The 61,595-nt window shown below is 45.5% G+C and overlaps 2 protein-coding genes and 1 long non-coding RNA gene across 4 annotated transcripts; 2 read left to right on the top strand and 1 right to left on the bottom strand.

Moving 5' to 3' along the window:
* The first annotated feature begins 27,213 nt into the window (after positions 1-27,213).
* Positions 27,214-27,704, top strand: LOC119973646 (protein Asterix-like). The gene is given in 2 exon segments (XM_038812025.1): positions 27,214-27,410; positions 27,413-27,704. Coding segments are annotated over 2 exon segments (285 nt in total). The 5' UTR covers positions 27,214-27,232; the 3' UTR covers positions 27,520-27,704.
* A 6,823-nt stretch (positions 27,705-34,527) lies between these two features.
* Positions 34,528-36,510, bottom strand: LOC119973071. Its single transcript, XR_005462225.1, has 2 exons — positions 36,372-36,510; positions 34,528-34,711 (listed from the first exon to the last, which is right to left on the bottom strand). It is a non-coding gene; the product is annotated as an uncharacterized LOC119973071 (long non-coding RNA).
* Positions 36,511-44,684: 8,174 nt separating this feature from the next.
* Positions 44,685-50,169, top strand: fezf2 (FEZ family zinc finger 2). 2 transcript variants are annotated; one of them, XM_038810537.1, is made up of 6 exons: positions 44,685-44,879; positions 45,604-45,824; positions 46,944-47,803; positions 47,952-48,086; positions 48,447-48,577; positions 49,401-50,169. In XM_038810537.1, exons 3-6 carry the CDS (start codon positions 46,994-46,996, stop codon positions 49,657-49,659), a joined length of 1,335 nt encoding a protein of 444 aa, XP_038666465.1. In that variant the 5' UTR covers positions 44,685-44,879; positions 45,604-45,824; positions 46,944-46,993; the 3' UTR covers positions 49,660-50,169. The 2 variants fall into 2 exon arrangements, with proteins under 2 accessions (XP_038666465.1, XP_038666464.1); XM_038810536.1 differs by lacking the exons at positions 44,685-44,879; positions 45,604-45,824 and adding an exon at positions 46,008-46,696.
* Positions 50,170-61,595: the final 11,426 nt, after the last annotated feature.

Raw genomic sequence — 61,595 nt, 5'->3', positions numbered from 1 at the left:
GCCCTTGCAGTAGTTTTCCTCCAAGATATGGGTTCACTGACTCCAACCCAGTCCTGCGAACAGCACATCTGTCAACTCCTCAACCCAGCACAGCCCCACCCCCAGAGTAACAAGTGCGAGTTGACTTGACAATTTATCATTGCACCACTGCAATTAATCATTTAATCCTCCCCGGCTTGTTCAGGAATAAATGTGTTCCTTCCAATAGTTTCCGACAGCCATTGGGCAGAATTCTCCCATCTGGGGACTAAGTCCCGTGTTGGGGGTGGGAACCTGGAGTGTTTCCTGCTGCGGAGGCTGATGGAAAAACACACCAAATCTTCCAGCTCCGACTAGACTAATTATACCATTGGGTGTTTTGTGCTGCATTATGTGTCAGGGAAGGCCTGATGGCGTGTAATCCCCCTTCCTATCCAGGCGCCATATTGAAAAGGCACCCAACATCACTGACCCACCATTGAAGAAAGAAGGTGAACTTCCTGAAAATGTAGATAGACCTCAGGGAGCAGTCTGAGGCTGGAATATGGACATCCCGAGAAAGGAGATGGATCTCCAGGAACATTCTCAGTATGGAAGATGGACCCTCTCCTTTTACGCTGTGTAGGAGCCTTCCAAGGCCTGAGTTTTGAGCCAGCTTTTACATGGTGTTCCTCCCTCATAGTTATGGCTCAACTTAATACACAGCTCAGCAGACACACATCAACCTGGCTAAGATGGCTTTATTATTCCAAGGTTGGTTCATGTACATGAGAGCGTGATCTGGATAAATGCCAAGATCAATCTGGATAACACTGATAAAAACACACTAATTTTAGGATTTTCAAAAAATCAATAGCCCACCCCAATTGAATTTGGTTCAATCCTTCGGCTGTCACTTTTATATTATCCAGTAAAATTCACTTTAAGCAAAATGACGACTTGTGATCAGCTCATGATTTAACCCCATCCCATCACCTGTTTACCAGGATCTTGAATTCATTCTGAAGCTGTTTTTCTGACATTTCCATCCTGCGCATCGTAGTCAGTTCCTGTCCACCACATTATTGATCAGGGGCAGGATGCCAAAGCTGGGTTCCTCTTCACACCATGGATTGGCTAAGGCAGGATATTGGGGCCACTGATAAGAACTTTTTACTGAGTTGACTGTGTTATTTGCTGACCACACAGTCCCATTTGTCTCAAAAACATGGGAAAGTTAGCTAGCTTATTGCTTAGCAAGAGTTTAAATGCTTATTACTGCTATGTCCTAAAAATACATGTTTGATAGTTAATCATGATTACGGGGTATACTTTCTATGATTAATCTCAAACCTTAATAAATTAATTTATGTAGAACTGTTCTAGTGTCCTAGCTATTCAGTTTTAAGGGTTCTCATCTCTGGACACCCCCTTCACACTGCATCTGGGAAACCCGCCTGTTGATGCTCCTCCACCTGCTCCTGCAGTGTTCCAGGTTCCAGGGTTGCCATTGGTCTCCATCCTGAACTCCGGAGGCAAGCCCAGACCTTGTTCAGGTGATTTCCGAATCTGCATGTCATGTTGTTCCAGGCATGTTTCACACCAGCATGTTTTCCTGCTGCCACCACAGAGAATGAGGCATGGGTGGTTGGACCTTCATCACCATCCCATTAGCGGGATGCAAATGAGTTTCATGCCAAACTCCAGCGGGGTTCCTGATCTGCCATGACGGATATTGGCAGAAGATCCCGTTGCAAATTCACGCTAGACTTTTGGCCCTCCTGCCAATTTCTCCCACATCATCGACTTTAAAAAAAAAAAAATTTATTCAAATTTTTCAACAACAAATTTTCTCCCAACAATAAAATAAACAAGGCATAGAAAAAAACAGAAAGAAAAGCCCCTCCCCCCCCAATACAAAGCAATAAATTAATAACAAAAAAGAAAGTTACAAACATATAGTTGCAAAAACAAACCCCCTTAACAGACCCATAATTCCCCCCCCCCCCCCCCCCCCTCCGCCGGGTTGCTGCTGAGATTGACCACCCCCTAACACTTCGCCAGGAAATCAAGAAAAGACTGCCACCGCCAGAAGAACCCTTGCACCGACCCCCTCAGGGCAAACTTGACCCTCTCCAGTTTGATGAACCCGGCCATGTCGTTAATCCAGGATTCCGGGCTCGGGGGCTTTGCGTCCCTCCACTGTAAAAGAATCCTGCGCCGGGCTACTAGAGACGCAAAGGCCAGAATACCGGCCTCTCTTGCCTCTTGCACTCACAGCTCCGATGCTACCCCAAAGATAGCGAGCCCCCAGCCCGGTTCCACTCTGGAAACGACCACCTTGGACAAGGCCCCCGCCACCCCCTTCCAGAACCCCAACAACTCCGGACACCCCCAGAACATGTGGGTGTGATTCGCCGGGCCTCCCGAACACCTCCCACACCTGCCCTCACCCCCAAATAACCGGCTCAGCCTGGCCCCAGTCATATGCGCCCTATGCAGCACCTTCAGCTTAATTAAGCTGAGCCGTGCGCAAGACGAGGACGAATTCACCCTCCCCAGGGCGTCCGCCCACGTCCCCTCGTCGATCTCCTCCCCTAGCTCCTCCTCCCACTTAGCTTTCAGCTCCTCCACCGAGGCCTCCTCCCCCTCCTGCATCACCTGATAAATTGCCGAGATCCTACCCTCACCGACCCACGTCCCCGAGAGCACCCTATCCTGCACCACCCTTGGCGGCAATAGCAGAAACTCCGCCACCTGCCGCTTAACAAACGCCCTAATCTGCATATACCTGAAAGTATTCCCGGGGGGAGACCCCACTTACCTTCCAACTCCTCTAAAATCGCAAACTTCCCGTCGAGGAAAAGGTCCTCCATCCGCCTGATGCCTGCCCTATGCCAACTAAAAAACCCACCATCTATTCTCCCTGGTGCAAACCGGTGGTTGCCCCATATCTGGGTCCAAACTGAAGCCTTCACTTCCCCCTTATGCCGCCTCCGCTGCCCCAAAATTTAGAGGGAAGCCACCACTATTGGACTCGTAGAATACCTTGCCGGGGGGAGTGGGAGCGGGGCCATCACCAGTGCCTCCAAACGCGTGCCCACACAGGACGCCACCTCCAACCTCTTCCATGCGGCACCCTCCCCCTCCATCACCCACGTACGAATCATTGCCACATTCGCAGCCCAGTAGTACCCACACAGGCTGGGCAATGCAAAACCACCTACCTCCCTGCCTCGCTCCAGGAATACCCTCCTCACTCTCGGGGTCTTCCGCGCCCACACGATCCCCAGAATACTCTTATTAACCCTCCTAAAGAAAGCCTTCGGAATCAAGATGGGGAGACACTGGAAGAGAAACAAAAGCCTTGGGAGCATCGTCATCTTAACCGACTGGACCCTGCCCGCCAAGAAGAGTGGCAGCGCATCCCAACTCCTAAACTCCTCCTCCATCTGTTCCACCAGCCTCAAAAAGTTTAGCCTATGTAGGGCCCCCCAGCTCCTAGCTATCTGGACACCAATATATCTAAAGCTCCTCTCTGCCCTCTTCAACGGGAGCTCTCCTAACTCCCTCTCCTGGACCCCCAAGTGCAGCACAAACAGCTCACTCTTCCCCACATTGAGCTTATAGCCCGCAAAGTCCCCAAACTCCCCAAGTATCCTCAACACCTCTGGCATCCCACTCCCCCCCCCCCACCCCCCCCCCCCCGCCGGATCCGCGATGTACAACAGTAAATCATCCGCGTACAGCGACAACCGGTGCTCCCCTGCCCCCCGCCCCCCCCCCCCCCCCCCCCCCCCCCCCCCCCCACACACACAAACCCCCTCCAGTTCTTCCAATCCCTCAGCGCCATGGCCAGGGGTTCAATCGCTAACACGAAGAGCAGGGGAGACAAGGGGCACCCCTGCCTCGTCCCCCAGGACAGCCGAAAGTCCTCCGACCTCCTCCCATTCGTCACCACGCTCGCTACCGGGGCACTATACAGCAGCCTCACCCAGCTAATGAATCCCTCACCAAACCCAAATCTCCTCAACACCTCCCACAGGTAGCTCCACTCCACCCTATCGAAGGCTTTCTCCGCATCCATTGATGCTACTATTTCCGCCTCCCCATCCGCCGACGCCATCATCATGACATTAAGAAGCCGCTGCACATTAACATTCAGCTGCCTCCCTTTCACAAACCCCGTTTGGTCCTCATGGATAACCAGTGGGACCACATCTTCCACGCTCCTGGACAGTATCTTAACCAGCAACTTTGCGTCCACGTTGAGGAGCGAGATCGGCCTGTAAGACCCACACTGGAGGGGGTCCTTATCCCACTTCAGAATCAGTGAAATTATTGCTCTAGACATCGTCGGGGGCAAAGCACCCCCCTCCCTCGCCTCATTCAGGGTCCTCACTAACAACTGGCCCAGCAAGTCTGAGAACTTCTTATAAACCTCCACCGGGAACCCATCAGGTCCCGGTGCTTTCCCTGTCTGCATGCTCCCCAGCGCCTCCATCAGCTCCTCCAACACGATTGGGGCCCCCAGACCCTCCACCCGTTCCTCCTCCACTCTTGGGAACTCCAGCTTATCCAGAAAGTGGTCCATCCCGCCCACCTCCCTAGGGGGCACCGACCGGTACAGCCCCTCGTAAAAGGATCTGAACACCCCATTAATGTCCCTGCCACTCCACACCAGGTTCCCTCCTGCATCTGTGACTCCCCCTATCTCTCTCGCTGCCTCCCGCTCCCAGAGCTGGTGGGCCAGCATCCGACTTGCCTTCTCCCCGTACTCATATACCGCCCCTTGCGCCCTCCTCCACTGCGCCTCCGCCTTCCAGGTGGTCAGTGTATCGAACTCTGCTTGGAGACTGCGACACTTCCTCAAAAGCCCCTCTTCCGGGACATCCGCATACCTCCTATCCACCCTTACCATTTCTTCCACCAACCTCTCCCTCTCAACCCTCTCCCCCCTCTCCCTGTGCGCCCGAATAGATATCAGCTCTCCTCCAACCACTGCCTTCAGCGCTTCCCAGACCACTCCAACTTGCACCTCCCTGTTATCATTAGCTTCCAAATACCCCTCTATACCCCTATGGACACGCCCACATACTTCCTCCTCTGCCAGAAGCCCCACATCTAACCTCCAAAGCGGGCGCTTATCCTTCCCCTCCCCAGCTCCAGGTCCACCGAATGCGGAGCATGGTCAGATATTTTTATTTTTTATTTTTCTTTATAAATTTAGATTACCCAATTATTTTTTCCAATTAAGGGGCAATTTAGCGTGGCCAATCCACCTACTCTGCACATTTTTGGGTTGTGGGGGCGAAACCCACGCAGACATGGGTAGAATGTGCAAACTCCACATGGGCAGTGACCCAGAGCCGGGATCGAACCTGGGACCTCGGCGCCGTGAGGCGGTTGTGCTAACCACTAGGCCACCGTGCTGCCCGAGCATGGTCAGATATGACTATCGCCGAATACTCCGTCCCCACCACTCTCGGGATTAGCGCCCTGCTGAGGACAAAAAAATCATTTCGGGAATAAGCCTTGTGGACATGGGAGAAAAAGGAAAACTCCCTACCTCCCGTCCTCAAAAATCTCCAAGGGTCTACCCCTCCCATCTGATCCATAAACCCCCTCAGCACTGTGGCCGCCGCCAGCCTCTTGCCTGTCTTAGACCTCGAACGATCCAGAGCTGGATCCAACACAGTATTAAAATCCCCTCCCAAGATCAAGCTCCCCGTCTCCAGGTCCGGAATCTGGCTCAACATTCGCCGCATGAAACCTGCATCGTCCCAGTTGGGGGCGTACACATTAACCAGAACCAGCCGCTCCCCTTGAAGCCTATCACTCACCATTACGTATGTACCACAGCTATCCGCCACCACACTCGACGCCACGAACGACAAGCTCTTACCAACTAAAATCACCACACCTCGATTCTTCGCATCTCTCCCTGAGTGACACACCTGTCCAACCCAGTCTCTTCTCAGCCTCACCTGATCCGCCACCTTAAGGTGCGTCTCCTGGAGCATAGCCACGTCTGCTCCCAGCCCCTTTCAAATGCGCCAAGACCCGGGACCGCTTCACCGGTCCATTCAGCCCCCTCACGTTCCATGTGACCAGCCGAATCGGGGGGGGTCTTCCTCCTCCCTCTGCGCCGGTCAGCCATAGCTCTCCCTCGGCTCACCACGTGCCCACAGAACCCCCCCAGGCCCGTTCCCCACGGTGGCAGACCTCCCTCCCCCCCACCCCTCCCCCACATCATCCCCTTCGGCCCCTCCAGCAGCAACCCGGTACCCCCCCCCCAATTTCTCCCCCCCCCCCCCCCCCCCCAACCTCCTAGCTAGGGCTCCCCCTAGCTGCGTAATCCCTTCCATCGTACTTCCATAAGTCAGCCGACTCCTGCTGACCCCCGGCTGCTCCCACCACCTCAACGACCCCCCCCCCGGTGTAACACAACCACCACTCCCCCCACCCAGTGCCGGTCCCGCCCACTGCGTCTCCAGCGCGGGAAGAAAGCCATCTCAGACCCCGCCCCACCGACCCAACACGCGGGAAAAAGAAGGGTGTGTGACCCAGAGGGCCCGCGAACAGCTCCCCAGCCCTCCACCAGTGAAAAACAAGAAAGCACCAGAATAAATAAATAACAGCCCCAAAAAGCAAAAAAGCAAAAAGGCATCAACAAACACAACCAGAAAAATGAAAGGATACCCAGGTGGACAAGGCCTCCGGACTATGTACATCAGTCCCCAGCCCCCCAGTCCTCCGTTCGAGTCCAACTTCTCAGCCTGGACGAAGGTCCAGGCATCCTCCGGGGAATCAAAGTAAAGCTGGCGATCTTTATAAGTGACCCAGAGGCGAGCCGGCTGTAACAGGCCAAACTTCACCCCCTTCTTGTGAAGCACTGCCTTCGTCTGATTAAAACCAGCCCTTCTCTTCGCCACCTCCGCGCTCCAATCCTGATAAATCCGGATCTCTGCATTCTCCCACTTGCTGCTCCTTTCCTTCTTCGCCCATCTCAGCACATGCTCACGGTCAACAAAGCGGTAAAAACGGACCAGCACCGCCCTAGGCGGCTCGTTCAGCTTGGGCTTCCTCAACATTTTAACATAATGCTAGAACTGTACAGCTTTATTTTCTGAAATATTCTCCTCTTTTCTTCATTATAAATATATCCACTTTATCTGTGATCCACTCTTTTTACAATCTATAATGTACAATTAACCTAGAAGTGCCTGGAAGTTACTTAGCAACAGAATGTTTTCCAGATCACCTCCATCCTACATCTTTGCAGCACAAACTGTCTATATGGGTGGAATTTAATGCTCCCACCATTCCCCCCAAGAGTGTATTGGTAGGTGGGGCTGGCATTGCAAGGGGGCTGGGCGTGTGACCAATGGTCTGCACGAGCATTTCACTAGCGGTGGGCAGCCAACCTCCACCCCTTTGCGTCAACTAAAGACCTAAAGTGGCCAATTAATGGCCATGTAAGGGCCTCTTCCCGCCACTATTGATATTGTACCAACTGGATGTAGGGCCTAGCTCACGAGGCTAGGTTTCATCTGGTAATCTTGTTGAGGGCTGAGGCAGGGTCACTTCTGTTCCGACACCCTGCACCCAACCGAGGTTTCATGCACACAGTAGCCCCATGAATTTTCTCTTCCCTCATGAACCCTGGGCCCCTGCCCCTGTCATTAGGGTCTGCCAGACTGGCCCCAGCGAGATTCCCCCCACTATTGCTGCCATTTACCTGAGAGTTCAGCTTCAACAATGCTCATTATTAGAAACTGGATACCTCCCTAGCAGTGGTCACCACTCCCTGCAGTATTGCTGGGACTGGAGAGCTGGCAGTTACTTGATTGGTCAGTGTCCAGTCCCACGGTTGACCGTTCTTTAGCAAGAGGAGGAGGGGACAGAGGAGGGTTGGATGAATTTCCGGTAATAATTCACTAATCCGAGGAAAGAGTGTAGTTCTGTCTGGTCGCTGGGGTCGGGGTCTGTTTAATCACATTGTCCCCTACAGGGTGCAACCTGTTCTGGTCCACTTGGTACCCCAAATAAGTGACCTTGGGGACCTGAAAAACATATTTTTCCCACCGGAGGTAGACGTCCACCTGTTCAAAACACCGGAGGACCTCGGTCAGGTTCGGCAGATGTTCCTGGTCAGAGGTCCTGGTGATGAGGACATCATCCAACTAGACAGCCACCCTAGGTAATCCCCACAGGATGTTCTCCATCAGATGCTGGAAAATAGCCAATATGGATGAAACACCAGAAGGCAACCGGATATATTTGTATATATGGGTTTGACAAACCAGCGGCAGTCCATGTTCAGTATGGACTGTAGATATGCATGACTCATGTCCAGTTTTGTGGACATTCGTCCTTGGCTCAGCTTTGCATAAAAGTCCTCAATGCGGAGGACCGGATATCTGTCCAAATAGAAAATGCAGTTCATCATCATCTTGTAGTCCACGCAGAAACTCACGGAACCGTCTGGTTTGAGGACTGGCACAATTGGGCGGCCCAATCAATGAATTATATGTGGGCAGATGATCCCTAAATGTTCTAGCCGGTCCAATTTGGCATCAACTTTTGTCTGCAATGCGTAGGGGACCAGTCAGGCGCTGCAATAACGAGGTTGTGCCTGCGGGTCTACGCTGATTCGGGCCACGGTGCCTTTGATTGTCTCATGTCTGTCTGCAAACACCTCGGGCAATCTCGCCAGGACCCCCTCCGGACTATGCGGGTTCATGCGGCATACCCTCTACCAATCGGATTTCAAGTGGCACAGCCAGTCCCGAGCCAGCAAACCTGGACTCCGATCACGGACTACCACCAATGGTAGGTTAGCGGATTGGTGCCCATAAATCACTGGCACTTTGGTGGTGCCCTCAATGGTCAACGGCTCTCCAGTGTAGGTGGGCAACCTGGCCTCAGTGTCGCAAAGAGTTAATGTGTGGATGCCGGTGCGGATGCCCTCCAATGTTCTGTGGCTGATCATGGACACAACTGCTCCAGTATCCAGCTCCATGTCGATGGATTATCGATTTATCAAAAGGGACACTTGAATTGGAGTGACCCGGGGTGCCGTAACACTTTTGCGGTTGTCAATATAGTACACTCTGTCATGAGGGAGGCGGAACCATCTGGAGGGGGGTGAGTGGGTTGGCCGTCATGTGGCCCACTGGGCCTTGGGTCTCGACATCTGTCTGTGTATCTCTGCTCCACGGATTCGTCCCTGTGTTCCACGGTTGCTCTGCAATGGCTGCCGCCATCTTTTGGTGGGTACCACACTGCCGGATCTCCTGGTCCTCCGGCCAAGATGGACCTTGGCAGCGTCTTCTGGAGTGCCCAGATTCAATACTGCCATGCCTTGCAGTTCTTGGACTCCCAGGTCCGCGCTCTCATGGGACACGGCAATCTCAATTGCCTGCTGCAAAGTCAGCTGGGTTTCGGTCAGTAGCTTTTTCTGTGTGGCAGCGTCCAGGATCCCGCAGCTAATACGGTCGCGAAGAGATTTACTCAGGGTAGGCCCAAACTCGCAAGTGTCAGACAACTTGGTTAAAATCGCTGTTTGATTCATCTTGGGCTTGGGTGGCTATGTGGATGAGTGGTGGTTTTGGATTTAAGTGTTTTTCTACTAAGGCTGCCAAAGCTGCAAAAGAGCAGAGGTCAGGCGCATCCGGGTGTGTCAAGCTTTTGGTAAGTGCATATGTTGGCCCGCCAATCGCCGTTAGTAGAGTTACAGTCTGGTGTTCATCTCCAATTAAGGTGTTGGTCTGAAAAAGAAAATTGCAGACGCTCTACATATTGAGCTCAATCATCGTTATTCACATCAAAGGCCTCCAACTTTCCTATTTGGCATCTTGGTCAGTTTAGGAAAGGCCTTTTGTGGCCTAGACGAAATGATCCGGGTTTCGAACACACAGTGCCGGCAGCATCTCCACTTCAGCATCGTCACAAGTGTAGAATCTGATGGGCAAGAAACACTCATCAGATGCACGATAGGACACAAAGAAAGAGATTTATTAAAATACACTACTATATTCCCACGCCCCAAAGGGTCACCCTCGACGTCCTGCACCCCGGCCTAAGTTTTAATACTGTGGACCTTTCCCTGTTAAGGGGAAAGCTCGGCCCCCAATTACCGGAGGAGTTCATACTCATTATGAGTTCAAGGGAACCGGATGGTGCACGCTCCCCTACTTCCCAGGGGGTCATAACAGTCATCATCCAACTAATTGCAATGACAAGTTTAGAATCATAGCATCATAGAATCACCACAGTGCAGAAGGAGGCCATTTGGCTCATTGAGTATGCGCCAGTTATGCGCTGTTCAATTTTTAAAAATATGTGAGTCAAAGGCTTTTGTGAGTTCTGTATTCACAATAGGGTAACTAGCTCTACAAAATGTCAGAATGGCCAATGTAAAGCACAGCTTTGAGAATTTTTTTTACCTGAATTGCCTTGAAGCAGAAATAACCCAGGATAAAAGTTCAGATGTGGAGAGGTGTTTGGGAGAGGAAGGAACTGAGAGTGAGAAGGTGTACACTGGAAAGTAATTCCTATTCCTGACGAAAATCACAGCTGCCATGAGTGAATGAACGTCACTTGTTTTAAGCTCTCGTCTGCATGCTAATTAATCACTGGATCCTGGACCTGCTTCAGCTCACTACATTATCCAGAACAAGAACACTTTGACCTGTATTCTTCTGTGCCACTGGACTATGCATGTCTCCGCACAGAACGATACTGCATGGCAGCAATCTGTCAGAAAGCATAGCCTTCTGCCATACAAAGCACTCCATTAAACAAAATTCCTTTGATTTTTTTCAACATTTAAAACAAAATGTTTCAACTTATAAATTCAAGGATAGACAATAACTAGCCAGTAACACTTACGTCCCTTGAAAGAACAAAAATAAATAAATTCAGCCAAGATATGGAGGATGATTTTAAAAGAGAGATTTTGGGGGAGATAGGTTGGCAGAATGAACTTGGAAAACCAGCTCTGAGACACAAACCAAGGTATGTTGCAAACGTTAATGGCTCTCAAAAAAAATTAACCGCTAGCAAGGCAGAGCTCCATCACTTGAAGCGTAATCTTTTCTTTAACTAAACCATTGAATACTGACACACATTCCTTTTAGAGTAAATTCAAAAAGAGCACAATTGGAGCATCAGTGTGATAGTCCTCCTGCTCTATTTGTGACTTTCTGCAGAAGTGTTGGAAGGCCAAGTTACCCTTACATCTTCAACCTTGCCACTTGATCCGTGTATTATATAAGCTTTGAAAATGGTATTAAAGTATGAAAATCATATTCTGTTTCTGATCACTTTTTTGAGCTATAGGGTGCTATTAATAATTTTACTTTTTCAAGTAAACAAAAGTATGAACAAATGAATCTCAGCACAAACTTGACTATAATTTTGTTTGTTGTGCTTGTGTGCGGAGCACAATGAGAAAGATGTGCTTTACTTTATACACATTGACAGCACTGAACGGTCTCAATTCAGACCAAACAGCACATGTCAGATGCAATGTTCATATTGTGTGAAGAATAGACCTCGGAAGAGAAAGCAGTTATGATTTTTCTTAAATTATATATATTTTTTAAGTTTTTAATTGCCAATAAGTTCCTTTTTATCAGACAATTATTTTGGAAAGAAGGTCAAGTTAAACTTGGGGATGTTGAAATTCAGGTTAATCCTGCCAAACTTGTCAGAGTCATGACCTAGCGCTCAGGCAGCTGAGTTTTATTCCATCTGTTCTGGTTGATTTCAAACACATGTTCCAAACATAAGGGACATGTCCTGACATAGTAACATTCTCGTCTCAATTATAAGTCCAGGTTTACAACTTTAAGAAAATACACTCCATTTCACTTTAGGTCTTATTCTCACACTATTATCCTTAATCACAATAGTTCAATTCTTCTCCCCTGTTAGGTCCTGCTTAGTCATGTACAGTCTGCAGCCCTTAGTCTGAATTACTTCCTTTTTCTGTATGGCAAACCACTAGAAGATTATTTTTAGATTATTCTTTCACTGGAGTCGGGATTTTCCCGCCCCGTTGTGGCAGGATCCGCCGTCGGAATTTCAGTAGTCCCGTCAAAAGTTTGTTGGGTTTCGGCAGGAGCAGGTGATTCTGGTAGGACTGGATGTGGGTGGCACTGATGATGCCACCATTTATTATCCATCCCTAATTGCACTTGAGAAGTTGGTGATGAGCCGCCATCTTGAACCATTGCAGTCCATGTGGTGTAGGTACACCCACAAGTTTATTTCTTACGCTCCATGCATTAGTGTACCTGGGATATATCCCCTAATGTGTCCTTCAGCACACTTTGAGGTGGTAGAAGTCATGGATTTGGAAGGAGCCTTGGTGAGTTGCTGCAGTGCACCCTGTAGATGGTACACACTGCAGTCACTGTGCGCAGTGGTGGAGGGAATGAATGATTAAGATGGTAGACAGGGGTGCCAATCAAATGGGTTGCTTTGTGCTGGATTATGTCAAATGACTGCACTTATTTAGGGGAGTGGAGGGCATTCCATCACACTCCTGACTTAAGCCTTGTAAGATGGTGGACAGGCTTTGGGGAATCAGCAGCTGAGTTACTCACCATAGATGTCGCAGCCTCTGACCTGCTTTAGCTGGGTTAGCGCACTGGACTAAACAGCTGGCTTGTAATGCCGAACAAGGCAGCAGCGAGGGTTCAATTCCCGGACTGGCCTCCCCGAACAGGCGCCGGAATCTGGCGATTAGGGGCTTTTCACAGTAACTTTATTAAAGCCTACTTGTGACAATAAGTGATTATTATTTAGGGGCTGGTTTAGCTCACCCGGCTAAATCGCTGGCTTTTAAAGCAGACCAAGCAGGCCAGCAGCACGGTTCAATTCCCGTACCAGCCTCCCCGGACAGGCGCCGGAATGCGGTGACTGGGGGCTTTTCACAGTAACTTCATTGAAGCCTACTCGTGACAATAAGCGATTTTCATTTTCATTTCATTTTCGTAGTCGCAGTATTCATATGGCTAGTCCAGTTCAGTTTCTGGTTAATGGCTACCCCAGGCTATTAATATTATTGGACTTTAAAACAGAAGTCTTAAATTGACTTCATGGCAATGTTTGACTCACAAGGGTAAAGGGCCTTTCATAGTTTAGGTAACATTGGAAAGACATCAAGCCTTGCTATTGTTACAGAAAATCCAATTAAAGATCTAACCTCTCTGTCTGCTGCCTGAAGCTCCTAAACTGGCAACATAGCATGGAAATGTACTGACATTTTTCTGCCCCTAATGCCTGCTGGAAGAAACAAGACTTGTGTATTAATGAGATGAGAGTGTCACCCTCCCATCTGGATGACATTTTATCCCTCAGGGATTTCCAGAATGCCAGCTAAGACCAAAGGAGAAGCTCTTTCTCAATCAAATGTTGTTGCTCCACAAGTTGATTTCCAAGAAGGAAAGTAAGGATAGTGACTCCACTGTGAAATGTCAAGCTTTGGTCTTCTCATCCAAAAAAGACACTTGTGCCTCACAACCAGTTATCCAGAATAATTTGCATCCGTTGGGCCCTACAGCTCTTTGAAACTCAATTCCTTTAACATGAACTGAAACTCAGCCATCACACAAAGCACCATCTTTGCCAAGAATATTATGTGGCATTTTAGTTAGACAGAAAGCTAGTGTGTGGTGGCTAGCTACATGATTTCAGCAGGTTAAACGCCTCCAGAAGCCTGGTGTATGTTTGGGTTTTGCTAAAATTTGGTTCTTGACAGCCTGCGCCAAGACTCTCTCAGGCTCAGTGGGTTGTGACAAGAAACACCTGATATCAGGTAAATAGAAATTCAATAAGAATTCCTCAAAAGTTTTGTTCAGTGTTGTAAACATAGTAACAGACAAACAGGAATAGTGTTGTTCAGCTCATCATGCCTGTTTTGTCATTCAATTAGATCATAGAATAATCTGTGCCGGAACTCCAGATATCTGCTTTTGGACCATATTCCTTTGGTACCTTTGCATAATAAAAAAAAGTTGCTTGTGTGTGAAAAAGTGCTTCCGGGCAGGAATTGTCGACCCTTCCCGCTGGCAGGATGTTATGGCCCCAATGAAGGCGACCACCATGGCAGGTTCTCCAGCAGGAGGATGGGGGGTCACACAAAATGGTGGAGATGTCGGTGGGACCAGGCGATTCCACTGGCAGCCAATGACAATCTGCCTCCACCGTCAGAAAACATGCTGTCGGGACGGGACGAGGGGGGGGGGGGGGGGGGGGGGGGGGTGGAATCCTATCCTTTGATTTCATTCCTGAATAATCTAGCCCTAATTTTAAGAGTGTCCTGGGATTCCCCCTGCCAGAGGAAATAGCATCTCTGGATCTAACCTATCAAGTTCTTTGATCACTTGAAACACCTCAATTGCATAATCTCTTAACATTCTAGATCCAAGGAAGTTTATTTTTATTCATTCATGGGACGTGGGTGTTGCTGGCTGGACCAGCATTTATTGCCCCTCCCTAATTGCCGCTGAACTATGCATTTCAGAGGGCATTTTTAAGAGTCAACTACATTGCCATGATTTTTACCATTTGTTCTCATAACAAAACCCTTTAAGCCCTGGCATCACTCAGGTGAATCTGCACTGCATTCCCTCTCAGGTCAATATACTCTTCCTATGTTGTGATGTTCAAAACTAAATCCAGGTAGGGTCTGACCAAAGCATAATTTCCTCCTCTTTGCATTCTAGCCCCAGCCCCATCCCCTTGAGAATCATGCTAATATTTCATTCCCAGTTTGAGTACTTCTTCAACCCGTGCACAAGTTTTTAGCAAATTGTGTGACTAGTCACCCACATCTTTTTCTTCCACCACAAGTCTTAGACTCTCACATTAAGATAAATATTCTGATTTCTCTTTCTTGGATCCAAAGTGGGTTATTTCATATTTCCCCACATTGACCTCCATGTGCCAGTTTTATCCATTCATTTAATCTGTCCACATCCTTTTGTAAATTTCTGTTTTCATCCACAAAATGTATTGTTCCTCCTATCTTAATGTCAACAAGCATGCATTGTAATCAGAGTCTGTACATCAGATCCTTAACTGACTGAAAAAGTTATCATTAAGGCAGGCAGCTCATTGAATTTCATTGAATTTTTAAAAACCTTGGAAAGACAAAAGAAAGTATCAAGAATAGTAGAAATACTGCCACGTATGGACAGTGAAGCTTTAAAGCCTTCCTCCAAGGAGCCAAGGGTAGTCTAAACCTATCTATTGGACCTCCCCCCAAATATAGAAATTTGAACCGATTCTCAGTCTTATGTAAGAAGCAACATTCAGAATGCACCATGGATTGGGTCTTTGCAATGTTAATGCAGCAAACCAAAGTTTTTGAAGCAGATTCCAAAAGTCCTTGCATGGTTGAATAACTCAGAAGTTTTCATTCTTTTAATTATGTTTTTACAGTGTCGACATCTCAGAATACAATATCCAATAGCCTGACCTCAATTGTTTGTGGATGTCTTGCTGACATATTATGCTCCTGTTTAAAATACTCTCATTGGTTGATGCAAAGTAACAATTGCCTGTAAATCAGGAACCCAGCAGAAACATAGAGGTGAACAGTAATGAATTAGATACAAATACTTCCTTATAATGCTGAACTGTTCTTCAGGTTGGGTTGTTGACAAGCTCCAGGGAACATAATTTGAGAAGTATTGAATGAATAAAATGGGTCAGAAAATTTTTTGACAAGCCATTAGCATTTACTGAGCCAAATTGAAAATTCACAGATGCTAATGTTGGTAGCCAAGGTCTGAATACGATGTTTGACTCATTTAAGAATTACCCACAGGCTGTAATGGAGAGATGGTAAGATTTCTATTCTGCAGAGATGAAATAAAATGACCTGGACGGCCTTCTTCATTTGAACTTAATTTACAATCCGTGTCACAAAATATATCTTTTTCCAACACCATTCAATGACACTGGACAATGTTTACACATACAAGGCCAGGAGATATAATTATTTGCAAGTACTGTAATAGAGAAGAACAAAATGGTGAAGTGGCAGGGTTATAAATTATCAATATATGTAAATAGTGTTACAGATGCCTGGTCAGCTCTCAACAGTGGCTAAGAGGCAGGTCAGAACCATAACTTTAGGTTATAAGACAGTGTGGAAAGATCGATTAATTCAAGGAGCCATAATATAAGAAATAGGGCTTGGATATTTTATAAACAAACTTTATTAAAACAAAAGAAAATAAAACAATATTTAAACTTTTAAACTTCAACTCTAACCGTAACCGATTACATGTAGTTTCTTAACCTTAACACACTAGTTCCCAATAAACGGCACTTTAACAGAACATACAGCTCTCATGCCACTTACACAGTGGGACAATACTTGTATTTATGAAGCAATTTTTCTTCTGTTAGGGACATTCATTGAGAACACTTTTCCAAAGCCTGCCTCAGTGGCAACTTTCATGACCTCTTGTAACTTTCATGACCTTTCTCGGTCAATTACCAAAACTTTCTCCTCTACCTGTTCAAAACAGATTTTTTTAAAAACTCTCTCTCTCTCTCTCTCTCTCTCTAAGCTCCACCCAATCCCTCAACTAAAGGCTCTCTGGGGATTCCAATCTTGAACCTATCATCATTGTCTTGGCTGTTTGAGTACCCACACCCGTTTATACAAGAGCCATGCTATTGTATGTAACTGAAATGAAATGAAAATCTCTTATTGTCACAAGTAGGCTTCAAATGAAGTTACTGTGAAAAGCCCCAAGTCGCCACATTCCGGCGCCTGTTCGGGGTGGCTGGTATGGGAACTAACCTCCCATTGATGGATCTGGGGCATCCTGTTTATTCCCACTAACAAGTTTAAGTTTGGGACAATGTAACTTGGCCAGGTGTGGATGTATCCCTCTGTGCTGGCAGTATTTTCCCTCAGTTGGTTTAACCCCTAAATTGCCTGCTACATCATCAATATCATTTCTGGACCCAATTTCCTCATATCACCCTCGCATAACAAGTGCCAAGAGATAGTGGGCATGATCTTTCCAAAATGAGGATCTCTTTTTGCTCCATGTCTAATTGAAGCTAAGTTTTAAGATTCTTGGTGAACATCATTCCATTGAAATTAAAACTATTCTTTCATGGGATGTGGGCATTGCTGGCAAGGCCAGAATTTGTTGCTCATCTCTCATTACCCTTAACTAAATAACTTGCTAATCCATTTCAGAGGACAGTTAAGGAACAACCACATTTCTGTGGGTCTGGAGTCACAGGTAGGCCAGACCAGGTGAGGAAAGCCAATTTCTTTCCCCAAAGGACATTAATGAATTTACACTGAGATGTGTCGCTTCAGATTACAACATTGTCTCTGCGATGTGTTAATACAGATCCCAACATTTACTCTAGATATGTCACTGCAGGTCCCAACATTTACACTGGATGTGTCATTACAGATGCAAACACTTATACTGCGAAGTGTCGCTACAGGGCAGCACGGTAGCATAGTGGTTAGCACAGTTGCTTCACAGCTCCAGGGTTCCAGGGTCGATTCCCGACTTGGGTCACTGTCTGTGTGGAGCCTGCACGTTCTCCCCGTGTATGCATGGGTTTGTACCGTGTGCTCCGGTTTCCTCCCACAGTCCAAAGATGTGTAGGTTAGGTGGATTGGCCATGCTAAATTGCCCTTAGTGTCCAAATAGATTGGATGGGGTTACTGGGATGCGGGGATGTGTGGAGGTGTGAGCTTGGGTGGGGTGCTCTTTCCAAAGGCCGGTGCAGACTCGATGGGCCGAATGGCCTCCTTCTGCACTGTAAATTCTATGATTCTATGATTCTTATACTGGATGTGTCGACACATATCGCAAAACTTACACTGGATGTGTCACGACAGATCCCAACACACCCTTGATCTGTCAACGCAGATCCCAACTCTTACACTGGATGTGTGTATACAGATCCCAACTCTTACACTGGATGTGTGTATACAGATCCCAACTCTGACACTGGATGTGTGCAAACATATCACAACACTTACACTGGATGTGTCAATACATATCACAACACTTATACTGGATGTGTCCACACACATTGCAACTCTTACACTGGGCTGTGTCAGGACAGATCTCAACACCAATAGGCGGCACGGTAGCACAGTGGTTAGCACTGTCATTTTACAGCGCCAGGGTCCTGGGTTCAATTCCCGGCTTGGGTCACTGTCTGTGCAGAGTCTGCTCGTTTTCCCTGTGTCTGCGTGGATTTCCTCCGAGTGCTCTGGTTTCCTCCCACAAGTCCCAAAAACGTGCCGTTAGTTGAATTGAACATTCTGAATTCTTCCTCAGGTACTTCCGAACATGCGCCGGAGTGTGGCGACTAGGGGATTTTCACAGTCATGTAGGGTTAGTATCAGCTACTTGTGACACTAATAGAGATTATTATATTCTCATTACTTACACTAGATGTGTCCATACATATCGCAAAACTTATACTGGATGTGTCACTACAAGTGCCGACACTTACACTGTGATATGTCATTACAGATCATAAATCTTCCACTGGATGGTTCACTACAGATCACACCTGCACTGGATGTGTCACTACAGATCACAACACTTACACTGCAATGTGGTATTACAGATCACAACACTTACACTGGGATGTGTCACTACAGATTCCAACACTTACACTGGATGTGTCACTACAGACTCAACATACAATTAACACTGCAATGTGGTATACAGATCACAACACTTACACTGGCATGTGTTATGATAGTCACCATACACTTTTACACTGCGATGTGTTATATAGATCACAAACACTTACCACTGGGATGGTTCACTACACTGGATGGTTCACTACAGATCACACCTGCACTGGATGTGTCACTACAGATTCCAACACTTACACTGGATGTGTCACTACAGATCACAACACTTACACTGCAATGTGGTATTACAGATCACAACACTTACACTGCGATGTGTTATTATAGATCACAACACTTACACTGGATGTGTCACTACAGATCACAACACAATAGTATGCTTGTTAGAGAGGGGGACAGACACAGGGGATTCCTGCACTGACTGCCTGCCCCTTCTAGCGGTCACCCATCTAACTTCCTGTATCTTGGGTGTAACCATGTTGCTATAACTCATATCCATGACGTTTCCGCCACCTGCATGCTCCTAAGTGCATCCAACTGCTGCTCCAACAGATCCATGTGGTCTGTGAGGAGCTACAATTGGGTGCACTTCCTGCAGATATAGTTGGCCGGAACCCATCTCAACAAGTGAAGCATTTTACCCCTCTAACTGCTATTTCTTTTTTTTTATTTACAGTACCCAATTCATTTTTTCCAATTAAGGGGCAATTTAGTGTGGCCAATCCACATACCCTGCACATCTTTGGTTGTGGGGGCGAAACCCATGCAAACACGGGGAGAATGTGCAAACTCCACATGGACAGTGACCAACTGCCGGGATCGAATCTGGGACCTCAGCGTCGTGAGGCGGCAGTGCTAACCACTGCGCCACCATGCTGCCCGTCTAACTACCATTTCTTGAACTAATTAATTAATTAATTTTAAAATAAATACTTAACTAAATTAAAATAAGTTACACTTAACTATATACTTCCTAGCACTAGATTTCTAGTCGAAATTACTCACTTTATTCTTTAAGCTTGGTTCCCTAACTGTTACCTTTTTCCGTTCTTTCAGTTACAGCTATTTATACACAGTCCCTAATAACAGTTACTCACCAACCAAATAACTTCACGCTTTCCTGTGATTTCACTGTTGATTTTTGCTTAAATCCCAGCGCGCAGTATGAACAGCTCCTGAGAAGGCTGTCGCTGTGCTCTCTCCTCCCTGAGTGATGTTCCTGAGGCGGTTTTTATATTCTCCAAAGTACAATGTATTCCTCGCAGGTCGGGTGCTCCCGCCTCCCTGATTGCTATCCCTGAGCTTGAGGCAGTGTTTATATTCTCTGCAGATAAAGGGCTGGATTCTCCCAAAATGGGACTATGTCCCCACGCCAGCGTAAAAACATTGGCATTTCACTTTGAAGATTCTTATAAAAAATATCAGCCAATTTATTGACCTGCAGGGGGCTAGCAGGGACCCAGAGTGATCCACGCAGCTTTAGCTGTGGATACGGGCCCCCGCACTTCCGGTTTTGAGCCCGCGCATGCGCACATCGGCGGCCTCCAGCGGCCACGCCGAGCGTCATGGCGGACTCAGACCGCGGAGGCAGATGTAAAATGTAGCCCCCCCCCAACACGATCGGCCGCGCGCTGAAGATCCGACCACCCCGATCTGTCCCCCGGCCATCTGTAAGGCCCCCCCACCCCCCCCCTCCCCCACACCCCCCGGTGTCCGATCCCCCTGCCCACCGCCAGGGCGGCCATGGACTGAGTCCGCAGCTGCCACGTTAGCTTCCCAAACAGCGATAGGTAGTTAGAACCACGCCGTCGGGAACTCAGCCGGTCGGGAACGGAGGATTGCTGGGCGGGCCTCTGTCAACGCCCCCCCCCCCCCCTTCCCCCAGCCATGCGGAGTATTCCGCAAACACACCGATTCTCGGGTCCCAGAGAATCGCCGACCCGGCAGCGGGCCTGATTTTGGCGTGAAATTGGATTCTCCGAGAGTCCAGCCCCAGATGTCCCTCCCAAGTCCAGTGCTCCCTCCTCCCTGAGTGCTCTCCCTGAGCATGGGGGCTATCTTTCTTTTCTCCGAAGTACAATGTATCCCTCGCAGGTCCGGTGCTCCCTCCTCCAGAAGGCAAGTGTCCCTTGTCCCATGCCATCTTTATATTCTCTGCAATATAAGGTGCCCCTCGCAGGTCCTCTCTCCTCTCTAAATGTGTGTCACTACAGATCACAACATTGACACTGGATGTGTCAGTGCAGATCCATACACTTACACTGGGCAGCATGCTGGCCCAGTGGTTAGTGCAGTTGGTTCACAGCTCCAGGGTCCCAGGTTCGATTCCCAGCTTGGGTCACTGTCTGTCTGTGCAAAGCCTGCACGTTCTCCCCGTGTCTGCGTGGGTTTCCTCCGGGTGCTCCGATTTCCTCCCACAGTTCAAAGATGTGCAGGTTCAGTGGATTGGCCATGCTAAATGGACCCTACTGTCCAGAAAGGTTAGCCAACACTTACACTGGGATGTGACAATACAGATCCCAATAGTTACATTGGGCTGTGTCACTACAGTTGCCAACTCTTACACTGGGATACGCCACTACAGATTCCAATGCTTACACTGAAATGTGTCACTACAGATCCCAACACTTACACTGGGCACTCCCCACAGACACCATTCTAGCCAACAAGACGGCAGTAAGACGCGTGGTCCCACATTTTACGGACGCAAAGCTCGAGACCCTCCTGGATGCTGTGGAGGAGAGGCGGATGACCCTGTACCCCAGCCTGGGAAGGAGGCTGCCGGCCGTCACTATTTGCCTTGCCTAGGCGCAGGTGATAGTGGTGGTGCGTGCTGTGGGCCACATTGTCTGAACTGGCAGCAGTGCTAAAAATACTGCACCACCTCCTCAGGGCAGCTAGGGTGGGTAGGCAGCACTGAGCTCCTGGCACCAACACCCGTCCACACACTCATAACCCTACCCTTCAACCCAGAAGGCGTCCGAATCCCTACCCTGCACTACATGCCGCCAACCATACCGGCCACCATGGACGGGTGCCCTGACCACTGAAGCCAGCAGCCACTCACCCCCTGGGCTGCATGTGTCAGACTGTCTAACACTGTCGTTTTCTGTTCCGTTCTCCCCCGGAGAAAGCATCCACAACCACCGGGAGCGGGAGAAGACAGGAGGGGACCTAACCGGGGCAGGGCAGAGCGTCTTGAATGTGGTCAGTGATCCTGAGGAAAGGAGGTCACCGAGGTGGAGTTGGCGCGGACGAGGAAGTGAGACCCTGCTGAGTTGCGGTTCCCCGTGGCACATGTGTCAACCACACCCCCTCCTTCCCCCCCCCATCATCACCCTCACCCCCACACCACCCTCACCTGTTTCCTCACTCCCACACCACCCTCACCCCCTCACCCTACACCACTCCCACCCTCACCACCTCCCACCCACACGCTCACCCCCACCACCATCTGGCCCATCTTGTCTTGTATCTTGCAGGAGCAGCTGGAGGTGGGGCAGGTCCATGTGAACCTGTAAGGCCAGAAAGTTTAAACACCAGTTAAGCCGGCACAGGTGAAGGGCACAGTTGAGTTATAGGAGCTGGGAAACATATTTCTACATATGTTTTCAGATTAACTACGTGTTGACAGGGCAGCACGGTGACGTAGTGGTTAGCACTGCTGTCTCACAACGCCAAGGTCCCAGGTTCGATCCCGGCTCTGGGTCACTCTCTGTGTGGAGTTTGCACATTCTCTCCGTGTTTGCGTGTATTTTGCCCCCACAACCCAAAGACATGAAGGGTAGGTGGATTGGCCACGCTACATTACCCCTTAATTTGAAAAAAAATATGAATTGGATACTCTAAATTTATTTTATTTTATTTTTTCTTAAAACCTGTTAACAATGTTACAACCTGCCTCGGTGCATTGTCAGATGGGTGGAGGGGTGGACTGGTCTGAGCTGGACAGAGAGAGGATGCGCGGGGGGGGTGGAATGTGTGGACCTTGTGGATGGGATGAGGTGTCCGTGCCATGAGCCAATATCCCCCCCCCGCCCCCACCCCAGTTGGTGAACCTGGAGGCGATCAGAGTGTCCCATGCACGTTGGCCCTGGTGCACACATCGTGCGGCCTCCCGTGCCTGCCTGGGCCTCGTGTCCTGCCTATCATACCCCTCGGAAATGTCAGGAATCATTTAGCGTGTCAGGATGAAGGCCTAGTGCACACAGCCCGGGTAATAGGTGCAGACATGCATGATGCGCAGCTGATGGTCACATACTAACTGCACATTCATCAAGTGGAACCCCTTTCGGTTTGTGTAGAGTGGCCTGTCATCTGCAGCTGTCCGTAGGGGAACATGCATCCTGTCGATCACCCTCTGGGCCAGGAGCATCCTGCCGATGGCGGCGAGCCCCACTGCCCTGGCATCCTGGTGGGCTCGGTCCACATTGAAATGAATGTATTGTGTCAACTGGGTGTATAGGGCCTCTGTGACTGCACGGATGCACTGAGCACAGAGCACCGAGCTCTGAGATCCCGGACAGGTTTCCCCAGGCTTGGAAAGACCCCATGGCACAAAAGCTCAGGCAAACGGTCACCTTTACGGTCACCGGAAGCGGGTGTCCTCCTCCATATCCACGCGGTGCCAGGTGCGCCATGATTTGGTAGATATGTCGCACTGTCCCCTGCTCAGCCGGAGTCTTCAGCGGCATGCCCGATACAGCAGGTCCTCGAATGACAGTTGCTGCGGGTACACATGAGGCCTCTTGTGGCGTCTCTTTTCCACTTCCTCCTCCTCGGCCTGTTGGGCAGCCGATTCTCCATCCTGGTCAGCTGTCTCCTGTTCCTCTGCTGCCAGTTCCACAGCTGCACCTTCCTCCTCCTCGAACAGCGCCAGCTCATACAGCCACAGGGCATCCCCCAGGGCTGCAGCGACGAGGAGGAATGCCACCATCCATTGTCTGCAGGGGGTGAAAAACTGACATGTTAACATGGTGCGTACCCCCGTGCCCAACCAGGTCCACCATCTACATGGTGGCCCCAGTTGGCACTGTGGGTTCTGCACCCATATATCCCCATCCCCGCACCCTTGATCCCATCGATGCCTGGCACTGTGGGGACTCTGGCCTTGGCACCCGCCTCTGCTCCAAGGGGTACTGTCGGCTGGCGCTGCTCTTGCCAGCAGTATGCTCCGTGGCCCCACCCTGCGCCCCCATAGAGGCTACAGTGGGCATTGCCCAGGATGGTTTGCTTGATGCCCCGTCAGCGGGTGGGGGCCTGTTGTGTGGTGGGGGGTATGGGCGGAGAGTTAGAGAGCTGGTGGCACGCTGAAGAGCTAGGGGCACTGGTGGTTGGTCAGTGGGTTGCGCAGCAAGATGGCTGCCAAGCAGACCGCGGTAATGGTGGCTGTGCCTGGGCACCGCCCCAGTCCCTTGAGGTGTATCCATCCACAGGGTCTGTTCCCTCATCACCACCCCCACGCACACATGCAGACCCCTCAGCCAGTCCAGCCAGTGTTCTGACCAGCAGCCCACTGTCGTCCCTCTCCTTGTCTTGCCTTCTCTCCCTCATCAGCCACGACGCTGGTTTCACGATTTTTAAAAGCATAAGGGAACCTCACCACCAGGTATTCGGCCCATCAGAGGTGGAGAATGGCGGAGGCCCTGGAGAATACCAGGTCAAGCCCACTAATGATTATGAAAACGGTGTTTACTATGCATGCGTTCCGGAATGCATTGATGCCACTGTCGATGCGACAGAGAATTACGATTTGGCTCAAATCGGCACCCGCCGTGATTTCGACGTCGGAACCAATTCTTTGCCCAAAACCTGTTTCTTGATTTCGCCATCGGCCGACAGAGAATCCTGCCCGAGGACCTTTGCAAAAGGTAGATGACTGATATGAGCAGAAACCTTTTATGTATTAATCATCTGGAACTCACTATCTATGAGGGTGGTTTAAGCAGAGCAAATCAATTATTTTATTTATTTATTTATTTCGAAATTTAGAGTACCCAATTATTTTTTCCAATTAAGGAGCAATTTAGAGTGTTCAATCTACCTATCCTGCACATCTTTTGTTGTGGGGGTGAAACCCACGCAGACACGGGGGGGGAATGTGCAAGCTCCACATGGACAGTGACCCAGGGCTGGGATTTGAACCCAGGTCCTCAGCGCCGTAGGCAGCAATGCTAACTACTGTGCCACCGTGCTGCCCTCAATGATTTTAAAAATAAATTGGAATAACACTTGAGGGGAAAAGCTTGCAGTTCCACAGGGATAGAGCAGGAAATGGGATTGACTGGCCTGCTCTACCGAGGGCCAGCATGAACTCAATGGACAAAACGCAAAATGACCGCCCACTGTGCCATCATAACTCTATGGCCAGAAATTTGGGATGGCTGACAAATTGATGTGGAAGGCATTGGGAGAGGGTGCCCAATGACTCCCCAGTACTGTGCCATTGTGTCTGTGGTGAGGTACCTAACAGATTGGTTGACTGCCCAGCAGTGAATAGAACCATTAAGGAGTCAATGAAGAGCCATTTCCTACCTTTGCAAGCATGTTCTCCACATCGAGGGAGCCACGCCGCTCAGTGAAATCTGATGGACTCCCAGTGGGCTCCAAGAAGTGTGGCCCTCCTTTTTGGGCAGTCCATGGCCAAAGAAAATGTTTGCCAGCAGCAACGGCCATCCGGTGGCAACAGCACAGACTGTGCACGGAGAGCCTTTGAGGATGTCCAGCCATTTTGGTGCCGTCTCCCTGCAGCTGCATACCCACTAAGAATAGTTACCACTTGCTGCCCATTGCTGAGGCTGCTGAGCTGCTGGCCCTCTGAATGGGAATACACCATCCCGGGTGACACTATTGGATAAAGCAGCCACCTCCCATTTTGGGCTCCAGCAGTGCATTTCTTCACAAAATTCAGCTAAATTTTACTATTTTGATATGGCTCCCAGGATCTATGACAGGCTGTCAATTTTATACTGCCTATTTTATACATTGCATCAAGTCAAACTGACCCCAATAATCAAAATGTTGCCCTGTGAGGAATTAAAATTCTGTCAGTGTTAAGATCAGAACGTTTTAAAATTGATCTTAGCAAGAAAATTCTCAGAAATGTTTTCACAGAGCCAACTGTGAAAGAAATTAACAGTTCAATTAATATTAATGTTAAGCTTCACTTGACAGGGCAGCGAAAATTTGTTATTGATCTGTGTAATATGCATATGGTTTGTTAAGTTTGGAAAACTGACAAAATTGCTGGGTTCAGTTTAGTCAGCACCATTCATTAGAGTATTTCACTGCTCGCTGGTGATAATAGCCAAACATGACCCGAGTCTGATTGAAGCTAGAGTTTTAAGAGGTTCTTCATTAACTACTTTATTTGAAATTGATGTCTTGTCAACAATGGGCTGTATCCATTTGCACATAATTTATCATTCCTTACTTTGGAAAATGACCTTATGTTGCCGAAAGGCCCAGAATCGAAAGTGTAATTCATGGCACTTTAATTGAGAAAAGCTGAATTGGCCGACTGAGAATGTGTTGCAATGGGTTGGTGCCAGGCTCTTCGGCTGTGGATGAAATTGTACCGACAGGAAGCAAAGTGATACATAGCATGTTTACTAAGATCCTATTTTATATCAAAAAATATTGATTAATACAGAAGAAATGTCAATCTTCACAACAGTTTCTACTTCGAGAAACTCCCCACTAATAATGCAGGTTTGATGCTGTCCTCTTGCACATGGTGAAATGAATCTTAAGATCAGTCATGTTTCAAGTATGTGGCTCAATTTGAGCATTTGCCATCTCTTGTTAACTGACATGGCTTGGCAGAAAACTACATGGCCTCTTCTTTGTAGCATCCCGCCTCCTCCACACCAACAATGACCTGAATATCATCATGTGCTCACTATGTAGGAACTCACAATGACGTATCCATCCATGTACCACCATTCTGCCATACAGTGTACTGTTTTAATTTTTTTTGGAACTGGCATGGTTTTCCTACAGTGATTACAGTACACAGAGCTAAAATGAAGGCATGTCAATTTCAACGGAGCCCCATCATTCTCAGAGATCTCAGAAATATAACAAAGGTTGCCCTGTTTGGCATCCCAAGGTCACCTACCTAAAGAGAGGCACGTAGCTTTGAATGCATAGTTACATACAGCAATTCTGCATCCAATTGGCAATGTTCGGATGAGAAATAAGATTATAGCCTTGAGAAATCTTTCAAAATGAAGCCACTGGTATCTCATTACATCAAGTAGATGGCCAGTCTGACCGACTGTTGCACAAAGTCAAAATGACCCCAATAAGAAGAAAGAGGTCCTGTGAAGAATTGAACCAGTGTTAAGGCTGGGTCCCTTACAATTGACCCTCACAAGAAAATGATGGGAAATGTTTTCACAAAGCCAAGTTCAATTAACATTAATGTTAGTTTCACTTGGCATATCAATGGGAATTTGTTATTAATCCTTACCATATGCATATGTTTTGTTTTAATGTGGAAAGCTGACAAAGTATCTGTGGTTCGGTTTAGTCAATTTTGATTGCCAGTCATAACTCCGTTGGTAACGAGGGGTCAAGATCTCCAGCAACAAGATGGCGGATCCGCGGCGGCCGAATAAAATCCTAAGGTACAAACCACCAGCGAGTGACAATAATCCAACTCTGGAGGACCCAACTCCTGATTATATGAATCTGCTTGGGATGATTTTCAGCATGTGTGGCCTGATGTTGAAGTTGAAGTGGTGTGCATGGATTGCTCTTTACTGCTCCTTTACAGCTCAGAAGACACCAAACAAATGATGAGCAGTTTCATGTTATCAATTTCAGCAGTGGTGATGTCGTACCTGCAGAACCCACAGCCAATGTCACCACCATGGTGATGGCTAGACCCCTCCCCAACCCCGGTAACACCATGGTAACGGTCAGGCCCCTCCCCCAGCCCCGGTAACACCATGGTAACGGCCAGGCCCTTCCCTAACCCATGGTAACGGCCAGGCCCTTCCCCCAACCCGGGTAATACCATGGTAACGGCCAGGCCCCTCCTCCAGCTTTGGTAACGGCTAGAACCCCCCTCCCCCCCCCCCCCCCCCAGCTCCGGTAATACCATGGGAATGGCCAGTCCTTTCCCCCAACCCCAGTAACACCATGGTAATGGTCAGGCCCCTCCCAGTAATGACTGGTACCGGGGCCAGCCACCTCTGAACCAGATCCCCTCATCCCCTCCTTCCCTCTCTCCCTCCACTCCTCTCCCTCCCTCCCCAGCCCTTTCCTCTGTCATGGCCGCAGGTGCCTCCCTGTTCGGGTAGCTGACCTGTGCCACCTAGCGCCCCGCCCCATTCCACACTCCCAGGAGAGCAGAAATATAAAACTGTCTACCTCTTTGGACATGAATCATGTTGTACAAAATCAGAGGAGAGTCTGTGTGATGCCGAACAATAACTTGATTCAATCTTTGGAATAAAGTCTAATTTATTAGCAAAAAAAAATTCCGTTGGTAACACACTCCCATCTGAATCACACTGTTCCAGGTTCATAGTCCCACTACAGGGCTTGAACACTACGCGGCTTGAGCACCACTAAGTGCTGAGGGAGCACTGCACTGTTGAATTCACCCGAGGAAGAAGCAGTGCTCCGAAAGCTAGTGATTCGAAACAAACCTGTTGGACTTTAACCTGGCGTTGTAAGATTTCTTACTGTGCCAACCCCCGTCCAACGCTGGCATCTCCACATCATATATACATAGAAGCACTGGAGAAACAATTACATTATACATGTTTTTGGAGGGGGGGGGGGGGGGGCAGAGAGCCCACCCCCTTCTTTTTTTCTGTTTTTTTTACATACACCAGTCATACATACACCAGCAAAACAAAACAAAACTTGGTGGGGGGCACCTGTGCGACGCCCCTGATGTTGCTTGCTTCTCCGCGTCAGTTTCGCTGTTGTTGTTTTGTGTATGCCTCCGCTTCGGCCGTCCGTCCTTCCTTCCTCTTGTACTTTCTTACTCTCTGTTGCCCTGCTGCATTCATTATGGTCGTTGTCATTTTCCGTGCTCTCCGTTCAGTTTATGTTCCCTCGTCTTCTCCCCTCTGGTTCCCCTCGATTCTTCCTTGCCCCCTGTCCTTCCTTCTTCCCTCCCCCCTTCCCTGGCCCCCGTTCCTCCCCCCCTCCCTCCCTCCCTGCAGTTCCCCTTTCTTTTCTGTTGTGTTTGGCTACCCCTCTTGCACTGTTCTTCTTCCCCCGGGTCTTTCCCTCCTTCCTTCTCTGTTCTCACATTTTGGCTACTTTCCGCTGGCTCTTGGCTACTTGATTATTTATTTGTTTGTTTGTTGGCCACAAAGAGGTCTCAGAAAAGTTGGGTGAATGGTTCCCATGTTCTGAAGAAGCCATCTTCTGACTCCCAGATGGCGAATTTGATTTTCTCCATTTGGAGAAATTCCAATCGGTCGGACAGCCAGTCTGCAGCTTTGGGTGGTGCTGCTGACCGCCAGCCGAGCAGGATTCTACGGCGGCCAATCAGAGAGGCAAAGGCAAGGGCTTCAGCCCTCCTCCCCATGAAGATATCTGGCTAGTCTGATATCTCGAAGGCCACCACTTCGGGCATGGCTCCACCCTCATTCCCAACACTTTGGACATTGCCTCGAAGAAGGCTGTCCACTGAGCAAGTCTGGGGCAAGACCAGAACGTGTGGGTATGGTTGGCCGGGCCTCCTTGGCACCGTTCACATCTGTCCTCCACCTCCGGGAAGAACCTACTCATTCGGGTTCTTGTTAAGTGGGCTTTATATACCACCTTTAGTTGCGTTAGGTTAAGGCTTGCTCACATGGAGGTGGAGTTGACCCTATGTAGTGCTTCACTTCAGAGTCCCCACCCTATTGGGTCTTCCTCCCATTTCTTCCTCGTCACGTCCAGTACAATGTCCGTCCTCTCTATCAGTCGTTTGTACATGTTGCTACAGTTTCCATTACCTCGAATGTTTGCGTCCAGTAGCTCCTCTAGTAGTGTCTGTCGTGGTGGTCGTGGGTTCGTCTTTGTCTCCTTCCATAGGAGGTTATTAAGCTGCAGGTACCTGGGTTCGTTGCCCTTAGCTAGCTGAAATCTCTCCGACAGGTTGTTCAGTGTTGTGATCCTGCCGTCAGTGAATAGGTCCCTGACTGTCAGTGTTCCCCCCGTCCTGTCTCATCTTTTTAAAGGTGGCATTGGTGAGTGCTGGTATGAACCTATGGTTGTTGCAGATGGGGGTTTTGTCGGACATTTCGGTCAGGCTGAATTGCTGCCGTAATTGGTTCCAGGTCTGTCGGGTGCGACCACCATTGGGCTGCTGGACTGTTTTTTGGGTGGAGATGGGAGTGCCGCCGTGGTGAGGGCCCGGAGCGAGGTCCCCCTGCAGGAGGCCTCCTCTGCGTGCACCCACTTGGCTTCTGGCTCCTTAATCCATCCCCTTACTCGTTCTGCCGTCGCCCAATGGTAGTATCGTAGGTTTGAGAGGGCTAACTATCCCCTGGACTTTGTTTTTTTGTAGGACCTTCTTTCCCCGCCCAAACAAACGGCATGATTAATTTGACCAGTGAGTTGAAAAAGGCCTTGGGGGGGCAGCACGGTGGCTCAGTGGTTAGCACAGCACTCTCATGCCGCCGATGTCCCAGGTGCGATCCCAGCTCTGGGTCACTGTCCATGTGGAGTTTGCACATTCTCCCCGTGTTTGCGTGCGTTTCGCACTCCACAACACAAAGATGTGCAGGGTAGGTGGATCGAACATGTTAAATTGCCCCTTAAATTGGAAAAATAAATTAGGTATTCTAAATTTATTTTTTTTAAAAGAAAGCCTTGGGCATATAGATCAGGATGGATCTAAGTAGGAAGAGGTACCAGGGCAGCACGTTAATTTTGATCGTCTGTACTCTCCCCATGAAGGAGAGTGGGAGTGTGTTCCATCTTTGCAAGTCCTTTTTGATTTCATCTGTCAGACTGGTCAAGTTCCACTTGTGAATCCTCGCCCAGTCGTGAGCGATTTGGATCCCAGATAGTGGAATTTGAGTCGGGCTTGTTTAAACGGCAGTAACACTTGTGCTGCCCCTCCGCCATGCGGGTCCACCAGGAAGATCCCGCTTTTGCTCATATTGAGTTTGTAGCCGAGAAGGCACCAAACAGTTTCAGGAGCGTGATGATTCCTTTCATGCTGCTTTGTAGGTCCAACATGTAGAAGAGCAGATCATCTGCATAGAGTGGGACTCTGTGCTTTCTGCCTCCCCTTTGGATCCCCCTCCAGTCTTTTGCTGTTCTGAGAGCGATCGCTAGTGGTTCGATCGCGAGGGCGAACAGCAGCGGGGACAGTGGGCATCCCTGCCTGGTGCCCCTGTGCAGCTGGAATTACTGGGAGCTGGTGTTGTTTGTCTGTACGCTCACCATGGGAGCGCTGTACAGGAGTTTCACCCATGAGGTGAACCCTGGTCTGAGTTCAAACCGCTCCAGTACCTAGAGGTACTTCCACTCGACTCTGTCGAAGGCCTTTTCTGTGTCCAGGGAGACGATCACCTCTGGTGTTCTCTCCCCAGATGGGGTCATTATCACGTTCAGCAGGCGCCTGATGTTCGATGTTAGCTGTCTACCTTTGACAAAGTCCGTCTGGTCCTCTGCGACCACCTCTGGAATGCAATCCTCCAGACTTTTGGCCAGGATTTTGGCCTGTATTTTGGCGTCTATGTTTCGTAGTGAGATGAGTCTGTATGACACACATTCCGTTGGGTCTTTGTCTTTCTTAGGTATTAGCGAGATTGAGGCCTGTGCTCGTGTAGATGGCAGTGTGCTCCTAGATCCTGGCCAATATATATCCTTTAATCAACATCATAAACAACAGACTATGTGGTCATTATCACATTACTGTTTGTGGGAGTTTGATGAGTGCAAGTTAGTTGCAAGTTACTAAACTACAGTGACTACGCTTCAAAAAATGCTGCCTTGGCAGAAAGTGCTTTGAGATGGCCGGAAGTCATGAAAATTGCGATATAAATGCAATACATTTTCCTTTTGACCATAGTGAGTTCTCTGATCTTGTTGATCTATGGCAGCAGTTGCATGCTCGCCCCCAGTAAAGCAACTTCTTTCAACTGCACATGCATGTCCATAATGCAATATCTTGTTATTGCCGCTTCAAACTCGAACTGTTATTACATCACCATTTGAGAAGATAAACCCACAGACCAACCTTACATAATAAACAAATCTCACAATGCATGAATGTTAACTTACACAGAAGCCAGTGTGCACCTGCGGATTAGATTCCTGGACATATATTGATACAACCATTGCCTGATATGGTCATGAAAGTTCCAACTAACGTTTAGCTGGGCACAAGCTCACTCTCCAGCTCCTCCTAAAGTCCAACTCCCTGACTGAGAGATTCAGTATCTTCCCAGTGATTCTTCCTATAATCTTTCCTGGTGGTTGCACCAGTACTGAAGAAAATAGAAGGGGGAAAAAAACTGTTGCAAATGCAAAACATAGGTAGGATAAAGGATGAAAAAAGAAAGTGGAAAGTAAAAGAAGAAAGGAAAACAAGTGAAAGAGAGAAATAAAAGCAAGGGAGAAGAGAAGTATATGAGGTGATTTTAGCTTTAACACACCAGTCCGGAAACCCACAGGATTGGGCTGCTTTTGTACCTGGCCTGACTTTACTCTCTAATGGATGATAATATGGGGTAGGATGTAAAACCAGTATTTCAACTAATTCTGCAAGTTTCTACCCAGCGAGTTATGTTAAATTTGCCTCCATATATTGTTGAATATTTTGCAAGAAATACCATCAAAGACAAAGCACAACCACTACAATTCTCTTTAGCTAGCCTGAATAACATATGGGTCATCTTTAGGTACCACAAACGCTAACCACTATCTTGTTGGAGCTTTCAGAATTCCAAGCAGAGATGGTCCTGACATCTTGGTGGAAGGATGAAGTCCCTCTTCACAATGCTATATTCCATGCCTATTCTAGGGAAGTTAATAGGATTTCAACGGTGATGTGAGTATCGTCATGATTTCCTGATAGCTCAACCAGACCAAGTGATTGAAGATTATTGTGGTTGTAGTTCTCCAAAACAACAAATTTCATCAGTTTGTTTCTTTGCAGCAGGAACTCTGACGACCTTATGTTCTATGATGCATTTGTTTTAGTGATCCTTTCTCTGATTTGCCATACCTTTGATCCAGTTGAGTTAATAACGTCTTAAGCGACCTAACATCAGAATTTGCTGAAGAGACAGCAGCTGTAATGTTACTTAAGGCACAAATCTTCTGGTCGAAAGCCTCAATGTGAGCAAGAAGACAACTTCAGAACACTAACAGGCAATGACATGCATAGTGCCACATTTATGGCAAAGGATGAATTAACTGTGAAGCGATAAATTTCTTAAGGCTACTCTTTTCTTGGTAACTCTCTTAGATTCAGATTATGGACATTGCACGGAATAAAGCAATGCATTGAAAAACTTCAAGGAATTTAACTTGAAGATGTTGAGGAATCAAAGTTAATTGAGCCAGATTTTGCTTAAAGCACTGCCATGCATGATTACATTTTAAAGAACCTGTATGTTGTATCAGTTAAGGTAGCTTCCCTTGAAACATCTGACAACTGAGTGGGGGAGATGGTGGGAGGGAGATTCTTTCACTTTTTTAGGTCAAAGTGATCAGAATTGCTGATTAAAGATTTTTCTTCGCTGTTGTTATTTTTCGCAGAGAAACACAACTGAAGCTGGAATTATACAACACCATGGGCTCGATTCTCCGGGCCCCCAGCCATGTGTTTCTCTGCGGCGTACTGTTCACTGGTGGCAGTATTCTATCCTCCCGCTGCTTATCAATCGGATTTCCCATTGAAACCAACCCACGACACTGGGAACCCCACAGACATGCGCTACCGATGGGAAAGGTGAATCGCTGTGACCAGGGAATTCCGGCCCATAGGTCTGCAGCCAGTAATTGTGGAGTGCAATGCATGCCACCAGCAAATCCACAGCTATATTACAAGCAGTTTCAAGAAGTTGTCAGCCAGGGAAGAGTTTTACATGTATGTGCTTACATGCATTCATGAAGCTCTGCTTCCGAGTCCAATTTTATAGCATCTGTTTCTTTTGTAATATGAAGGAGACTGAATGCCATTTTTATAAAGACATCCCATGGGGCATCTAAGCACGTTTAAAACCTGGCTTGACACCACACCAGAATTATATCCCACTCAATATGAAACTCAAATGAAATGAGACAGCCATGTGGAAGGGGTCTAATGCCCTTTGGCTTTAGTGCACTCAAGATATGAATTTCAGTTGTATATTAGAACAACCACTGCATTTGCAGAGTGCTTCGTTATAACATGAATGACTTCAAGACATTTCTGAGAACTGTGATAAAGCACAATGTAAGTAGATGTCCTAGTACTGCCAGCTTTGTGTTGATGCGAAACCAAAACCTTCACAATATAAAAATGGAGCTATAATTTCAGCTAAATCACTGTAGCAACAATAAGATAGTCCCCTACTTTGATTGAACTATCCAGTTGAGTAAGAGTGAGGCCTGCAGACTTCATGCAATGCTGCAACAATTCTTAGCTTTAAAATACGCATGGGTTTGTGCAACTACAAGCATAAATATATCTTAATTCACTTGATAACAGTGAAAGCATAAAGATCACAATCTCAGATCGACTGTTGTCTCACTGTTTTTTCATGGTTACTGCTTTCTATTTTGGAACAATGTTTCTTCCTAAGTTTCAACAGTCTGAACATCAAGCAGAAACTTTAATGATCCATTAATTGAAATGAACAGATCAATGTCGGAATTCAGTTTCTGGTATTTTTTTTAGTTTAGTCATTGGTGCAAATGTAGACTTTGACTCCATCTGACTTCAAGGTCTTTAATTAAGAAATAGCATTTACAGAAGTAACACACAATGACAAAAAGTACATTCAAAATCAATTTTTAGGAAATTCCATACTCATTGTATATCACTTAGAATGCTTGGGGTCTAATATTTCACCTTCATTGTTGTAAGCATCTTCTCTTTTTCTTGTCCTATGTCTGGTGCTGAAGAAGAAATAGGTTTGGATTAAATTAATTCCATGGATTAAAGATATTGTGATTTGGGTGTTTTTGACCAGACAGAGATTTCAAAAATGAATTTAAAGATGAAATACAATCTGGTAGTGGATTTCCTTAGTCTGATTAAAATCATTTGAGGTCAAATGAAGAAACATCTTGAACAGAAGTTAGTCCAAGATTAAAATATAAAGGGCACAGATCAAAAGATTAACCATGCCATAATAAAGCTGAGTCAAATGCATAGATGGAAGGAGGAAGGGGGGGGGGGGGGGGGGGGGGGGGGAAAGTACTTGGCAAAATGGTTCTTAGTTACTTATGTATAGACCCTATTCACTACAGATACTGAAGTATTGTATTGTGAAGCGTGGACATTTTTCTAACAACTACATGTGATAGTAGCCACGATGTATATTTCAAATATATACAAACCAAACTTTTCCAATACTATGTGTTGATTTCAGTCATTTTTTTTTTAGAATTAGAACAGTACAGCACAGAACAGGCCCTTCGGCCCTCGATGTTGTGCCAATGATCACCCTACTCAAGCCCACGTATACCTATCCCAGTAACCCAACAACCCCCATTAACCTTATTTTTTAGGACACTAAGGGCAATTTAGCCTGGCCAATCCACCTAACCCGCACATCTTTGGACTGTGAGAGGAAACCGGAGCACCCGGAGGAAACCCACGCACACACGGGGAGGATGTGCAGACTCCGCACAGACAGTGACCCAGCCGGGAATCGAACCTGGGACCCTGGAGCTGTGAAGCATTTATGCTAACCACCATGCTACCGTGCTGCCCCTTTGGCAAAATGTAATTCATTAGTGATTAAATAAACATTAAAATATTACATGTGTGTCTTTGTATACTCTTTAAAAAACGTGATTATTGTGGTGTTAACATCATTGTAATGTCAGTTGTTATTTTTTAACAATGTGCAACTTTTGGGTTGTCAAAGTGTTTGAGTTAATTGTCACTAGTGGGCCAGCAAGCCAGCAATAGTTACATAAAAATAAGGAAGTGCTAGCCGAGCAATACTAGATCTTGGCCATTGTGGGTGAAGGGAATGGCAATATGATTTTAGTAACAATACAGATGGTGTTATGGGAAGATGCAAAGAGCAAATTGGAATTGGTACTAGCGTGTCAAACACACTTTTTGTATTTCACAGGTAGATTCTAATTTGATGTAGTTTACAGAGCCTTTATTACAAATGAATTATTCTTAATCAGGAATCCTGACATTTCCTTCTCTGAAACTTGAGCTAAAGTAGAAATGTTATGTCTTTAATTTCCCACATCATGCACGCCTGAGTGAAATAGTGCCCGAGGAGCACGTATCACGTCAGATTAATGGGAGAGGAGATTAGATGATCACGATCTGAGCTGGTTCATCTTTTAAATCGCTTTCTTCCGACCTTTGGTTGGGGGTTGTGCTCATGTTGAATATTGGGTTCAGACACTGAAATAAGCAGCATTTAAAATGTTCCACATTTCTCATTGTATGTCTGAAAACAAAATCTGATATCTGCATTGTTGTTCCCTGGCGAATCGCTACTAAAAAAATAGATACGAATGGCATCTTATCTAAGCTTCTCCAAGTATTCTTATCCATTTTATAGATGTGTGCATGATCGTATACCAGCCTTCTTTTCAACTCTGCCATCAATAATCCGAAAATAGATGTCCTGTATCATTTCAGCTAGTATGCAACGGAATGGTAAAGGGCCGGCGATTTCAGAAAATCTTGGGCAAATTCGCAATTCCCCTTCAGTCTTCCCTTGCTGTTAACACATAAATTGGTAACTGTTTAGTGACTTTAAAAAAAATCAAACAGGCAGTTAACAACGAGCACCTCAAGAAACTGTTCGATGTTATGGTAAACAGAAACTTCACAAAACGCCATCTGTAGCGCCTCTCTTGTAATGGTAATTGATTGTAAGTAATTAATTCATACATCCAGGAAAACGTGTCCCATTAAAACAAGCTTCGAACACACTTTTTACTCGATTGCATTAAAACAAATGGTTCATTATTCAATTTACACAAATCACCACTTAATTGCAGATGTTATTAAACACATGAACACATCCACTTCTTCACACAGAATCCAATTCCAAATAGGCACTTCAGTTTTCCTCCTATCAGCGCTGTTCATGCTTTGAGAACACAAGTAAGTGGTGCAGTCGGGTTAGAGATGGATATCCGATAAGCTGGTGGTGCACTGATCTAACACTGCTGGAGAAACGTGCCAGATAAGTAGACTTAGCTCCACTCACTGATTTCAAAACTTTCCAAATAAAGTTGTGTGTTTAGAAACTGGTTAGATAATGGACACACTGCCTTCATTCATGCTTCTCAGACAAAATTAGAGTTAGAAAAACTGTCAGAAAGTTGACGTTGGGCAGCACGGTGGCACAATGGTTAGCATTGCTGCCTATGGCACTGAGGACCCGGTTCGAATCCCGGCCCTGGGTCACTGTCCGTGTGGAGTTTGCACATTCTCCCCGTGTCTGCCTGGGTTTCACCACCACAACCCAAAGATGTGCAGGGTCGGTAGATTGACCACTCTAATTTGCCCCTTAATTGGAAAAAATAATTGGGTACTCAATTTAAAAAAAAATAGAAAGTTGATGTTTGTGATTTGCTGAAAATAGCATTAGAAAACTTTGGAAACAATCTAGTTATCTTGTTGGCTCCAATTTGTATACCCAGCCTTGCTGGAGTTCTTGCAGGTGTGGGCGCTAGCATAATTTACATTTATTTTATTGTCACTTTTTATCTTCTAAAAGGAATATCTAAACTATATTTGGGCTATGATGAACAATAAAAAGAGGGCAATTGTTGATACAGGTGGATAATGCGAAAAGTTCACACAATTAGAATTCAAGTTAAAGCTATATACGTTCGACTTTAAATCGCTATTCTTGATGGGTTGATTTAGGTATTTAATTTCAACAATTTAAAATAACCCCAACCAATGAGTTTAAGGATCTGGAGATTCTCGGGTTCCTGACGGGCGTTTTGCAGAAAGCAGAAATACGCAGTGCGTAAGCTGTATTCATTTTTAATATCAATTCGGTTAAAGTTCATCTGAGTAGCATTTTAAATCAGTGTTGAATTCCCACTTTCAAATTATGCCCGTAACTTTGCAGCAGCAGCTTGCGAATTTGAAAAGGTTTTTGCTGTACCCAACTGGAATAGGCTCACTTAAAAAGAACAGTAAATTGCTCGAGTTAACTTTGGCGATGAGTCCTGCTAATACTGGGGCTGCCTCCGTTAGCAGTGCTGCTGAACTTTCTCAATTGCCGCTCACGCCTTTACCTAACCAGAGATAGATCTCAGATCGGAGGTATGTTTTTTTCCCGATATGTTTCCAAAGTGAAAAACAAATAATTCAACATATCACACAGACAGAAAGAACGAAGATTTGGGTTTACATGGCGGTTTACAGGACCATGCATTTCAATGCTCCTTGGAGCCAGTGAAGCGCTTTCTGAAGTGTCTTCACTGTTGCAATGTGCCCGCCTTCTCAACCTTGTCCCTCGCCTGAGATGTGGTATTCCTCAGGTTAAATTACCACCAGTCAGCTCCCTCCCCTGAAAGCGGAAAGGAGCATGTGGTCATCTGTGGAAAAACTACTGCTGCAAATTTACATAGCAAACTCCCACCAATAGCAATTTGATGATAGTCAGATCACTTGTTTTGTGATGTTGATTGAGGGATGAATATTGGTCAGGACATTGGGGATAAAGTCCCTGGCTAATGTTGGAGGATTTTTCACACCCACTAGAGCAAGCCCATGAAGTTGGCCTTAAAATCTCACCTGAAGGCTGTATCTCCAACAATGGGGGAGGGGGCAAGTTTAGCTCAATTGCCTAGTTGATGATGCCAAGCGTGCAGGTTCAATTCTCCTTCCTGCTGAGGTTACTCGTGGTCTTCTCAAGCTGACCCGTGGTGTAGTTATTCTCGTGTTAAATCACCACCAGTCAGCTCTCCTATGGTCATCTGGGACAGTGGCGATTTTACTTTACCTCCAACAGTACAGCACTGTTGTGGTCAGGAGTGAAACTTGACCTCAGAACCCAGTGACTCTCCGAGTGTGCTACCAATTCTGTTGGACCAATTTAATAAAGTTTCAATTTCTAAACCGAAACATTTATTGTAGTCAGTGAGAGAGTGTGACGAGAGGCTGCTCTTCCACATCTCCCAACGCCTGGCTACAGCAGTACCATCAGTGGAAGCTTCTGACTAAGAAAGGTGGCTCTATGAAAGGTGGCTTAAGCCGGTTATTGAGGCAGGAGAAACAAGCCAAACAGATATAATCTCTTTTTAAAAGGTGTTCAATATTCAAAAATTGAGAACCCGAGATATGGAAAAGAAATGTTAAACTACTAAATGCTCAATTATTGATCAAACAGGGCACTCGTGAGTTGGGAATCAATCCAGCACGGACATTAAATATACCAATTAAACACTTTACATGACTGTTTAAATGTATAAGATAAGCGAGCTATTATCAATGTCATGAGGATATGATGTCCTTGTCGGTACTCATTTGGGACTCTTTAATCCAATCAAGCCATTTATCACACTCTTAAAATCTAACACAGAGTTCCTTTATATAATAAACAATGAAATAATACCCAAAACTAGCACTTATATTCACCATAGAAAGAAGTAAGCCCATATAGAAGTAAAATGCTAGTGGTTATTTGGCATCAGTTCTCAGACCTGTAGCTGTTGGTGTTGTTTAGTGCTCGAGATTATCTGAATATTAAGGAGCTCGGTGCGCTTGAAAACGTAATTTTCTTCAACAATTGACAGGGAACAAACTGGTACCCATCTAATCAAAGATACTACTTTGTGAAGTGATTACTTATAGATCTTCTCGTATGTTGTCATTAATAACACTCGATGCAGTATCATCGGCTGGTTGCAAAAGACAGCTTAACCCCCAATCAATCCAATTTCCAATCCTAACTAGAAAACATCGAACCATTTTGAAATTATTTATTCAGTGTACTGTATCAGGGATTATATAAACGGACTCAGTGACAGATCTATATGTTGGATCAGATTATTCCTTAAACATGTTAGGAGTCAGATGCTTTTCTTTCACCACTGCAGAGCGTTTTGTGCACTTGTTATGGTCCCACAAGTTAATTCAGATGGGATCATGCACACCACATGAGATTTCTAATACTTTGTCGGGGTATGAAGCACGAGCTGTGGATGATTTAATTCAAACCTGTCCACAATCACACTTCCATCTCACTAAAATCCCAGGCTGCCTCTCGCTGACTATAAACGAATCATTAAATGTTTTCAGCTGGTAGGCAAAGCTATAACACTAATGATATATTTTGATATATCAGAAAAAACAATTTTAGAACACGACGATGTGAATGTTGTCTCATTTTTCTGGTAGAGTTTCCTATAGTTCCATACAGTGTAGCACCATGCCTCGTTTCAAGAGGCTGAGACACATAAATTGACTTAATGTCAGAGCTATATTTTGAATCAGTGTTTTGTGAATTGAACACAATTTATTTATTTTGAGTTGGAAATTGCATGCATTGGGATATTGCATTGGGGTCAATCCTAAATCATCTTCCACATCAGGTACCCCAGGCCACTTTCAAATTTTAAGTAATTCGGTCACAGGAGATACTTCTATCGTATCTTCTGGTGGGATTTAGCTATGTGATGGCACACGTTACTGCCTGCTCTGTTGCGAAACTCAAATAATCATCACAATGTTTCTGCCAGTCCTCTAGTGTTCGATCATGTTTAGCACCAACACTTTAATTTGATCAGATTGGATTTCATCGAGAATGGAATTAACAATAATCTCCCTTTGTTCCGGAGAGTCTCTTGCGCTACATTTCCAGGTGCCATCGCGTGAATCACCCATTGGAATTCCGTTTGTGGAGGAGTTCACTGCACACTGGAGAACAAGCACTTTATTTGGTTCAATCAAAATAGTTGGAGCACAAGCACGAGAATGATATCAGCACGGATCATTTGCAGAGCTGTTCTTCACCTTTATTTGTTTCTCTAATCTCTCTGCTGCTTGCCACCACTTTATAAAGCACGTTACGGACGAGCAGCCTAGAATTTGCTCTCAGCCCTGCTGTTAAAGCTCAATTAACTCGGGTTGAGGATTCTCCAAACCTATGGATTGAGAGCGAAATGTGCATCAGGCCAGCGCCGCAGAGTTAACACCCAAGCAGGCTGTTCCTTACACGTGTCTGTTAACAGGCTCCATGGAGTGAGATTAGGCTGCCAATTTCCAAATTATTAGACCAAAAAGATGAATCTTGGAAATAGCTGCCTCTGTAACACGGGGAAGCCTGCGAACTGGGATTCGGTGCAGTTTTTGCAAAATTAACTAGTTTTCAAGCACAGTTTTCGAGGTAAAAATGCTTATTCTTAATTTATACATTCTTGTAATAAAATGGCTTTGATGTGACTCCAAAAAACGGAATAATGGTTCATATGTGTATCAGGTGTAAGTGTATGGGTCCCCACTTCTATTTCGATCCGTCATACTTTAGCTAGAGTTAGTGAAGTTTTTAATGCTCCGAAAGACCAAATAAAATACTATGTTCAATTAGTATTTTCCGTGTTTATAGACCAGGAGCAGCATTAATTCCTTAAAAAAAAAGCTATGATTCTGTAAACAAGTTGGAGAGGGGCCTCAAGATCGCCCAAGACATCAATTCTAGTTGTGAAGATATTGTTTACATGTCATTTGATATATGTTTTAATCTGCTTCCGCACAGAGTTAACGGGCTGCAATACTCGGTGCCACACTTTACTGACAGCTCTTTATGGAAAGCAGCGCGGCATCTTTTTCAACAAATGACAAAGAAGCCATTCAATCGCAGACCCGATAGCTCCATGGAGAAGATACGTGTTCCTCACTTCCAACTTCCAATCCTCTGGAGAGTCATTATGTATTAGACCAGAACGTTGAAGAGATCAGATTAATACTAACGTGAGAGAGGCTGAGTGGCTGATAACTAATACCACAACTTATAAAACTTCAAAGAGGAAGACGGGGACAAAATATTTTTGTAATTCTTGAAATAGTTACAAGTGCTATTTATGTTCAATACATGGAAGCACTGCTGGCTATTTCACGCCTATCTTCAGACGCATTGTCTTGACATCCCCACGTTATGGTTTAGGTAATGCAATTCTATCAGTGAGCCCTAAATCATTGTAGTGACATTTTATTATATTAAAATGAATATTGAAGGCCCGGGTCACGAAACCTCAACTCCTTCCATCTCTCCTTTTGTTTCAGAGTTCCTACATCTGCATAGGTTTTCTTTCTATCGCTCAGTGGCGGAACCCTGGCTACTGGGACCAGAAGTCATTGAGTGGATGGGCTGTTGGTTACCCTGCGTTGTCACCTATTTAGTGTTCGAAATGTGCAAGGAAAGGCCATCCAGCATTTTGGATTTTTCACGTCCATGTCGGTACTTTCAACAGCTTAACCACACGTCAGCACGTAATTAAGTGTAAAAGAGAAACATTTTGTTTACACTCGGATTTGTTTACTCCACATCCTTGGAGAATCCGTCAGGTTTCATTCCGGAATGCTCGTGGAGATCAACAATTGATCATGGGGTAGGTGCAGCGGCCACGTTCAACAGCGGCAGTGGTGCAAGATAACAGACAGCTACTGTATAACCGATAACTGATGTTAGTTAGCAGAGTGTTCTGGAAAGGGTACATGGACCGCACCTGCTGCTCCGCCAATGGTAACAGACTGCGTTCAATGAGCTCCCCTCCATGCAGTAGAATAACATTGACCCTCAAACTCTGGGCTGCACGCTGACAATGAGCCAGAAACGCTTCTATATGGTACAAAAAACAGACTTGTACCCTGCCAAAGGCACATAATGAAAGTTTAGCCAAAACAAATCAGACGGATCAAATCATACTGCATGTAAAGACAGGAAGAGGCAATATTGGGGGACAATATTCAACTGGGAGCGGGGGAATGTAAGATCATATTGAGTAGCCAAGTGGATGCTAAGAAATGTAAGACAATGGAAAGGAAAAGGGTAGCTTAAAGAGTGTGAAGTTTGCAAATATCTCTGATGGATAAAGCACAATAATGGTTTCACTTTCCTACTGGTCTGAATCACATGAAATTGATTTCATGCATAGTACTGTATTACATGAGCACCGCCTTACACCTACAGCCAGCGCGGAGACAGAAAATATTGATAAATAATAGCTAAGCTATTGAATGTAAAGGTCGCGAATTCCTACTGTCTCGCTGAACTCAGCTTCGTCGAAATTGATTGAATAGTTCTATCTGTCTTCATTGTAATTGTATTTGCAGTAACAATGGGCAAGATGAATCAAGTGGCCTGCGGATCCCCCATCCTTAAAAATTAAATACTGTAGAAGCAAACAAAAGTTATGTGTGTATTTTGTTTACGTTTTATTAACATACATCTCGGGTCGTACGAATTTACCCGATTATCCTAAACTTGCATTTTGGCACAATCCGCATTGAAACAGCTTTGTATTCACTTATTAAAAGTGCACTGATGGCGGGTACTGAAGTTGCTTAATTAATTGACGTGGTAAAAGTACACGATCCGTGTAGTCCAACATCGTTGTTGAACAACTGTAATTGGAATAGAGAGGGATTCATTAACATTAACTGACATGGGGTGGAATAGAGTTTCCAATCCTCGTATGAATACCACGCAGGTGTGGATTTGTACACAATGAACATGTTGCTGGTTGCTTCTTCCTACAACCCCATCAAACCTGCCCCCGGACTGAGGCTCCACTTTCAACACCAGTTTATATATACTTTCACCCATTCTGTTGGCAAGCATGTTTCCCCCATGGGACTTGTCAACTTCAGTTCAGTAATAGTACTCTCGTCCCTGAGTCAGAAGGGCCTATATTCAAGTCCCACTCTAACACACGAGAACATAGTCCAGGCCGTTAGCTCAATACAGTAGTAAGGGCCCAATCTTCTGAGGAACCGCTCAAGCGAGGACCTCTCTGCCCTTTCAGATGGAGGTTAAATATTCTACTGGACACGCCAACATCTATCCCTCAGCCAACACCTAAAGCATGGTGATCTGGTCATTTATCACATTGCTGTTGAGCTGCTATTGCATACATTCCAACCGTGACCACACTTCATTGACGTTTTAGTGCTTTGGGGCATCCTGAACGGGGCTATATAAATGCAAGCTATTTCTTTACAATCATATATTTCCAACACTGTAAGTTAACGCAACCACTGCAGCCGTTGTTTGAATCAAACGAAGAACTGGACTTGTCAATAAACCTGTTTCCCCGAATTATTCCAAATGTCGCATAGCCAAAGGACGAGACTTGTCAAAACAAGACGTCGGTTGAGAAGAATTTTCAGTTGTGTATTTTCCCCTCACGACCAACACATCAAGTTGGGCATTTGCTTTAAAATGACGAAGTTGTGAGACTCATGGGTTTAACCTCACCAGTCACCCCTTAAACACCATTTAATGTAGGTTCTGAAAATGTAATAAAGTTTATCAGGACAATGCCGAGGTAAGGACTGAAATAAATCCATACTTTAAAAAAAAAATCAGGAATAGGATTGCATCAGCTACGACATTTTATCGCCGTTTTGTTGGGAAATTCCTGTGGTCCTTTTCCGGCCCTTTTGCTGCTCTTTGCCAGGACCAGTCTAATACTCTGCAGGAATTTACAATTCTAATACAGAACAAATAACCCGCCCCTTAAATTAGTGCAACAGAAAGAGAAAAGGGTCAGACAGCTTCGCTGATTAAACGTTAACCCTTGGAGTGCTACTGCAACATTGCTGCAATCACATTCCACAAGTAGCGTAGCTTCATTGCGTTTAAATACAGCACGGCAGCCGATGCTCTCCCTCTCCTCAGCACCCAGTTTGGTTAGGCTCTTTCAAAATGAATTGTCTCCAAAGTTTTAGAAATGGGACTCCACTGTTGTGCAGACACTGCGGCGGTATCGCACACAATGGTGTCAAACACAATTAATGAAGCATCGGTTTCCTTCAAAGCACACTCCAGTTAAACGCAACCAAAGCAGAAGTTAGCAGGAAATGCAGCACACCATAACATGGGCAGTGGCAATATTTGTAAGGCACCAAAGTCTATTTATTTGTTGTTCTCAGAATAAGGATACAATCTGAGGAATGTTTCCAACCCGCTGTTTCTTTTTGGATTCTGATGTGTCTATTTATTTCAGTGGAGTACTTGTCATTCGAAAGGAATTATCCCATGCCCATTGTACTTTAAACCCCGAAACCGCTTTATTCACTTTCTTGCTGTATCTTAAATCGCATCCGGTCAGTAACATCAAATAAGGCATTGCACAGGGCGGAAGGAATTTAGGAATAGATTTGCTTTTATCTCAGGAGTACATGGCCCCGTTTTGATTTGGAAACATGAAAATGTTAAAACGACCAAGAGCAAGGAGGCTCCCGCGCTGATAGTCCGAAAATCATTTGTTAGGCTCTTTTCAAGATCACTTTTGATGCTGCCTCCCTCTCCAGCCCTGTTTTCCCTCTTGCCCCAGCCTCAATCAATTCTGCGATAATAATTTGTTGTGATTCTCAGGTGAAACCGTCTGCAAACAGGAGAATTAAAAAGGCCCAAATGAACAGGCACTTGGCCATTGTGGAGCGAACACAGAAGTTTCGGGAGTAAATTCCATAAACTTTCTTTTAAAAAAAAAGCCTTGTTAAAAAAAAAGGGAGTCTTTTCATTACTCGCTTTTACCTCTGGCTAGGCGCAGTCTTTTTTCTTCGGCTCCTAATCCGCATCGTAACGCGCGTTTTTTTTTCTCTCTCTCTCCAACAGAAAAAAAAGAACACAAAACCGGGTTCCACGCGGTGCTTTAGTGGCTAACATTGAAAGGGCCGCTTTACAAGGGCACAACAGTATGAATCGCTTTGGAAAATTGGCTGCCCTGAATAGGTGAAGAAGGAAAACGTTTAATCGGGTCCTGGGGAGATTCTGAGATTGCAATCTGCTATTGCCACAGGTGGAATCTAGACTTAGCCTCTTTAACTATACAAATAGTAAGTACTGAATCAAAAAGAAATGCATCTTTTTAACTTTTTTTCAGAAAAAAGGGGACAAGTTTTAGCTGCACGCCGCACCGTCACGCAGTGGAAAGTGAATGGGGAGATAATGTTACTCCGGAAACCGCCTTCAAAATCCACGCATTACGGTGCAGAGCGTGCACTTTAATGTACCAGAATAATCCACAATGTTATCTTTGCGGTTATCATTCTTGCAACTTTCGCTGGGAATTGGGCTGGTGGCGGAGGATGTTCCCGATGAATAAAAGTCAATTGTTTTCGCAGCGTTCATGGGTCTGTCTGCACCGTGCATTGTATTAGAAACGCTTCATTTATTATCCACTAAAGATTTCTCTCTCTCTCTCTTTCAAGTCCTACCCGGAGCTTGAGTGCCGAGACTGAGTTCAGATGAATGTCTCCTTATTTAAAAAAAAAAAAATTTTGGAAAAGGATCCTTTCTGTAAAGTCGTCGCAATAATGAATAATGAGGCTGCGATATTCAATCTGCTTGTGTTCTAACCATTTAAAAAAAAAGGTAGCCCACGAGCAATGTAAACAGACCTAACGATACATTAAAGCATATTAAATGCACAATTATTTTTTCATACCCTCACAGCCACTTCGCCCACGAGCATTGTGGGTGCTGGTGGGAGATTGGAATGGGCTGATGCTATTTGGATGTCACCTTGCTAAGTGACTTCATGTGATGTCAGCTAAATGCAACAGACAGTGATCTCACACTGATGAGGATGTGTGCGATCGAAATGTGACAGTATAGCCACACGCAGTCCTTGGATAATCTTCTCCGCTCTCTAGTAAATGTAGAACCCGTTAGGAATAGACGGTGGCGTCTGGCACATCACTCCTCAGTAAGTTAGTAATCGGAATTTCCAGTATCAAACTGGTGGCTTGCGCTTACAGTATTGCTTTTAAAATCTATCAGCAAAGATTTTCGCTGTCCTTGTAATTCGGTCTTTTGTGCTGCTTAATGAGCATTAATCTGGTGCCCCTCGGTGCCATTGTTCATGGAGATGTTGATTTGAATGTTAATGGGTGACATGCCAAACGCAAGGTGCTTATTAAATTGATGTGTGTCTTGGCTTTCCTGGAATGCAGGGGGAGATCAGAGCGGCTCTAGTCAGCGGCTGCTCACACCAAGTCCTGGGATGGCAAGCTCTGGTCACTTGGAGACGGTTGTGTCCTGTCCCAGGCAAACAGCAAGGAATGGAGCCTCCGCCACGACCTGCAATGGAGCTACCCCAAAGGCACTGGCCTTTTCCATCGAAAGAATCATGGCCAAAACCTCAGAACCAAGGAGCCATACTGAACAAAGGCAAAGCTTGGAAAAAGCAGAAGGCAAAAAAGTTGGAAAGCTATGCTCTCCTGTCCCGTGTATGCTTCCTATCCAACCATTTCCTTATGACTTGCAAGCTAAAGCTCTCTTGAACTATTCTGAGGTTTGGAAGACTAACCTGAGGGGGTCACTTTGTGCTTCTGCGGCAATGTGCAAATCAAACTGTGGGATGTGCTGCAAAACTGACTTAACTCTAGGCCCTTCTATGATGACCACTAACAGGCTGATCAAGCCCCAAGTCATAAACCAAACGGTCGCTATGCCTGCCAACGGTTCACTCTATTACTTCAACTACCTGGACACGACCTACCACCCTTCAGAGTTGCTTCATGGACATCACATCTTCCCATCTCACATCCTGGGCTCTCAGCCGCCCTCCTCGCTTTCTGCTCACCAGAAACTCCTTTTGTTGGAAAACGCTAAATTTGCCAGTTTGGCTGCAGAGAAATACCCAACGCCACAATTTCCTCACAAAGAACGTATCCCGGGACAGCTGGACCAAGTGATCAAGGAAAACAGCAACTTTCCAGTCGAAAAGAATGTAATTAAAAATCATCAAAAACTGAGCAACGCCTCAAATGATGGCAAACCCAAAAACTTTACCTGCGAAGTCTGCGGCAAGGTAAGGCGAAGATTTTTTTAAAAAGCAATTATATCACAATATGTTTTTTTACCGTCCCTCGCGAGAGAGAAGAAATAGATCGACACCAACTGTGCGGTTCCAAAACAAATTACATGCTCGTGTTTATTTTTTTCCTTCCCTTTTCCAGGTTTTTAATGCCCATTACAACTTAACACGTCACATGCCAGTTCACACTGGAGCCAGGCCGTTTGTGTGTAAGGTCTGTGGGAAAGGTTTTCGACAGGCTAGTACCCTGTGCAGACATAAAATAATCCACACACAGGTACGTGCTCGCGTCTTCCCATTATCCAGCAATCTTTAACAGCAAACAATTTACTAATGAGTTTATTAGTGGCTTTCTGATCTGCATTCAGTCTTATTGGGTAACAGCATTCGCGCTGTAGGCAGACAATGCCCGCGTTCCTAGTATCAGCTCCCGTTTCAGCTTTTAAGTTACTTTTTGAAATCCCCATTTAAATTGTTTAAATGTAGCGCAACAGTTTTTTTTATCCCCCTTGGAATTCAAATTCGCACCTGCCCTTTGTGTCTTTTGGCTGAATGACTACCTCCGATCAATTTATTACTGCTTAACTATGTTTATCCGACCGTCGGCGTTCAAATGATTTCTGCGGTTCATTTTCAGGAGAAACCTCATAAATGCAATCAGTGCGGAAAAGCTTTTAACCGGAGCTCCACTCTCAATACTCACATTCGCATCCACGCTGGCTACAAACCTTTTGTTTGCGAGTTCTGTGGGAAAGGATTTCACCAAAAGGTACTTTTCAAAGTCGCGTCTGCTTTAATTTGAATTAGTCTTCACACGAGTAGGTATCCATTTGGCTCCGTAAGTCCATCACATTTAACCCTTAGGTACATGGTAAAGTCTTGCTGGTGTCTGCTGTGAGTGCGTGTCGTTTTCACGGAAATCATTAACGCATTTCTCAACTGATATAACATCCATTATTCAATGTTGCCTCGAAATTTGAGTTCAACCCACTTTCTTTAATGATTTAACATGTATTGAGTTAACCCGAACTAGTTTCATTGGTAAACATTTGTTCCAGTAACTGCGGAAAAACTAGGATTGTCGAACCCAGGGCGACAGAAATTGTTCGTGGGGTTATGGGCGCATTGTCAAAGTCTAATATTCTTTATTTACACTGAAAGCCGTCGGAAGTAACAGTGGCATGAGGAAATATTTTTTGCAGCATGTCTAGGGTATAGCTGCCAGGCTGAATTCAACCTATTTCAAATCGGTCGTGTCATTTTGAACCAACCCTCTTCTAATGTGGCTCCTTAATTTGGGATGTGGGTCAGAAGCTTGACCTCTATCTAATTCCTAATCTGACAGTTTTATGCAGTCCTTACTTGATTGAGACAAAGTTTGACAACTTCTTGACTCCCATACGCGCACACTAACACAAGACTGCCTAATGAAGCTTTACTCCTTCTTAACGTAGACATTCCCTCATCTGAAATTAACTTAGTTGTGAACTCCTGACCCTGGTGGTGGTGGTTGGGGGGGGGGGGGGGGGGGGGGGGGGGGGGAGGGAGATGGAAACTTTCACTAACTTCAATTTTCTTCTTCTTTTCCGCCAGGAAACTACAAGAATCACAAACTGACCCACAGCGGAGAAAAACAGTTTAAATGTAATATCTGCAACAAAGCGTTCCATCAGGTCTATAATTTAACGTTTCATATGCACACTCACAACGACAAAAAACCCTTCACTTGCGGCACTTGTGGGAAAGGATTTTGCAGGAACTTTGATTTGAAGAAACATATAAGAAAATTACACGATGGTAACTCCGCCACAACCCCGGCAAACGAACGCTCAAGGGCGGGGCAAAGTTAGTTTTATAGACTTCGATTTATGGTTTTTCTCTTTGGGCGGACAATCATTTTGGCAAACATGCATTTTTAAGTATGATCTATATGAGATTTTTCGATGCACTGCAATGCTCTTTACTTCACACACAGTTATGCAACAGTGGGCAATTCATAAGATAACCTTTCACACTTGAATTTGTATGTTTAAACGGATCGAATTCTGCTTACAGAAAAAAAATATCGAGAAACGACAGCATGTCTTGGTCCTACAATATTCCAAAAGTGTTGTGAATGAATCGTAATGTAAATATCCATGTTAAAATGTTAATTAAATGTCTTATATCATATTTTTTCTGTATTGTAGTATTTTATATATGAAACTTACCGTGGATTGGTAAATCTGAAATTTTAAAGTATTTGTTAGGACGTTGGTTCGTTTGCATTTCTGTACATTTAACCCCCTGTTGTAAAAATTGAACGTGTCTCCCTGCAAAATAAAAATAAAGTTTCCAACGATGCGTTTATTTGAATTGCACAGATTCGCCAAGAAATGGAACGATTCAGAAATAAATTATTATTCTGGCCAAGGGCACGCAATGATGCATCAAAGGTGCATAATTTGCTGAAATTTAACTATAACTTTGAATCATACTCCTGATTAAATGCCATGTTTATTCCGAAATGCATCTTTTCTTTTTGCATAAAGCAGGAGAGTTTAGGAAGCATCCGGGCTCTTTTGCACTAAATGCGGCAACAGAACGGTTTCAAATAACCTTTTCTTTCGTTACTTTTGCTAACAACCCAATAGTGACACCGATTCAAGTTTATACCGGGGGAGGCGGGAGGGTGTTCTCACGTCCCCACGCAGAGCAGATGGGCGAATTCGACGGTTTTAACGTGCAGGTGGGTCAGTGGATTTCTTTCCAGTATTTGGTCTCCACTGAACACTCCACTGCCCAAATAAACACCACCGGCCGATTGTGTCTCATCCCTTCAGCATTTCACAATGCTCGCTCGAGACAGAAGTGCGATTTGCAAACATCAACCAGGTTAATTGAATTTTAAGCAAATGTACTCCATCTTTTAAGAGCAAATTAAACGGGAAGCAACGCAAAGGTGGGACCGTGCAGGCCACCCGAAGAACAGCTTTAGCAATGTGTACCAAAGTCTGTATCAGAAGTTTAATAAACCAGGCGAAACTGACATTTACAAATAAATCCAGTTGACTGACTCGAGGTGGAAACACTTCCATAAAGTTCCAGTGCGTCTTGTTCTGGTGAAGTTCCCGAGTGGCGCTTTCAACAACTTCACCATCTTTTAGGAGGGGGCGGGGGGGGGGGGGGGGGGGTGTATTTTTTAAAAAGTTTACTGCGAGGCGGCTGGTGCAGCGAGTTTATTATTATTATTAATGGGCTATTGGGAAACATAAGACATTCACAGCATTTACCTATTTATTCATATTTGAAGCGGGAGGATTTAGATTTTGTTCAAGTCTCTCCTCGTTTCTCTGTGAATAACCTCAGGCAACTTGCAGGCTATTTATTTTCTCGGCGATTGATTACGAAATTACCCAGTTTGTGTAATTGAGCTTTTTATGACGTGCAGATTAAGTGTCTCTTCTCGACCTGCTGTCGGCAACAAATTGCTGTTTTATTTTCAGAGTACATTGATGAAATGATCCCACACTTGATCCGCAGAATATCATCAAACCCAGAGCAGAAAGAGTGCGCTTCCAACAGCGCTGACGGTAATCAGGCAAGCTCTCTCAGGAGAAGCCATTTCCATATTAGCCAATTTGATGTAACAGTGGATAATAAAGTACTTAGGGTTTTCAAAAAACTCCTTTTCCCATGTCTCGCTCCTTTTAATACGGGATAATTTATTCTCCCCACGTCTAGACGAACAATATTATTAGTGTATCAACAAAATTCTGATTTCAGCTCAGCTGCGTGCTGTTCACTCTACGCTTCTCAATGAAATTTAAATTAACCGTTAACAGTAAACGGTGAAACTATCCAGGGACTGATTAAAAGGCCAATAATTTGAAGAGAATTGCATGTACACCTTTTTACAGTTAATTGAGTGGGCTGATCTGAGCGGCTCCTAGGCTGGGTTGTAAAGGTACCGTCATGTGCTTTTGCGGGGAATGTGTTATTTTAATTATAAACCAAACTAAAGCAGCTTGCTAATTATATTAAAGAACCTTGTTCGACACAAAAGTCTCCACTGTGGCTCGATCTATTACTGTGTCCTCCACGTTGATGGTGGAAGTTGCAATTACAAATTGTTTACTACTTTATGCGGGAGGCAAGTCCTCACTGGGGGCTTCCGAGGCGCCTCCCTGGTCACAATGCACCTCCCAACATTTCCACTGCTCCTCAGTGAATCAAAAGTTACTCTGTCTCATTCTTGATTCTTCCAACAGCCACCCACCCACACACACGCTGAGACACTTATTTCAATACGCCGAACAAAAAGTGACATTCTAAATGCCGCCAAGTCCACAAAGCGCCATGTCCTAGTGGGAAAACCGCTGACAATTGTCCACCCTGAAACAAGCAAGTGTCTGATCCGTCCCCGCACCACCGAAACCCATCCACAATCAATCAATGCGTTAAACTTGCAAAGACCAAAACCAACAAGCACAACTTGCTGCTTGTCAACACGTCCCAACTTTGTTTAGTGCTTTCATCATTGCTGGCGAATAGACAACTACGTCTACTCCTTATTTGATCTGTTAAGAATGAAGGCTCGGAAAGGTGTAACCTCTTATCGGCTCGTAATGCTAACCCACAAACCGTTCTTTCCAACTCATCGTAGCTGTCCCGTGATGTCTTATAAATTCTCTAAAGCTATTTGAATCCTGGATCTTTTAGATAGGGCAACTTCACGCCAGCTACAAAGAGACTCATTTTCCGGAATACATTTCCATGTCTTAACCATTTCCAATAGCGGCATTTTAAAAAAAAGTTCTATACATAAATATAAAAACATTTCCACGTTGAATGCATATAAAGGTGTCGTTTCTGTGCGCGATTGACAATTAATCCACTTCCTCGTGAGGCAAAACGCTGTAAAAATTCCAACTGACCAGAGGCGATGCTTTAAAATTCATTCAACCGATATTAATGAATCGCAGTATTGTGCGTTGTGGTTAGTTACAATATTGTGAGTGTTTTGGAGGTAACCTTCAGAAAAACCGGACCCTTAGCGACATTCATAAAACTTAAGTAACCTTCAGCTGTTAACTTTGAACATTTCAGCGGAAGGACTGCTGCGAGTTTAAATTCACCTCAGCCAAGCATACTTGCATCATAAGATTCGTTGAAACATGTAAGCGCAAATTGGGAAAGTTGTCGCAGCAGGTCAGGGTGGATAGAAGGAATAAACATGCCCAGATTTATTTACAGGCCTAGTTACACCATATTCATAAATACAGCTGACTGACACCTCATGTTTTAATTAGCAATTGGGAGATACTTTTGCTTCCTGGGGAGATAAAGCCAAGAGGAAACCTGGAGAGAGTACAACCTGCAAAAGACAAAAAAAATGCTGCATCCATCTGCATCCCAAACTCGCAACCTTAGTTTACATACACATCCACGCAATGCTATATATACATGCTGAGTGTATATACATCCGCATTTGCTTTGTATATCCATATAGCGCGCGTGCAATCCAACCATAGGTGTTAATGCATTTCTGTCAACCTATATATAAACACAATGCACTTCTACCAGGTTATAATGCCGATATTAATTATGGCTCTTTGCAGATATCTACTGTTTGTCAATTTGCTTCTTCCTGATTTCCAAGAATAGTTTAGTCTGCTAAATTGCGTGTCAATTCCCTCAAATCTCGAATTGCTTTTTTCTTCTTCCAGGATTCATTTGTTGCTGGTTTGTTTTGATATTAAATGTGGAATCGATCAATATGATTCTTTTATTCAAAGATCTCAGAAGATAAAACTAAAGTGTCCATACGCAGGAGGAAAATCATCATTTTGTTTCTATCTAGTTTCATTTTCATTGACAATTACAAAAAAGGCAAACGGTTTGCAAATGCCAAATAGGAAATACACAAGTCGCTTTAGCAGATGCTACTGCATACACGGATATTATAATTATGTATCTTTTATAATTCATATTATTCATATTATTAATCATATCATTAATTCACGGATAATTTCCCAGAAAGAATGCAGTAAAAAAAAAACAATCAAATAAGACTTAACGTTATGGCGAAGTAATTTGTGATACAATATATGGTGCGCATTCTTTTCACTGGAAGATATACAATGGATTCTTCAGAATTATTTTCCCTTACTGATTCTTGATAACGGGTTAGTGTGTACTTAGACCCCGCACTCGGCCAAACAGAATCACACGTCCTTGATTTCGCAATTATGTGCCCCCCCCCCCCCCCCCCCTCAGATTGCTTCTTTTAGAACATCCGCATTTATTTTTTGGTTAAGAATTTATTTATTAGCCCATCTGCATTTGAAGTAAACAGTTTTATTGTGAAATGTGCTTGACACATCAGCATAAAGGATTCTAATCAGATTTCTATATGTCTTTATGATGCCACAGAACTCAGAGTGATCCTGTTAAACCGTTTCTCACAGATAACAACTACACAATGACAGCAGTGGTTGACGGGCTTTGAAAACGAATAATGGCAACATTTTTCACATCAGCTGAATAATATTTGTGAACAGTTTAAAATACAATGTTTCACAAAAAAACTCATCGCCGATCAGGTGTGCGGCAATGTCGCATTTGGGTATTTAAACTTCAGTTAGAAAGTCATCAAATATTTCTAACGAAGGAACAATCCAGCTACAATATCTCCTTTATACAATAACTGGGCAGATTTACTTCTCTTGGTCAAAATATTATGTAGTTGTCCGGATAGACTGTGATACCGCTATTAACATTTCTTGGTATGTATAATTACAGAATAGGTTGTGATACGGTCCCATCAAACTCACCAGCATGTTCGTAACTAAAACTGAAAGGAAAACATATAGCCCGCATTGCATATCAACAGTTTAACATTTCACTATTAACGAACATTACAAAATGATGAGAAAGAGAACGTTCAGATAATTAAATAACCATATTACTGATGCAACATTCATCAACTCAGATTCTTCCCATTCTAAGGATTGTATGTGTGTCCGACTGACTGGTTGGAAGTGTGTGCTGTAGTTAGCCTGGACATGCTGTCTTCAGGTGATTTTCTGAGTGCAGGAAGATTTCCGGTGGAGGCACCACCCACATCCAGTTGCAGGGTCTCACCCAACCCATTTTTAAAATAAACTTTATGCGAGATCATGAAGATGGTTATGCTAGTCCGATATCAATATAAGTAATTGTAGCCAGGGTCATCCTGTGCACTGTGTCATTGAAAAAACGATGCAGGTTAAGATAGAGTCCAGGCCTCCAACTGCTTATTGTGGGCAATAAACGCAATGCTGCAGGAAACCTATCAAAATACTGTACTCGGGTGTTTTAAATATTATTCCCAACACTCTGAAAGAGCAGTCGGCCCATGTCATTCCTGGACAGTAGGGGGGAATTTAGCATGGCCAATCCACCTAAACCGCACATCTTTGGACTGTGGGAGGACACCGGAGCACCCAGTCCCTGACATTGTGAGGCAGCAATGCTGTGCGACCATACAACTTCAACAATATTAGTGCAAAGGGTCTGTCTCTCAGCTGCCGAAATTCCATCGGTATGGTTACATTCTCAAATGTGAAAACACAGCAATAGCAGAGAAAAATCACCCAAGTTTCCAAACAGTAAGGTTTGCATTGAGTACCTCGAGGGGTTGTAGATCTAAAGATTGCTAATGTTTGAAATGGGACCAAAGAAAAATGACAAACAACAACCCCATTAAAAAACATATTTTTTTTTACACCCAGTGTGACTCCAATATCAAATCGTTTCCCCGTCGCTCCTTGTCTGACATGAATAGCTGCTGCACTAGGACCGCGCGGAACCCCCGGGTCAGTGTGAGGACTGGCAGTAACCTGGTGCATTGAGAAAGCGCTGGGAAGTAAACAACCTCAAGACAGCGCGTTGCCCTTTTCTCTGCGCTTCTTGTTAAAACATCTGAGCAACCAGTTTTGCTCCTAGAAACATGTTAATTGACAACGGAGCTCATTATTGTATGCACATGCAAAACACAGAGAGAATGATTAAATGGACAAAAGCGCAATAATGAACTGTCAACAATCGAGTACATCTATACTACCAGGATCACTTAATAATAGGGCATTTAAACTCAACAAAGGATTGTCTGGAACAGGAAGAAAGAGCGACCTATACTTTTGTTTAGTCAACACAATTGATTACAAATGAGGGATTAGGAGAGCAGCTTCAGATTTTAAAGGGGAAAAAGAAAAGTCCAATTAAGTCCACCAAATGTTAACTACAGGGCCTTCCAGCTCGGTACAAATGAAATTCTCATCAAAACATCCCTCGCGATCTTTTGGAAAGTAATTTGTTTCCCCGAACGAGCAGAAAAAAGCGTCGCATTAGTGAGGAGAAAGCGCCAGAGCTTGGCACAATGGGCCCAGCAGACACATTGCGAGAGCCAAGGGGAAGTTAATGAGTTTCAGCATCTGACAAATCGTTTGGACCTATTCCTAAAACAAAAAAAAATGCAAGATAAAGGGGATATTGCCCAACCTTTCTCTGCAAACTACAAAACCTCAGAGATCCTCAGCACCACTGAACATTAAATATTTTGCTCAAGCAAAAAAAAAAAATGACACACAAGCCGCCTTGCAACTTTATTTTCAGACGCGGTTCCAGTTTCCAAGGATTTAAAGTGGCTAATTTCAGATCCGTTTCAGAATCCGGCAAGCCAGCGAACTGATGCTCCCGGCTGAAAGGTTGCGAAATAATTGCAGCAATTACACACACAAAAAAAAACACATTAAAGAAAACCAACTGGTTAAACAGCTCAAAATGCAAATGGCGAGGTTACTTCATTTGTAAAATTTTATACAATATGGACCACTAGGGCCCGGAAGAGGAAGTCCAGAAGCTTGACAAAAGAATCGTTTACAAAAAAATAGAACTGAAAAGTTAACGTGTTCAGCCCTGTCCAACCATGGTTGGAGAAACCTGATGAAACGTTTGTGTGATTTCTTCTTTCTAAATATATCTTTCTTTCTTTAAATGGTTGCAAAATGATTCTTCAGAAATTAAGGTTATGGGGGAATAAAAGTCGCTTTCAGTCCCGGGGCTGTGCGACACTCCAATCTGCCAAAATGACAGGGCCATAGGTCACAGGGACATATAGGCCGTTCAGCCCCTCAATCCTAGTCATGCACAAGTAGTGTGCATATGCACACGCATAGCATATGCATTAGTTCCCACAATGAGATTGGCCCTGGTTCGAGTCGCCTGACATTGGCTGTTGCAGGTTGATATTGGGCCTGCCTCGCTGCATGATGAAGGCACCTTCCTTGGCCACCTGGGGTGGGACCTGAACCCAGAGCTGAGAGGCAGGGAGGCAACCCAGTGCACCACAAGGCCACCACCCCTGCCCCCTCATTCAATTAGATCATGGCCATTCGAAATCTTCTTTGTTCACCTCTATCTGTCTTCCACTGTATCCTTAATACCTTATTAATGCCTATCTCGCTCAGTTCAAACCTAATTATGGCTTTCAAAACGCAAAGAGATAGGGAGGAAAGGGCGGCTTGGCAGCAGCTGGTCGACTACATACTGGAGGTAGACCGTAAATACTCCGAGGCCCCGACCGTAGAGCTCCTGGCGGAGAGGAAAGAGCTACAAAGGAACTTCGATCTGCTCTCTGCCAGGAAAGCAGTGCACCAATTCCACCAGGCACGGGGGACCCTATACGAACACGGAGACAAAGCCTATTGGCACACCAGCTGAGAAAACAGGCAGCCACCAGAAAAATTGCACAAATCAGGGATACCAGAGGTACATTAGAAACAGAACCAGAAAAGATTAACAAAACCTTCAAGGCCTTCTACCAAGGGCTGTACACCTCAGAGCCCCCAACAGGGGAGTCTGGGATGAAACAGTTCCTTGATGGACTGGACATACCAGTCTTGGGGGAGGGCAGAAAACGGGGCCTGGAAGCACAACTAGCACTGGGAGAGATCATGGACAGCATTACCTCCATGGAGGCGGGGAAGGTGCCAGGACCAAACGGGTTCCCGGCAGACTTCTACACCTGCGGGAGATGTTCACAGACTCGCTGTCCAAGGGCACACTGCCACCTACACTAGCACAGGCCTCAATCTCACTGATACCTAAGAAAGATAAAGACCCAACGGAATGTGAATCATACTGATCCACATCTCACTGCTGAATGCAGATGCCAAAATACTGGCCAAAATCATAGCCAAAAGGCTATAAGACTGCGTACCAGAGGTGGTCATAGAGTACCAGATGGACTTTGTCAAAGGTAGACAGCTAACCTCGAACATCAGGTGCCTGCTGAATGTGGTAATGACCCCATCCGGTGGGAGAATACCAGAGGTGATTGTCTCCCGAGACGCAGAAAAGGCCTTCGACAGGGTCAAATGGAAGTACCTTGTAAGGTACTGGAGCGGTTCGTGCTTGGAATAGAGTTCACCACATGGGAAAAGCTCCAATACAACACTCCCATGGCCAGCATACGGACAAACAACACCAACTCCCGATCCTTCCTGCTGCACAGGGGCACCAGACGAGGATGCCCACTGTCCCCGCTGCTGTTCGCTCTAGCGATTGAACCATTAGCAATTGCTCTCAGAGCAGCAAAAAGCTGGAGGGGAAACCAAAGGGGTGACAGTGAGCACAGAGTCTCACTCTATGCAGATGACCTGTCCTCTACATTTCAGACCCACAAAGCAGCATGGATGGAATCATAGTGCTCCTGTAAGAGTTTGGTACCTTCTCGGGCTACAAAGTCAACATCAGCAAAAGCAAGATCTTCCCAGTACACCCATAAGTAGGGGTGGCAGCACTAATGGGATTACCATTTAAACAAGCCCAACACAAATTCTGCTACCTGGGGATCCAAATAGCTCATGACTGGAAAGGGATCCACAAATGGAACCTCACCATTCTGACAAAGGAAGTAAAAAAGGGTCGGCAAAGATGGAATACACTCCCACTCTCCCTCGCGGGGAGAGTCCAGACAATCAAAATGAATGTACTGTCCAGGTACCACTTCCTACTTAGATCTATCCTGATCTACATCCCAAAGCCTTTGTCAAAGCACTATACAAACTTATCATAGCATTCATATGGGGGGGGGGGGGGGGGGGGAGAGAATGCTAGGATCCCACAGAACGTCCTACAAAAACAAAATCCAGGGGGGGGTGCTCGCTTTCCCAAACCTACAATTCTACCACTGGGCGGCGATGGCCGAGCGAGTAAGGGGATGGATCAAGGAGCCAGAAGCCGAGTGGGTGCGCGCGGAGGAGGCCTCCTGCAAGGGGACATGCCTCCAGGTCCTCGCCACTGCGGCACTCCCATCCCCACCCAAAAAACACTCCAGCAGCCCGGTGATGATAGCCACCCTCCAGTCCTGGAACCAGTTACGGCAGCAATTTGGCCTGACCAAAATGTCGGACAAAGCTCCCACCTGTAACAACCATAGGTTCACACCAGCGCTGACTGACGCCACCATTAAAAAGTGGGGACAGGACGGAAGGACACAGTTAGGGACCGATAAAAGGACGGCAGGATCGCAACACTGGACAAACTGATGGAGAAATTCCAGGTAGCCAGGGGGAACGAGCTAAGTTACCTGCAACTCAAAAACTTCCTACGAAAGGGGACAAGGACGTACCCACAACCACCACGACAGACATTACTGGAAGAGTTAGGGCAGCACGTTGGCCTAGTGGTTAGCACAACCGCCTCACGGCGCTGAGGTCCCAGGTTCGATCCTGGCTCTGGGTCACTGTCCGTGTGGAGTTTGCACATTCTCCCCATGTCTGCGAGGGTTTCGCCCCCACAACCCAAAAACGTGCAGAGTAGGTGGATTGGCCATGCTAAATTGCCCCTTAATTGGAAAAAATAATTGGGTAATCTAAATTAAAAAAAAAAAAATTACTGGAAGAGTTACTGGACGCAAGCATCCTAGATAAAGGGAACTGTAGCGACATGTATGAACGACTGGTAGAAAGGACAACACCGTACTGGATGCAACAAGAAAGAAATGGGAGGAAGACCTGGGGATTGAGATAAGGTGGGGGCTGTGGAGCGAAGCACTGCATAGCGGCAACTCCACGTGTGCAAGGCTCAACCTGACGCAACTAAAAGTGCTACATAGAGCCCATTTAACAAGAACGCGAATGAGTAGGTTCTTCCCGGAGGTGGAGGATAGATGTGAATGGTGCCAAGGAGGCCCGGCCAACCACGCCCACATGTTCTGGTCTTGCACCAGACTTGCTGGGTACATGACAGCCTTCTTTGAGGCAATGTCCAAAGTGGTGGGGATGAGGGTGGAGCCATGCCCAAAAATGGTGGACTTCGGAGTATCAGACCAGCCAAATCTATTCATGGCGAGGAAGGTGGACTCCCTTGCCTTTGCCTCCCTGATCGCCCGCTGTAGAATCTTGTTTGGCTGGTGGTCAGGAGCACCACCCAAAGTTGCAGACTGGCTGTCTGACCTCTCAGAATCTTTCCAAATGGAGAAAATCAAATTCACCATCCGAGGGTCAGACGACGGCTTTCACAGAACGTGGGAGCCATTCACCCAATTGTTCCGGGACCTGTTTGTGGCCAACGAACAAGCAGAAGAATAGCCAAGTAGTCAAGAATCAGGGGAAAGTAGCCAAGGCATGAGAGGCGGGGAAAGACCCAGGAGGGGGGAGGGACAGCTAAACCTCAGCGAAAACAAAGGTGAACCACAAGAGAAAGGGAGGGTGGGGGGGGGGGGGGGGGGAGAGGGAAAATGGAGGAGACAGAGAACAATAGAGGGGAACTAGTTGGGGGGGGGGGGGGTGAGGCAAGGGAATGAAATCCGGAAGGAGAGCACGGGAAACAACAACAACTTTGGTAAATACAGTAATAGAGAGCAAGGAAAATATGGGCGAAAGACCCCTCCCTCCCCTCCCCAACAAACAGGTGCCTACTTATTTGTTAAACCTAATATTGTTGCTGTTTTTGAGCTTGTGTACAATATCCTACCAGTATTCTTTCTTCATATATATATTTTAATCTGTGTACATAACTGTAAATATACTATGTTCAAAAACCCAATAAAAAACATTTATTAAAAAAAGCTCAGTTCAGACCTGGCTTCGACAGCTTATTGTGGACTGGGTATTGCACTGCTGCTATTGGTAACTGTGTACTCACAGAGTTCTCCTTTTCTGAGCAAACTTTTTTTAATGTTGGGTAAATTCAGGTTCAAGCTGCAGCTTTCTCATATCATCAGCACTTTTATTAAAGTTTGTGAGGTGGGCCATTGGTCCAAGGAATTGTTCCCCTGGCCTTTGGAATTATGCAAGACGGCCTCCATACGGGTGTTTTGCATTATCTGGCTTCAGTGAATTCTCGGGTCAGCTTGGGACCTAACTGAAGTTATGCTGCTACTTTCACATTGATGCATATCGGAAACTACCCAGCATGGAAATTACCAGCCGGCTCAGTGCTAGCTGTAAAAATAAAGTCTGTGAATCACATAGTTACTATGGTGCTTCTTAGTGATGGAATCAATGATTAAGATGGAAGATTCTGAGAAGAAAACATAAAGCTGTGTTGAGGGACTGAATTGTCTATTCCTGTTCTTATTCAGGTAGCCAGAATTCATCATTTAATCAGATAATAGCTGATCTAGATTTCAACTCTATTTATTTGCATTTTTTCTATATCTCTTGACAATCTTACCCATCAAAATATACTGATTGTACTCTTGAGATTTTCAATTGATCTTAAATCTTGCATTGAGAATTTGGAGATAGAGAGAGTT

This window comes from Scyliorhinus canicula, chromosome 11, assembly GCF_902713615.1.
Source record: "Scyliorhinus canicula chromosome 11, sScyCan1.1, whole genome shotgun sequence".
NCBI classification, from domain to species: Eukaryota; Metazoa; Chordata; class Chondrichthyes; order Carcharhiniformes; family Scyliorhinidae; genus Scyliorhinus; species Scyliorhinus canicula.
The sequence above is the reverse complement of the archived record's forward strand: the minus strand, read 5'-3'. Positions and strand labels throughout refer to the sequence as shown.

Excerpts from the sequence above, each read along its gene's own strand:
- fezf2 (XM_038810537.1), top strand. The coding sequence starts at position 46,994 with ATGGCAAGCTCTGGTCACTTGGAGACGGTTGTGTCCTGTCCCAGGCAA. Across the intron at positions 47,804-47,951 it reads CCTGCGAAGTCTGCGGCAAG|GTTTTTAATGCCCATTACAA; the intron begins GTAAGGCGAAGA and ends TCCCTTTTCCAG. Across the intron at positions 48,578-49,400 it reads GGGAAAGGATTTCACCAAAA|AGGAAACTACAAGAATCACA; the intron begins GGTACTTTTCAA and ends TTCTTTTCCGCC.